This window comes from Nannobrachium achirus (assembly GCF_963921795.1).
Source record: "Nannobrachium achirus genome assembly, chromosome: 9".
NCBI lineage: Eukaryota > Metazoa > Chordata > Actinopteri > Myctophiformes > Myctophidae > Nannobrachium > Nannobrachium achirus.
Genome location: NC_137818.1, coordinates 31,874,139 through 31,938,123, shown reverse-complemented (window position 1 = coordinate 31,938,123; position 63,985 = coordinate 31,874,139). Strand labels below are relative to the sequence as shown.

Below are 63,985 nucleotides of genomic sequence, written 5' to 3'. Positions count from 1 at the left end.
TATAATGATGTATATTTATATCACCTGAAATATGTGTTTGGTTATGCATATTATCTGTCTAAATGTATTGTTTTTTTTATCCCATTTTGAATTTACTCCAATGGAAGTTTATTTTTACGAATGTTGTATTTCTCAGCAACTGGGGTATTTTTTTTTTTTATAATAAATATACTTGTGAAGAGTCTGTTTGTAAAATGTTCAACTATGTATTAAGACACATTACTGTTTGTTCATTATCTCCAGACCAGAGATTTTCACCCCTGTGTGTGTGTGTGTGTGTGTGTGTGTGTGTGTGTGTGTGTGTGTGTGTGTGTGTGTGTGTGTGTGTGTGTGTGTGCGTGTGCGTGTGCGTGTGCGTGTGCGTGTGCGTGTGCGTGTGCGCGTGCGCGTGCACATGTGTGTGGTTGAATATTATGTTCTCTAGTGTTGTCTTCAATGTCATTGTGGCTCAAGAGATGAACACAGGTTTAACAAACCAAGGGTGAAGGGTGAAGGGTTCAAATCCCCCACAGGATATTTTCGCCCATCCATCTAAATTCAAAAAGTTGGGTTAAGTATTACATTCGCCGTTGTACCATCCATGCCAGCGTGGCTCAAAGGTTAAACTCAAGGTTCATCATTCAAAGGTTCCAGGTTCAAACCCCAAATAAAACTGAAATATCTCAAACCTCAAATAAAACTGAAATATCTCAAACCACCAAATAACTTAGATAACTAAAAGATCACACTGAAAGAGCACTACAGTCAAACTCAAATGTCAAAAAAAAAACAAAAAAAAAACGATGAATTAAACTGGTAATGGAAAGGATTCATTAACCTATACACTGAATAATATCTCAAACCACAAAATGACTTAGATAGCTAATGTAACCAAATATCTCAATCAAACAAACTGATAATGGGAACAATTACTAACACCATAAAAAATCCAAAATAAAGAAATTGTTTAGCTTAATATGTAAATTTCTAAAGCTCCTCCCCCTGGGGGTGGGCCACCTCCAGACTCCTCCCTCTTCCACCGGGGCTAAAAGAGGGTGTGAGGAGGGAGGTAGGCTGTCTCCGCCCGCGTCGCCTTAAAAACACCGAAAATGAAGACTTAGCTTGACCAAGATTCAAACCCTCAACCTTCAGGTTGTGTGGCATCTGCTTTACTCATGCACCACCAGGCCTTTCACACTAATACAATTTTGGAGGTTTTATTTAAAGTTGAAAGGAGAGATGACAGGTCAAAAGATGAAAATCCACAACAAACACCTCTCCCCCTGACAGAATGACTGAATCTACAGATACACCCTTTGATGATCAGGGTTCATTATGACACAAGTGATATTTAAACCATCAGTTACACTTTTTTACCCTGCGCCCAGATTTACACTTTCATTGATAGCAAGATTTTTATTTTAGCCTTTAACAAGTATGTCACTTTGTACTGTTACGTTAAACAATATGGATGTGACATTTCTCAGTGTTATGACCACAGCTCCTCTTCAGCTGAATTAAGTTAGTGAAAATATCACTTTACACTCATGACATGCTGCATATCAATCAAATCAATGATCAATTATAGCAGCAGCAAGAGCCTTTATAGGACGAGTCCCATACTTAAATACACATCAGGGGTGCATTAGTGAGTGCTGACCCTAGGCACCCGGTTTGGGAATGCATTTTATTTTGTATTTATATGCATTTGTGTATTAATTATACATTAATCTATGTATGAATTGTGTTTTTTGTTTGTATAATGGCTGCCAGTGTGCCAATGGCATATTTCCATTTTATGCTAAATTGAATGGACAATAAAGGTTTCTTTATTCTAGTGACTCAGGGATAACTTATGTAAACTGAATTCAAACACTTCCATTTCATGTAGTTATTGTGAAACACTCAATCAATTCAACTTCAGTTCAATAAATATGTGCCCCAATAAACTTTGCCCCACAATTCCTAGTGGCTGGATGGTTTAAGCAGCAGTGCAGTCAAGTGTGTGACTGTGCCATGTCCCTGATAATTGTGTATAGGCCTTGTGCAAAGGCTGCCCGTTGACACATACATTGAGGATTGTGAAATAGGTGGACAAGAACACCATTTCAAAAAAAAAGAAAGAAAGAAAAGAAACTCCAGCTTTTACCGGGGGGTGTAGTAGTGCCATTTTTGGGAGTGGGACAGCTTGTTTCCCTCTAGGCTACACCAAATCTTTTACAAAAATTGCCGATCTACGAGCTCACATCACATTACAGATCATTTTAGAAGTGGGCTGCACTCCCTCCACTACACCCCTGCGCTGGGCCACTATAGGCCTTTATTCACACTATGTTTGAGGTGATTCATTTTGCATCATATGACCAGTTGTAGAATGCTGAAATACTAAAACATCTAAAAACAGATTGAACACAAAAAAGAACTCAGGATTGTGTTGATCGTGTCCCAAACAATAATAAAATAAGATCTGGTTGTCCCAGATGTGAAGTGGTCCTTTAAGGGAGAGGTGGCACTGGCAGGTGAAAAGATGAAAATCCACAACAAACACCTCTCCCCCTGACATGACAATGATGAGCACAGTTCATTATGACAGAATGAGCCAGATGTAGGTTACCATTGTGGTAAAGACAGACTGCCTTTCCCACTTTGCCTTTACCTGTTCCATGTTTATCATCACTTCCTTTGTCATAGCCACATGGTCAGCTACAAACATTTAGAATGCTAGTATGCCAACTACCTGTATTCTTAAGAGTTTGTTTCACATCTTGAACCAGTTGGCATAATTTCATTCAGTTCACAAATATGACACGACAGTAGCTTGTTAAAATATACATTTATTTACTTATTCAACAGATTATTCAACAGATTGTTATATGTCAATCTAACATACTTACTTCTGTTGGTCCTCCAAAAGAATGACAGCTGTCTCCATAGCTCATTTTATAGTGAGGAGACTGATTGGAGTGATTGGAGCAGACCATTTTGAAGGGGTGTTTGAATGAAGGAATTGTTTGTTATTCATAAAGAGTTGAGTTACTACAAATATTAATAATTTTATGCTTACTTACCTTTAGATTATTATATTATTATGATTGTGAAATGTGTTCTTGATTTGTCACATGAATTGAAAGGTGAAATTAGGTAGCGTTCCTTGATCAGGGATAGTTGGTTTGAACCAACTAGGGGAAGGCCCACAATACTTAAAGAGCAAGTTCACCTCTGGGACACAGGGAAAACCAGATCTTATTTTATTGTTGTTTGGGACACGATCAACCAACAATACAATCCTGAGTTATTTTTTTAGTTCAATCTGTGTTTTGAGATATTTTAGTATTTCAGCATGAATGATGATGTATTTTGCATCATATGATGCAGCATGATGACTCATATGATGCAAAATGTGTGAGTGTTTTCTGCTGGTGTTTCAGTCAGAGTGTATCAAAGGGTGCGTTCGGAAATGCGCACCGGGTGTGTGCTCAGTTTAGTGAGTGCCTAAACCTAACGCTAACCCTAACCTCAGTAAAACTATGCCTAAACCCAACCCTAACCCTAACCTCAGTAAAACTATGCCTAAAACTAAGTTTAGGGCTAGGGTTAGGGTTAGTTTAACTTACCCTAACCCTAGCCCTAACCAGAACCGGTGCGCATTTCCGAACGCACCCTTTGATACACTCGGACTGAAACACCAGCAGAAAACCCTCTCCCGATGCAAAATGCATCATCATTCATGCTGAAATACTAAACACTAAACTGTCTGTTGAGAGCCATATCTTACCATATCGTAATGCCGCCCTCTACTGTTTAATAGTGTTGAGGCCAGTATACAATGCAGTGTGCTCAATCACAACCATGCTACCTTGACCTGATAAAGCTATATGTAGTGCAAGTTCAAAAACAGGGCAAAAAAGCAAAAACTAATTATTTACTTGCTTGATGTCGGATAGCCAAGTTATTATTTTTTACAGTGCATATTTCAAAGAGGCCTCTAGACGCTGTACCCTTTGGGTTTTCCCTTTAAAGCTCAAGGAGTATTTCACTAATTGGCAGGAAGTAGTCCACTTCAATTAGAACACGGTACACAAGGCCCTGGCCAACTGTTTACTAAGCCAGATCCTGCGTACACACACACACGCGCGCGCGCGCACGCACGCACGCACGCACGCACGCACGCACGCACGCACGCACGCACGCACACACACACACACACACACACACACACACACACACACACACACACACACACACACACACACACACACACACACACACACACACACACACACACACACACACACACCCTGATACCAGTACAAAAAGACAGCTACAGATAGTTCCATATTAACTTAAATTAAACAAAACATACATTTATATAACCCTTCATATTTTGTCAGTGCCAACATGTTTGAATCAAGAGTTCTGTAACAAAAATCAAATACAACTTATGAGTTTAACTCATTAGCCTATACAGATATTTTGTAGGCCAAAAGAGCAAAAGCAACAGAGCCTTCCAGAACACTAGGTGACACATAGGAACTGTACTGAACAAGCCTAGCGCAGCTAAACTATATCCACCCATGTTAACACAAGGGAGAAAGATATATCAACGCAGTTAACTTAACTGCAATGTGATAGTATGGCTAAGCCAGGCAGGTACTGAACCTCCTGTTAAAATACAACTCCACACTATTGGTATTGGAAGCATAATTTGTCTGGTACTTTGTCTCCATCTTGTGGTGAAATACAGTAGTTACATGGAAACAAGTGTGCCTGTGTATGGAATGCCCTTGTTGGCTTGTGTGCAAATCCTATAAGGAACTTGTGTGCTTCCCCAAAGCCCCTCTCCCCTATCTCATTGTCACAACAGGGACCAGTTGCTCCTCTTTATTATTTCAATAAATAAAATAGTAAGAAAAACAGTAGCCTACCAACATACCAATCTTATAAAATGTTAAAGTCAATAAAGTCAATAATTTAAAAGTCAATAAAGTCAAAAGAATGTTTTAGAAGTTTGCAAAAGAAAAAAGTACAGTTTCATGACAGTACTTAATCACTGGTAGAAGGTCAACTAAAAGGAGATCCTAGAAAGCCGAGGCTTATTTCCACAGGAACCACACTTTAAGTATCTCATATAACATTGAAAGAGAGACGGATAGAACATAGTACTTTATCTAGGATAATACCAATTTCAAAAGCAGAAAAAGCATAACATCAAATACAAAGACAGAAAAAAGGGTTGGGGGGAGCATGGGGGCTTAGTCTATTTACAAGTCATGGGTAGTAGCCGCCTGAAGGTGACTTTTCATACCAATTTTGAAGGAGGCTAGGGATTTGCTCTCCTTTAAGGCTTGTGGAAGGGCGTTCCACATGTTGATGGTATAGCAGGAGAACGAGTTAGAGCCTTGTTTAGTGTTAAATCTACGTTGATGATGATAGTGGAGCTGCCTCTGGTGTTGTGATCGTGAACACCCTTGACCTTTAGGTCAAGGGTGTTTGTTTGTCAGGTACATGGGTATCTTGGAGGTGTAGTGTATCTTGTACACCAGGCCCATTGCAAGATGCTGTACTCTGTCAGCTACTTTGAGCCACCCCAGGCTTTTGTGGTGATGATCGGTGAGGTGGGCCCGAGGAGGAAGACCAAGCACGACCCTAATTAATTAGTTTGTTTATTAACTAGAGCCGATTACGTGAAATAATAATGTTGCCTACCTTGGAGAGGCCTGTGAATGCGTTAAAAGGGTGAAAAAGACGTGATTTAGTCTACTTACCAGCGAATTAAATACAATGGAGGTGGACGGGGCTGAAGAGCTGTAGGAATGTCACCAGGCTCCAGTGACGCCACTACCGGGGCGAGATCAAAGCGTGACCCCACTCTCCATAGACTGCTCTGGTTGTTCCCATGGTTGTTCCACGTCTGCCACAGGATGTTCATGAGGTCAGCAGTGTTGTGTGAATCCCAACCGTCTATGGGATATGAGATTGTTCCTGAGAATATACCCCTGTAGCTGTTGGTTCAGTACTCCTTCCATAACCTTGCTGATGACTGAAAGCAGGGATATGGGGCGGTATTTGGACGGGTCGGCTTTGGTGTAACCTCGCGTCACCAGGCTTTCTCGGGGGAAAGCCTGGTATTCGTTTACAACGGGCCGTTTGATCCGGTCTAGGCGGAAACCACAAGCAGAAGAAGCGGTGTCGCTTTGTTTTTGTTCCCCCAATTTTTTGTTTTTGTTCCCCCAATCCCTATTAAATGCTTGAGTAGCCTAGTGTAGTCTTGCCAGTCGCTACGAGTTTGACTATAAAGATGCATACTGTACCAAACTAATTTTCCAAAAGCAAAACTACACCGCATCAAGGGATGTATTAGGTAGGCCCTAAAAGTATGTCCTTTAGCGCAGGGGAATTATTTTGGGTTAAAATTGAATCCGCTTTGATCTTTCCGGCCAAATTGTAGTCCTTTGGGGACCACAACATGGCGTAGAGTGGTTTCCGCTCCCGACCGGATCAAACCATCAGATCAAGCCATCGTGCAAATGGGGCCGAAGATTAACTGCCCACAAACGGAAGGACACGCACGCGGACTGACTGACGGACGGGCAGTGGGAAAACATCAAGACTACCTGGCTGCAGCCACTAGGGTCCTGTTGAGGTCCACAGGAGACAGGAACCTCAACAAGTGGCAGGAAGTGACCTCACACCTCTTTCTTGCTCTACCCCATGGAGGTTAAGTTTAGGGTTAATGCGGCTCAAAGGGACTATAGTGCCTTGGACTGCAAGGCAGAGACGTCATGTGACCTCCACAAGCGGCATGAAGTCACTTGCGCACTGTGAGGTCACTTCCTGCCACTTGTTGAGGTTCCTGTCTCCCGTGGACCTCAACAGGACCCTAGTGTCTGCAGCCAGGCGCTGCTCGAAAACATAGTCTCGGCCATGCCTTTCGGCCTGGTGGAGACAATAACAATAAAGATGACTTGACTACGGAACACACCATGTGTGTGTTCAGCTGCATGTGGCAGTAGGCATACTGTTTACAGTAGTGTTCTTTATTGTGCCAACTTAATTACTGATTGTCATCAGTGATGTGCATGACTGCCCACAATCCTGTAAGACCCAGGGGCGTCACAAGGGGTAGGAAAGTGGGACTGAGTTACTGGGGCCCAAGGTGGAGGGGCCCTAGTAACTTATCTGTTGAAAAATAGCAGATATACAAGCTCACAGCACGGCACCGAGTGCCGCGCTGCGAGCTTGTAGATCTGCTATTTTTGAAAAGTTGTGAAAATGTGTGAAAATCTTTGAATATATGTATTTTTTAAGCGAACATTTCTAACTCAAATTTTGCTTCTGGGGGTCCCTGGGACTTAATATTTTGAGATCGGGGTCCGTGGCCAAATACATATCATGTTGGGTGTCCTTGACATAGGTTTCTTACACACATTTTCACGATTTTTCAAAAATAGCAGATATACAAGCTCGCAGCGCGGCACTCGGTGCCGGTCTGTGAGCTTGTATATCTGCTATTTTTCAATAGTTAACATTCATGGGGGGCCCGCAGTGAATCCTTGTACCCAGGGCCCAGAATTTGGTGTGACGCCCCTGGTAAGACCCATAGACTATATTGGTTTGTATAAAATGTTTGGCTCCACCCTTGGCCGATGCTGCTTTGTGCGGTGCGTACGTGTTATCTTGTATTCAATTGAATTGAGCCCGAGGCCACAGTCAACTACTCATGCAGTACTGTTCATTCTGTAATGCATTTGGAATGCTTTGTGTCTGTCGGTCGGTCTATTGATGCATTATGTTCACTGTAGTGGGACCATCTCCTACAAAATAGCCTTTTCAGAAATAAGCTGTGTGTATGTGCAGTGTATGTTTACATGTGATTAGTAGTAATACAAATAATCTAGTTCTGTCCTAACATCATGTATGCAAGAAAAGGTTTTATTGAAGCAATGAGCTTATATTCAAGCATAGTTTAATTCAGGGGTCTTCAACAGGGGGTCCGGGACCCCTAGGGGGTCCTCAGAGTTTCTACAGGGGGTCCTCCAAATCTTTGTGTGATAGAAACCTTTTTTTCTCCTTTTTTATATAAACCACTTGAACCCTAGCGTCTATATTCTGAGAACTTCAGCCAAAGATAGCAGATCTACAAGCTCACAACGCCTCGCGCTGCAAAGCGAGGCATTTCAGCAAAGAGGTTTGGTGTAGAGGGGGAAAAGAGCAGACTAAGTACAGAGTGAAAGTTCAAGTTAATTACGTTTTGACGGTTCAAGGGGTTGAATATCTGAAAACAAATTGAAAATGAATCCAAAATAATATGTGCTGTCAAACAATGAAACTGTATGGAATCTATGAAAGGGTTGTGGGGGTCCCTGCTTCATCTCTCTGTCAACTAAGGGGTCCTTGGCCTGAAAACATGAAGACCTGTGGTTTAATTCATTAAATGTTCGTTGGGCAGTGGATGCCTACATAACCATACTGTATGTTCATCCAGAGACGTGCAGAGAATGAGAGGCAGGGGATAACATTTCTGGTGAAAATATTGAAAATATTTTCAGCTATTTATAGCTAGTGCGTGATACAACACTGAAATAAGCATATTTATCAAGTCAATACTGGATATGGCGTAATGGCATGGATTTCTACACAGAGGGCAATTATTTTTATTTATTTTTTCAACATACTGCATTCAAGTTCAGGAGAGTTTGGACAAGGCAATTCAAGGCAATTCTCTTGAATGCTGCCTTCAGGTATGGAAATAGTAAAAACTACTCGAGTTGCGGTTGGTTGTTTAAGTTGGACTGGTTAAACTGACTCAATATGACCATATGGGCATTTCCAGATATGGGCTTAATATTGATGGCATAAAGGGATTCTATTGCATGGGCATTCCCAGATATGGGCTTAATATTGATGGGCATAAAAGGAATTCTATTAGTGTGGTTGCCCTAACAGGGCATCATCTGGGAATCAGATGTAGAGGGCAGGGATTTCCATATAGGGCATAAAAGGGACAAGGACGAAATTAATTTGCAAGTGTGACTCGTGTTGTCGGCAACCACACTGCTTACACTGACACAATATGTCCATAAGGGCATTCCCAAATATGGGATAAATATTGATGGCATAAAGGGATTCTATTGTATGGGCATTCCCAGATATGGTTTTGATGGGCATAAAAGGAATTCTATTAGTGTGGTTGCCCTAACAGAGCATCATCTTCATCAGATGTAGAGGTTATCTCCATATATGGAGATCTAGGTGATGATCAGATCCAGTCTCCATGTATGGATATCCAGGGTTTGGGCGTTACATAGATAGGTACGGAAGATACTATACTATGAAAACTGGTACAAGATGTTTTTCATAGTTAACTATAGTTTTCATGTTTTTTATATCTAACTTTTCAGATAAACACTGTGAGGACAGTGGAAAACTTGAGAAAGGACCAGACAAAATAATCAAAACTTCAGAAAGGAAGGCCTCACAAATATAGTTTGGGACAAGAGAAAGAACAGGCTCTAAAAGCTCTTTTCGAAGTGTCACAGGAAACCCAAAACCTTCCATAACCTTTAAATGTCCTGACCCGTGAGGTTTTGTGATAGTTCTCTGTTTACATTTTCGGTTAACATTTCCTGTATAACCAGAACCACCCTGAAGGAGGAGCAATGTCATTAAAAAGGTTCAGAGAACCTTATCTGAAACTGAGCTATTAGTGTATGGAAACAAATCCAGAACCCGTGAAATACATTTCATGGAACTAGTTCTTGTAGTTGAAAAGAGCAATTAGATAAGTAGTTCTCAAACTTGTTTGTGTCAAGGAGCCCCAAATTGATATGTACTTGGCCACGGACCCCCATTTGAAAGTGTTTTGTGCCAAGGACCCTGAGAAAGATTTATGTAAAACAAATAATCAAAATTATTCAAAGGTTTCCGAGCAGATGTACAAGCTTGCAGCGCTGCTATTTTTAAATAGCCAACTTATAAATGGATGGAACTGCAATTAATTTTACTGGGGACCCCACCCAGAACCGTGGATGGTTCAGTGTGAGTGTTCTGCTCCCTGACTCACCCCAGCTGAAGGGGACGATGATATTCCTTAATATGTTACCTCTCTAGCCAAGAGACCATCTCAGCAATCTACAGATTGCTGAGATAATCAATGAACACAAAGGTACAGTACAAGTACAGTATGACATTAACACTTAGATATACACAGGATATTATCCCAGTTCATAGTGATGCGATGAGTCACAGCATAATGTTACCGCTTCATGCAGATGTTTCGGCAGCTGGAAGTTATTATCTTCTTAGCTGCTCCACATTTGACTGTCAGAGAACCGGAAACAGATCAGTACACAGATACAATTCTGCAGGGGTTCCCAAACGCATCTCATCTCAAGAACCATAAGAGATATCTGGTCTTCTGAGAACACACTTGGCCAATCTAAAAGCTCACAATGTTTTAGATTGGACATTTTCACTATGAAAATAATACTCTGATTTATTTTTACTTTCTGAAAATCTTTTGGAAATTAAAGTGAAAAACATTGTCCACGGCCCCAATTGGATGATTGTGAAACACTGCGTCTGTAGTACTACTAGGCCAATTCCCGTTGGGAACGATGCGATGCCTGTTGGGAATGCATGCCCCTCCGATTATGCAATAGGCCTACCTGTGTGTGTACCCATTGGACTGTTGTCACTGGATTTAGTGAAGTATCCATTATCATACTGTAGTACTCGGGGGGCCTATTGATGACATCAGGGATCTCCATATATGCACATAAAGGAGACTCCGATAAAAGGGATTCAGAAAAACATGCAGAAAAAGATTTTTGGATTTTGGGTTCTGAACAACCCACTTCCCACTCAGCCAATTACACATGCACATATTGCAAAACACATCTGCTTTTACTTAAGTTTTCTTCACAGCACTCGGGTCTCTCGCGGACAATAGGCCCCTGGTTTTCTTAAGTTTACTCATTCCTCTTGGAAGGGAGATCGTCCTGGAAAGCAAAGTCTGAAACAGAATTTGAGAAAGCATACATAACAATTTCTACTATACTGTATGCTTAAACTCTATGGTCCAAACTGTCAATGTACACACTAACGTCCTCAGTGTAAACTGTCTGCAATCCAAAGAGTGTCCAGCACACACTGGCTGTGGAGTCTGTGTGGACTGCAAGCAAGCAGCAACTGAGGACAGTTTACAGCGATCCAGTGGCCAGTCAGCACTTTCCTTACCAAGACCCTGCTGCAGCACTTCCCCTTCAGTATCTTGTACCAAACACAGGGACGCGATCATGTTGTTTTTATTAGTCGCTTTCCTTGAGTTTGATGGTACTGGCCCAGTAGTTGTCCTTTAGGTGAGGTTCACCAGTGGAAGGAGGAAGAAGGAAGAGGCTTGACACTTACAAGTTGTCTGATGTGAGCTTTCAGTTATTTTAATACAGTGAAGCATACATGAAGTCCCCTCAGGCTCAGGACATTTCAGAGATGTCCCCTGATACAGCTGGGGAAATCGAAGTCAAGTATCCCTATACATGCACGCTCTCCGTCTCTTCAGGAAAAAAGGAAAGGAAAAATTCCTTCATACAAATAAATAAAATAAACTTTTAGACTGTCAAACAATCCTGTGGATTCTGGATCTAAGTGGAAGGTGGTCGACATAACCCCTGTATAGATTAGAAATGATAATTTCAACAAAGGTACACAAGGTTACGTAAACCTTTAATAAAATGCATAATTAGCATGGTTGCCTTTATGAAGAACAATGGTCCTCAACACATTGAAAACAAAGTCCATATGGTTCAAAGTTCTTTGTCCAGAGCTTCCATTTTTCAAACGGTAAGTCTGTAAGCTGATAAAACTTTTTTTTATATTTTTCCCTTCCTTGATGACTCCACACTTACTTCTCACTCCACGTGAATATAAAGATCTGTAGCTGCCTTTCACTAAACTAGAGCAATCTGAGAAATGAGCTGTGTCACACACTTTGTTCCCCGACAGGCCATCTGTTTCTTACTGCTAGAATCAACTGACCCTTCATTTGATTCACACACACATCACATCACCACTGACCAGCAGTATTTCCTGGACGGGGAGGGCGTTCCTTGTCGCCCCCCAATAGCAACACCTACAGGTTGGTCAAGGGTCCGTGTCAGCGGGCGCCCGCTGGCCTGGTGGTCAAGCGCATACCACATACTAGGCTACGATGCCTGCTGGCGTCGCCGGTTCGATTCCCGATCCGGACGACCTTTACCACATGTCATTCCCCATCTCTCTCCCCATTTCCTGTCAGTCTACTATCCTATCAAATAAAGGCCTTAAAAAAAGCCCCAAAAAAATCTTTAAAAAAAAGGGTCTGTGTCAGCAAAGGTGTGTGTAACTTTGAGGAACAGGAAGTCCTCTCTACAACGTGCTACAGAGCATCCTCCCGGTGCGGTGCAGCTCCTCACCGACAGGTGAGAAGAAGCAGCAGGCGATCCCAATGTGTATCAGATGAGTTATGTGGACTCACATAAGTCAGCATATCAACCAGTAGAGGGCATCAGTGAGAGGTTTACCAGCTTTACAAGTGTGTGGGGAAATCAGAGAACAGGCATAACAACCAAATTGGGAGACAAGTTCAAGTCCAAATATACACATTCAATAGCTCTGAAGCCCTACTGGAAAATAAATGTCCCTCAGTGACCATCCATGGTGGAACCGATCTGAAGCGAGACTTCTTATTAGCCTCCTACTTTTTTGTTTCATGCAAGAATTCAAAAGCTTTCAAGCTTCAAAGTCATTTAGCCATACCATTTACCCGCTTACTCTTAGAGTAAATATCGTGGAAGATAAAGGTTTTGAAATAGATAGGAGGATAGATGTCTTTAACATATATAGGCCTTCTTGCCATGAAACACAAACATGGCCTGTCAACATACAGTAGACATGGTCCTCTAAACATCCTTGTCTACTGGCTAACTTCAAAATTACAGTACAATACCCTCTCTAAAGGCTGGATTGCTCATTCATAAACAAACAATACAGTACAACAAAACATTTGAGCTGAGGTGGGGGGGGGGGGGGGCTGGTTTCAATTAGCCGACATGCACTTGAATCTATTCTTGAAGTAGAACACTTCATCACTGACTTTCTGATCGTTGGAGGTGAAGGAGTAGCGGAATTTCTTATAAGCCTTGTCATCGTCTGTTTTAGTCCAGGGAAGTTGGATCTTTGATGCATGGCTTACGACGACATCACTGCAGGAGCCAATGTGGAGCAAGCCCAAGGCATCGATGAAGAACTCTGCAGGGATAGAGGCATAATTAGTACGGACCAACAGGGGCGCAAGGGGGGGGGGAAGTGGGACTGAGTTACTAGGGCCCAAGGCGGAGGGGCCTTAATTATTTAATACTTTAGCTATTGAAAAATAGCAGATATGCAAGTTCACAGCACGGCACCGATTGCCGTGCTGCGAACTTGTAGATCTGATATTTTTGAAAAGTTGTGAAAATGTGTGCAAATCTAGTATAAAGTATTTTTTAAGTTGTAACTCAAATTTCTCTTCTGGGAGTCCCTGGAACTAAATATTTTGAGATGGGGGTCCGTGGCCAAATACATATCATTTTGGGGGTCCTTCACATGAAAAGGTTTGAGCACCACTGACATAGAAACATAGGTTTTTCAAAAAACATTCAAAGACCTTTTTCATGATTTAAAAAAACTAGCAGATATACAAGCTCACAGCGCGGCACTCGGTGCCGCGCTGTGAGCTTGTATATCTGTAGTGTATATGTAGTGGAGTGAAAGTACAATATTTGGATCCGAGATGTAGTGGAGTAGAAGTAAAATAATTGGAAAATGAAAATACTCAAGTAAAGTACAAACACCTCAAAATTGTACCCAAGTACATTACTTAAGTAAATGTACTTAGTTACACCACTGGTTTACTGCATATGACTCACCTAAATGTCCGCGGCGGGCCATGCGGGGGTCAAAGCCCGCCTGCCGCACCTTGTCCGTCCTCCCCATGAAGAAGTTGATGACTGCGTCAGCCACCACACAGTTGGGGAAGCCCTCGATGGTGTGATGGTAGCCTTGCCTGACGTGCACGCAGTCACCTTCCTCTCCCCCCTCGTCCACGGAGATGGTGTGGCGGTATGTGGCTGTATAACCCGTCACCTCCCTCACGCCACCGGCGACCTGGCACCACAAACACATATTAGTCTTGTAGAAGCAGAATAGACACACTCAAACACAGGCACTGCAATAGAAACACTGTTGACACACGTAGAAAGATATGCTATATCTTCTACAGTTCTGTATAATTTTCTAACTTTTCAACTTTCTAACATTGCCTATTCTTATACTACAATTAGGAAACGTCTGGCCTATAAACGTCCTTCCTTTGGTATTCTCAATTATTGTTCAGTTAACATTAATGAGCTTAATTCTTGCTCCATATTTTGGCCAGTAGGACACCCAGAGCCATTGAAATAGAAAGCATTGTGCCATCATGCCACTGTTTGCACTGCTCATTGGCCTAGACATTTTCCAGGAGCTCAATCCTATGACCAGGGCTTGTCCAACTGGGAGGAGGACCAAATTGGGTATTAGATCTCCATGCTGGCATTGGAACGGCTCAGGATCCTCCCAATTTGAAGGATAGGGAAGTCTGACAAATCTTTTGAGTTTTGCATGTTTTGCTAAGCTGTTGGATTTGTGTGCTGACTCATTATGACTAAAGAAACTTTTAAAATGTTGACGCCCTTTTGACAAGGTTTTTTTTTTTTTTTACAAAAAAATGTGAAAGGGAAAATGCGCTGAAGTATAGTTGAGGACTTAACAGTACTCCTTACAAGGTCTAGGGTGGTCTTCTCCAGAATGTCCACCATCTTCTCCAGCTTGGTGCTGGCAGTAAAGAAGAAGTCATCGTCCACCCAGAGCACATACTTGGTGCTCACCTGTGACACAGCCAGATTCCTCCCTGCAAACCAGCCCTACAGTATGTGGAAGGATGAGGTTTGAGAAATACACACAAACATGCATGCAAATACACAAGTGTACATTCAAATTGTGACTTGTTCCAAAACTAATAGTGCAGAACAGGTTCCTGTACCTTTCCAAATGGCATGATGTAATGTTCAATATGAGGCCCGGTGACAGGGCGGGGGTGTTCGTTGTCATCTGCAACCACTATGGTGACAGTTGGGTAGTACTCTCGTATGCTGTCAATGAGTTCTTTCAGTTTGTCATAGCGTAGGAAGGTTTTGGTGGCAATGCTGACCAGGGCACTGATGTTGTACGCTGTAACAGGGAAATTAAACAGAACCCATGAACCTCCTCAACGGAAATTAAACAGAACCCAAAACCTCAAATGTTTCACACTATACCTTGTGTGAAATGAACATGTGTATACCAACATTTAAATATGATATGAAAAGGCACATACCTCCACTGGATCCAGAGTTGTAAAGCTTTGGGATGATACTGTGTCTGACTTTAATGGTGAAAACTGAATGGTGTCTGTCGGTTGCAAATTGAACTACAAAATAGAGCATGAAATAAATACAGTATATTTGCAAATGTACATTATTATTGCGAGAAAGAAAATCCGGGCACTCAGAAGTAAAAAGGAGGAACAATCCTCGATTTATTAAAAGGGAACTTCCGACATGTTTTGACCTCGCAGTTGACTTTTAATAAATGAAGGCTGTTCCTCCTTTTTACCCAGTCCTTTCCCCCAAAATGTTCACTCAGTCATTTTGTATATCGTCCTCATACACTATGTCCAAAACTCATGTGTCCAAAAATGTTTCGAGCTTGTGGATCTTCTACAATGGACCTATACCGGCTCCGCCCCCTCCAAAAGCTACGCCCGACATTATCACAGCGCGCCGCTACTGGCTTCATTCACTTCAATGGGAAATACGGCGGATTGTACACACATTTTACACATTAAATATTAATTCCGTTTTGGACCCAGAGCTTCGAAATCTCTTCCAATCCATCAACAAGGCGTGGAACTGCATTGGAAAAAATATTTAGACCTTTAAACTTTTAAAACAATACGACATAGGAATATATAAGGTCGCAGCAGAGGAATAAGGAACATGTCCATGGTTGCTGGACCACAGAAAGCCGTTCAAACCAATTTAAATATAAATGGACTGTATTGGCCTAAACGACAATAACCCATGACTACAAACACCTTATTTGTTATGTTAAATAGCAACTGATATGTAATGTACGTCTGTGAATGTCTGAATGAACAGGGGTAGCGACGCGAAGTGTTGTATTTCAACTCTGCTTTCGACTGCAGGCTGTGGGTAGGGGCGTCACAAGGGGGGGAAAAGTGGGACTGACTTACCAGGGCCCACGGTGGAAGGGCCTTAATTATTTTAGACTTTATCGATTGAAAAATAGCAGATATACAAGCTCATAGCTTGGCACTGAGTGCCGCGCTGCGAGCTTGTAGATTTGCTATTTTTGAAATCCCACGATGAAGAACATTCATGTGGGCCCACAGCGAATGCTTGTACCCAGGGCCCAGAATTTGGTGCGACACCCTTGCCTCTCCCTCTGCGGCTCGGCAGCTAAACAGGAATCGCGAACATTTCACGCCACGCCAGAGATATCAAATGTTATAGATAATATTTATAAGCAATCGGCATGATAAGAAACATGTAGCCTACATTTGAAGCAGTTTATTCTGGTTGGTTGTTTGTGTAATGGAGAGTAATAGCCTCTAAACAAATCAGTGAAAAGTGAAAACGGCTCTGTATAGGTCCAGCAGACAGGCGATTTCCTCATTCTGCTGTTGCGTCCTTATATATTCCTTTGTCGTATTGTTTTAAAAGTTTAAAGGTCTACATATTTTTCCAATGCATATCCAGGCCTTTGTTGACGGATTGGACGAGATTTCGAAGCTCTGGGTCCAAAACGGAATTAATATTTAATGTGTAAAATCCGCTGTATATCCATTCAAGTGAATGGTGCGGCTGTGATTCTGGTCGGAGGTCTCGGCGGAGAGGTGGGGGCGGAGCTCCCGGTACTCATGAATTGATGCTTTTGTGTGACGCTATAGTATAATGATGTGTCGTTCATGAGTGATTCGTTCATAAGAATCGAATCATTAGCAAGACTCCTGAGCGATTCGTTCAAATCCTTTAAATGTGTAGTTAACGCTTTCGTTCGGATCTTCTACTATTGATGCTTTTGTGTGACGCTATAGTATAATGATGTGTCGTTCATGAGTGATTCGTTCATAAGAATCGAATCATTAGCAAGACTCCTGAGCAATTTGTTTAAATCCTTGAAATGTGTCGTTCACGCTTTCGTTCATAAGATAAGATAAGAGGTTTCTGGCCGACAGCGACGATATGTCTCTTTTCACCATTTTAACAACATTTTAATTTCATTTCAGAATGGTAAAGGGCTGGTCTTACACATACCTGTGTCTGCTGTCCTAGGGTGGAACAGGGTGTTCGTGTAGGTGACAAACTGCAGCTGCCTGTTCAGACTGGCGAGAAGGGGACTTGATATTACCATGCCCTTCTCTCCGGCCCCGATGACAGTGACTTCATCCACTGTGGCAGCCACATCAAATACTCCCAGTGCTCCGGTCAAGTTCACCTGTTTACAGAATAAGAGAAAATGTCTTCTAAAACCTAACAGTTTCCTGAAAAACGCATACTGCTATATCAGTGGTGCTGAAACTTTTTCACGTCAAAGACGCCCAAACGGTTATGTATTTGGCCGCGGATCCACATCTCAAAATATTTTTGTTCCAGGGACAATGAAATATGGCTGAAATCTAAAATTACAGAGACGCTTTCCTGGATTGAATGGGTTAAACTTTTCAAATGAATAGCATGGCTAACACAAAGTACACCAAAGAATACAGGGCTGGATGGAGAACTTACCATGTGTCTAGATCTTGGATTTTCCTTAAGACCCAAACCTAGATAAGATATAACATAGACAGCAAAAAAAAAACATTTATTATTAGAGGGTTCCCAACGGAAAGATCAACCCAGATATTGTGGCTGTCGGTCAGAAACCTTGTATGTCAAAATGTCAACGTTTTATGTTATTTTTTTGTAGATGAATGCCCTACAAAAATAGCCAATCTACAAGCTTGCAAGGTGGCTCTTTGTGAGCTTGCACATTGGGCACGGTTTGAAAGTAATAATGATAGAGTTTAAGAGTGTGTGGGGGTTTTATAAGTACTGAAACAAATGAAAAGTATTAACAAGAGCGTATGACTAAATATTAATTACAGGGAATCTATAGAGGGTATGTGCATGCATAATGGGTCCTCATTTATCAATGGAGTGTAAAAAGCAGTGTATTTTTGTCCCCAAATATTGGGGGCTGATCATATGTACATACCAGGTTAGCATTCACCAGCGTCGGCAGGTTAGCATTCACCAGCGTTAGGTTTACTGAGGTTAGGGTTAGGGTTAAAGTTAGGTTTAGGTGGTCGGGTCGGAATAATGGGAGGTCGGAACTATGACATGGCACCCAAATATTTGCGTAGGACAACGTTCAAGTGGCATTTACAAAAGCGTCCTAAATAGCCAACCCTGGTGTACTACATTTGATCCCAGCGTTGCCAGCTGAATTAAAATAACACACCCCTAAATATTCTCGAAAAGCCCCGATTTTATGGGGTTCGCATCAGTGTGCCGACGGGCCGGTATTCCGACACTAAAACTAACCCTAACTCTAACCCTAAACTTAACCTCAGTAACCGTGATGAGTAACTAACCTGCCGACGCTAGTTGGAACAGCGGCCCGTCAGCATATTGAGCGGACCCCGATTTTATGACCAGAACAAACAACCGGATTACGACATAGCAACATAAGGAAAGCCAATAGAAGAGAGTTTACTCTGCACGCTTCAGTCCCCTTCAGGGACAAATTATATAATTCACTTGGATAAAAGAGCTGTAATCATAACACAAATAACAGTGATATATTAAAAAATAAATAAAATAAAAATAAACAAATTAAACATTTGGTGATTACAACAGAAATCTTGGGACTACCACTTTAAACCCCATTCTGCTGTTCCTGATTTGTTCAGTAATGTTTAGAACGTAATTCCATACATTTTATGGTGTAATTTTATATAACACTAGTTGGAATCTGTGTGTGCCATTTTCCACAAACACATGGATTGGACAGACAGACAGTTAGTTAGAGCTTTCAGACCCAGTATTGTGTAATCTTCGGTGTCATGCGCTCTTTCGCATGTTTTCATAACCCGACAGACTTGTCAGAGATGCGCTCTGGTGAAAGTTCCTGTCAGTTGAAACCACAACGTCTCCTCACTCAAGACTTCCTGATTTACAACGACTTTGAAAAGTGATGCAATGTGTGCGCCTGCCAAGTGAGAAGTAATTCCCTTTTCTTTTTTTTATCTTCTCTCTTCACTCATTAATCCCAATAGAGCTTGAGTTTTTTCAATATATCTCAATCAGGAAGAATCTGTTCTTTTTCGTTTTATAGAAAAGGTATAATGAAGTATGAATGCAATGAATAGATTATGCAAACATGAAAATCACACCAAATCATACCAAAAATGTACTTCCCACAAAAAAGGGGAAGAAAGAGAAAGCTGTTGCCTCATATGAATACCTGAAAAAGGGAAGAACATTTTATCTCAGTGAGATTTTCACTGAGATCTTTATCTAATGAGGAAAACCTGCACTCTCCCTCTAGTTACTATCGGGTGTCAAACTCACATTTTCTGGGCCACATGTGGCCCAGAAAGGTCCACTGCAGCCCCAAACATGATTTTCTGAAAAATAAAATGAAACTACCGCTTACTGCATGTTGGTGTTCCCCTCCCCAACCCCCCCCCCCCCCCCCCCCCCTCGCAGCTCGTTGCAGACCGCTTGGTCCAGCTCTCTCTCTCTCTCTCTCTCAACGCCTATACCAGTGTAAAGTCTATGGCTGCTAGAGAACAATAGCCGGCATATTAGTTCAGTATGTTCCCCATGAATGAATGACACTTAGGTCGTCATTCACAGCATGAATACAGTGGTCGGTTAGGCAAAGTAATACAGGGGTTGGTTAGGCAAAGTAGCTTATCACCATTCACCTGAAAACTGAGGACTGAGAAGAAGAGACGCTGCTTCTGATTCAAACTGAGTTCAGGGGCAAATAGTCTACTTGTCTTATATATGCCAAGAGTTACAACGTCAAAAAACACTATGAGACGCACAAGGACAAATATGACGTATAAACAGGAGGATGCAGAACAAACTACAAAATTGTGCTCCTCTGAGAGCAGATCTCCGCCAGGCCGGGTTGCCGACCAAGACCCAGATAATTTGTCATAGCCAATTGGACTGATACATCTTGATCACATGTGTATCCATTTGTGTGAATTCTGAAGTAGCAAAAAAAATATTTTGAAGAAAAGTTTCACTTACAATTTTTCATTTTGAAATTTAATTGTGCTACTTTAAAATGGTTTATTGGGGCTCCTTAAACTAATATTGCATTGTTTGTTTTACCACCACTCAAACTCCCCAAATTTGCGACCAGAACAAACAGAATATGACATAGCAACGTAAGGAGAGCCCCTTTCATCTCCGTGTCTGACCACACACACACACACACACACACACACACACACACACACACACACACACACACACACACACACACACACACACACACACACACACACACACACACACACACACACACACACACACACACACACACACACACACACACACACACACACACACACACACACACACACACACACACACACGTCACTGCCATGAATACGTTTGAATATTAATTTAAACCATAGCGACGTGCGCTGCGCGCAGACAGTGCAACGTTCATTTGGTTACAAGCAATCATACTTCCCCAACTAAGGTAGTCATCTGAATGCAGTGGATGAAGGCTGGCTGGTGTTGAGTGCCATGCTGCAAGCTTGTGCTGTATATCTGCTATTATTTTGTATGAGGGGGTGGCAAAAATAAATCCACAGGGTGAAGATGGTGCACTGGGGGCACAGGTGGAGCGTCGGGTTTTATCATGGACTACAGTATAGTAGCTACTGCTAGTGCTACTGTATGAATTGAGATACCCCACGGTCCATGACAAGATTTAATCAGCAGTGCCGCAGTCCTGCCACCCGAAAATTATCTTGTATAATAGTTCTGAGCCAGATCGGCAATCTTATCTGAATAACTGTTAAAGCACTTGTTTTAATGGGTGAATCATTAAGCACCTAACTTGTAACATTGCAAATAGGTGATTTTATAAAATGTTATATTTTCACAGGGATTATTTATTATTGTGTTAGATACAGTATACCTTTTCGAGTGGATACATGTGTCCATTGCGTGTCAGATAGTTAGACAATGCTGCCCCGCATGTCTACAATGGAACAAAGTGGTGTAAGCTGAATCCTACACCACCTCAGAACTTGACCCGAGAGCTGATCCTACCCTACGCCAACGTCACGATGCGATAATAAATGCTGAGACTTGCCTAAATTTCGGCGTACGCCAAAAATTTGATCTGCACCACGTAATGAGGGCCAACATCCTCCACACTGAAATGCAAACGGAGGTGCCCCCCACCCCAAATGGCAATTCAAAAGAAGAGGACACTAGCCTTACAAACTGATCGAACATCTGCAGCATCCTATTACACAACGCCTAATATAATAGACTATTTGACACTTCCAACTAACCTGATGCACGTCAGTGACTCTTTGTATCTGCCAGAGCATTTAGTTAGTAAAATAGCAGGTAAAGCAAGCCGTTTCCACACCGCAACACGAGCATGATGACGCACTTATGATTACGCCACCTAAAGGGCAGCGCTCTGTTGATCAGTCTATACTATTAGTGTTCTGTTTGCTTATGTTTTTGCCTTTGCATTTGGTGAGATACTGTAATGACACTGTGTGTTTTTTTGTTCTGCGTACCGTAGGCTAGAGTGATGATGTCATTCTTCCTCTGACTCCTAGTTTTTTTGTATTGCTATCTTACAGCACTTCTCTTACCATGTGCCTTGACCACTGTGCTGCTTCTGGTGACTGACTCTCCCCCGCGAGATCAACAAAAGGTCTATCTATCCGCCTATCTACTGTATCTATCTACCTATAACTGATCAAAGATTAAGACTACCGCTGATGCAGTCGAGTTAACAATAAAAATGTATTTACTAGTACATCTTCAACCACTGATGATGTTTAGATTGTGATATTAACGTTATGACTTCACATGTTTGTTTGTTTTACTTTCACATTTAGACTTGTGTTTATATTTTATGTCAACAATTAAGTACATTATTTTCTATGTACACTTACCTGGAATAATGATTGTTTTGAGGGGGCGTACCTCCACCCCCTGGGTGGGGTACTGAAGAGGACTGTTGGCCTCAGCAACAATAAGCATGTCTGATGGAGTGTATGTTCTATGAACACAAATCCACATGGACAGAACATTTATTACCACATCGCTAGGAAATAAACATCTTACTGCACACAGCAACTAATACATAAAATATGCAAATTTACCAGTAATCTTTTTTCTTTTTTTTTTTTACTGTAAGTGTTCTGGTTTCTGTTCCTATTGACCAATCATGATTGAGTAGGCTTTGGTCCCCTCTATGACAGGCATCAAACAGGTTGTTGTCTTTGATGCTTTCATTGATTAGAGATCACTAACGAGGTGTGCACAACCCCCTTTGAAGTTCAAAGGGAGCAATTAAGAGCTCTGGCTGAGCGCCCCCTCCCTCCACTGTTTCTGTTGATTTTCTGTTTCTGCTGATTTGCTGACTCGTTAGACCCACCCCCTCCTCCGAGGCTCTGACTCTCATTGGCTTGGTACAGCCTAGACCAGAGAAACTTTAGCGTCATAATACAACACCAGACCAAGAGAACCAGTCCGCTCAGAGAGTGGGCGGGTCTAAGGGCTGGAGCCAGGAAATAATATCTATGTAACATTTTGTGACCTCCCTAGAGAGCTCTTCACCTCTGTCTTTTTAAATACACTTTTAATTCATGATTCTGTTATTTTTATTTTATTTCTTTTATGTTTAGAGCCAATTTATTGAACTACTTTCTGTTGTCTTAAAGTTTGTCTTTTATTTTGATATTTGGAATTTAGCCTTGGGAGCACCGTTGCTGAGTGTCTAGACGCGCCGTACCACATATAGCATACATGGGCAACAGGCGGCCCGGGGGCCACATGCGGCCCCCACCTTCACTTAATGCGGCCCGCTGGTTAATACCGGAATACTGATGATATATTATTGATTTCAGCTGTTACAGTTCCAAACATGACCTGCTTTAATTCTGTCAGCCTATATTAGTAGCTTAATGACTAGTATAGTAGTATTAAAATGTTTTTTTTTATGTCCAATGTATTTGTATTTAGGTTCATAAAGTTAACATGAGTATATAACTAAATGCGTTTGAAATTAAATCAAAATGTTACATTTCAGGATTCCAATTCAAAAATAAAGAAGCAAAAAGAGCCGATCTACAAGCTCAAAACGCATCGCAGTAGCCGATCTACAAGCCCAAGCTGCGATTCGTTTTGAGCTTGTAGATCTACTATTTTTGCTTCTTTTGTATGAAATACTAGAATGACAAAGTAGGACATAGCAATATGCAATGTGGCCCTCTGGAGTGAAGGTGAAAATATAGTGGCCCTCTCCATCATCAAAGTTGCCCACCCCTGACATAATAGGCTCTGATGCGGTTTGAGGCGGACCTTTACTGCATGTTACTCCCCGACTAACTCCCCCCGTTTCCTGTCTCAGCCTTTAACTGACTCGATTAACCGACTATACTTTATTCACTTATTCTTTATGTACCGCATTATGTACACTGAAAAGTGCTGTAAATAAATGACATTAGTATTTCATCAACTCCTGTATTTTACCTCCTTCTGAAGCCATTGTACTCCTGAGATCTGCGACTTTTCACCCCCTCTGGGTCTTCATTGTTGCCTAAGAATGCGAGCTGGAGGTTGTTTGCCCATACACGCGGAAAGAGTAGGTGGGAGTATGGTAGACGATCACGAATGGTCTCCTTGTCTGCCTCACATACGCACATATTCTGTGCCAAGTGACTGAAAGAAAACAAAAAAACAAGTCAAGGTGGAGCACGGTGCAAGATATTGAGACAAACACTTCCTCATATTATGACTGAATAAGACGTGTTTACTGCTCTATAGCAGTTTATCCCAAACTTTTTAGCTAGAGCCCCAAAAGAGCTCGGGACACAGACTAGTGAAAATGGCAGATCTACAAGCTCACCACATGTCGCTGTGGTGAGCTTGTAGATCTGCTATTTTCACTACTTCTTACGTTGTTGTTTTTCTAATTCATTGATTTAATTTATGGATTTTCTTTAATTCACATAATATTGTGATTTATTTTAGGGAAAAGCTTTTAAATATTGATAATAACAAAATGTAGGAAATTAACAATAAAAGGATATTTACTTGTGACCAATAGAAATGTGTCCACAACACACAAATGGATCCCAACCCACTGTTTGGGAAACACTGGCTGCTCTATAGAAAGAAGCACCATCAAATATTTATCAATAATTTGACAATGAAAGTGAATGGCGTATCTAACGATCGGCTGAAACCTTCAGCCACGAAACATGGAGTCATACGTTGTAGTGAATGATTGCTATCTGCCTCTGAGTCTGTCAGGATGATGTGGATGAGAGAAGTTTTATAAAATCACACCCGTGTGAACTGAGCGGTGGTTCTCCCCCCCCCCCCCCCCCCCCCCCCGTGTGTGTGTGTGTGTGTGTGTGTGTGTGTGTGTGTGTGTGGGGCCTGGACAACAGCGCCCCTCCCTTAACATGTGTGGTCAGAAAAGGTACTACACAGGCTTGAGGCTACATACAGACCCACCCACCCACATACAAACAAACTAACTAACAAACAAACATACCTACACACACGGCCACGCTATGGAGACGGTGTGACCACCGCTCAAAAACCTAGAGTGAAGTCTTCACAGCAGCAGAAAGGAAGAACGAAGCGTCGGGAAAGGACTGAACCCAGAAAGGATTCTGGTTTATTTTAGGCAAGAATATTTACAGTACATGATGTGGCATTAAGACATGATATCCCTGTGGTGGTCACGTGGATTAAACAGTTTACATAGGCCTATTATGTGAAGAATTCAAATAAGGTATTGGGGTGAACTGTAGATGGAACGTTCGCTAGGGACACCAAGTCAAGCAGACGAGAGACCCAAGGGGCCTCTTTCCTGTGCCTCATCTGGCTCATTGAGGCGACAGTTCGATGTCTGGTTACACACAACCACAACTCCCCCCCCCACACACACACACACACACACCCACACACACCCACGCGACCGCGTATTTCCCGGTGAACCTGTGCGCAAAGGTGGGGGTGCGGAAGTGTGGGGAGTCTGGGGACCAAGGAGGGCACGCATCTTCCGGTTGCGCTTCTTAGGGTCTTTTTGGAGCTGTGTGGAACACAAGCTACCCTATACGTGGCCGTGTGTGTAGGTATGTTTGTGGGTGGGTGGGTGGGTGGGTCTGTATGTAGCCTCAAGAATGTGTAGTACCTTTTATGACCACACATGTTAAGGGAGGGGCGCTGTTTTCAACTGCAATACACACACACACACACACACACACACACACACACACACACACACACACACACACACACACACACACACACACACACACACACACACACACACACACACACACACACACACACACACACACACACACACACACACACACAGCTCCACTTCGAACAGAGGTTCGGTTTTAATTCTACTGGATCTCTTCTCCACAATTCCTTCCACATTTTAGTCTAGTTTTTATTTCTTCTTCTTTGTAGACAAAACTGTCAATTATGTTTTAACGGGCTATTTCTTATTTTATAGTTTTTTGGGACACAATCAAGGCAATCCTGTGTCCTTTTTTTGTGTTCAATCTGTGTTTTTAGATATTTTAGCATTTCAAGTAAAATTGTGATACATTTGCAGGTGACTACAGGTTTGTAGTTTTACTCCAGCCGCCCCCACTTGTTGTCAGATCTTGCAGAGAAATAAGAAAATAAATAAAAGCTCACAACGCGTCACAATGTTGTGAGCTTGTAGATTTGCTATTTTCCAAACAGTCTTGACTCTTGAGGGGGCGTTCACACCTTTCCGCTGCTCCGATTCACTGTTCTATTTCCAGGCGTTGCGTTGAAAAATGTCTGCCTGTCCGCAGCCGGTGTGTGTTCTCCTTTAGTCATCATAGCTTAGCTTTTTACATAGTTTTCATCAGTGAAAAAAGGTAGCCGAAGGAAATTTTTCGTCATAGTTTTAGTCGACGAAATCAACACTGGCACGTCACACTCACACACACCATAAAAACGTAATAATCAAGACATACCTTGCCACGTTGTCCTTTATGTGGTAGGAAATATCAGGATAGCTGCTGAGAAAGTCTCTATAGGTCTTCTCCAGATGCTTCTCAATGGTGCCCCCATGTCTCGTCCCTCTCGCAATGTCCACTGTGGAGTCGTCTCCAGGGATCCACCAGTGGAAGAGGAATAGCATCAGCACGCCGCTGACCAAACTGATTCCAAGCAACTTTCTTAGGGTGGTTCGCATCTTTGAAAACAGATGCAAATTAGTGTAACAACAGGGCCGCATCTTACATGGATCTGCAAAAAACAAACAAACAAACAGCATCGGTTCCAGTGAAGCATAGCATTAGTTTATGCAGGACACGCGAGTCTCGCCCGCCTCAGCTGTAATCAGCTGTCAGTCAGATCCTTTTCCAATTCCTCATTCACAGATCTGCTGATCATTACATCACACTGCCATAATCCAATCAGAGCTCTCGCTCATAAGAGAGGCTCCTTTAAAGACGGCTTGCATTCACTATATTTCTGCTCGTCTTCGATCCGAAGCCTCGGATTTGCTGCTGCTTAGCCGCCGCCTCCACCCCAGCCTCCACCTTTCGATCAGAGTCTGGCAAAACCTCTGAAGTTGGCACCCCATATGATGAAAACCTATATAAAAATTGTGTCATTCTTTAGTGCTAGATTTGTGCTGAATTGTGCCGTACATTTTAGAATTTGTGCTGGTATCATTTTTGAGATATTTTAAGTTATAGTTTTGCTGAGCCTTGCACCCCCAATCTTTTGGCTTCAAATCGGGAAAAAAGGTTCTTATTCTTTAGTGCTGGATGTGCTCTAATTTGTGCCATCGTAATCATCTATTGTGTTATGAATTAGCTGAATTTAGCAGCAGTACAATAGTTTGCCCTACAGAGGGCAGGTCTACACTGCAGGTGTAGACCTGCAGTACTTAATAGTAGAACATAGCAGCAGAACAGTGGTGGTGTGTAGAATATCTCAAAAATGATACCAGCAAAAATTCTAACATGTATCTTTTCTGCATAAGGAAACCTGGCCTTCAAGGCAAACATTTATTTTATCAATTCTGTTGAGTTATGACAGCCTTCTTTGGACACTTCCCCAAGCAGTGTTTGGAGTTCTGTGGTTAAGGTCTGTACATCTCCATAAATAATATAAATGACCATTATTATATTTCCCCTACAGTAACAGTAAGGATGAACAATTCACCAGTGAACTAGAAAGGAAAACTAAAGTTTCTTATTGTCTGTTAGGCTTAAGTGGATGACAGAGTTCACCAGAACTATGACAACAGTTATCGTTATAGTGCTTGGTGGAACTTCCCTTAAAGCCAGTCCCTCACCAGAACAACTAGTCGCAACTCCTTGCAAGAAAACTGTTGCATGCAACGACTTGAAACCATTATCCCCAATGGCTGTTGCAAGGTGTTGGTGGCCTTAAAACGGTTTTGTTGCAAGAAGTTGCATTGGTGCGGTCTAGGGCTGGGTGCAATAACAATATATCATTCGAAACAACTTTTGGGGGGGAGATACAGCGATAACGTCTGTAAACAGTGACTTATTACAGCGATAACAAAACAAAAAAACTATACCATAAATATATCGAAGACGAGCAGAGCTATAGTGAATGCAAACCGTCTAAAACCCCACCCACTCTCTTAAACCTGGTGGGAATGACCCTTTATGGTCTCTAAAAGGAGAATTATGCCCCAAGACAGTCACTACAACATCATAATTTCTTTAATGTCTCTCTCTTGCTGAACCCCCTCCACCCATTCATTTACAAGGCTGGAGGCTAATGTATGTCATTTTGTGTCCCCCTCCTGATAAGACATTGACACCTTATAGTTTGCATTTGATGCATGTTCAGAGCCCGTAGAGCTCCGATGGTGACAGTCCAGCTCTGAATTCCATTAATACCCTAAGACATTGGTAGAGTGAAAACGCCAGCATCGATGAAATATCTCTATGTGGGTCATCCTACTATTCGGTGCCATTTCAGCCTAGAAACTTGTACACATATGGAACACTGCGTAAGATTTTTTTATTTATCAACCATTCATTTCAGAACTGTGAAAATGTATCAATTTCCTCTAGTTAAGCGTAACAGGGTGGACATGTTATGCTTTACCACAACAGAATGCAACCTAAAACATTCATACAAATGAACATAAAACAGTGATACTTATACTTCTTATGGTATATGGTTTCCTATCAAAAATATGTGCTACTTTCTGGAGTCATGTGCCTAGATGAATATTCAAGGGTCAGGTGGATTTTGCATCAGCGTTACAGGGGGGACAGTCAACTGAGGGACACATTAATTTCAAGATTTGAAACATAAAAAAATACATTATTCACAATCACAATTCAGGACATTTGGTGAGAAACATTAGAATTTATAGACCTACATGTCATTTTTTTATTATGTTTGAATTGTATTACTTATATTTGTAACCGAAGCTGAGTAAACATGGGAAATGGCATTTTAGCTTACTTCTACTCAAACCAAAGTGATTATTTTATATTTAATTCACTCCGAGTAGGCCTACAGTATAGTCTTTTGAGCGTTGGTCACACCACTCCTAGGTGTGTGTGTGTGTGTGTGTGCGTGTGTGTGTGTGTGTGTGTGTGTGTGTGTGTGTGTGTGAGGTGTGTGTGAGGTTTGTGTGTGTGTGTGTGTGTGTGTGTGTGTGTGTGTGTGTGTGTGTGTGTGTGTGTGTGTGTGTGTGTGTCTGAAATGAACTGTTAACACACACGCACCACCGCTCACTTCAAACTTGGTTTAATTTTTTTCTTTGGTGGAAAACCTTTAACAGTCTAAGATAAGCCTTTTGGAATTAGTATTTTTGCTTATTTTACACGATATGCTGTATTATGTCACGGATACACAAATGGCACCGAATGACTACGTGCGTCTTCATCTAATGCAGGAAGTTGTCTTGATAATGGAGGCTATAATCAATGTATCAGAAACGGCACAATAGAATTAATTAATAGCTATTCTACTATAAATGTAGTTAGGAACAATTGCTTTCTCCAAGAAAAGTGATCATTTGAATGCTACTGGTCCTGAATAACACTAGAAAATTGTGCACACATAGCATTTGCTGGATAAAACATTACTTGTTATATAAGAGACGCCGTACACACTTAATCTGCTTTAGTAGCCTAAATTAACAGGGTAGACTCTTTCTTATGTGTTATAGAAATTAGTTGGACTGAATTGCTAGTAGGCCAATATGATATGAACCCTTTCCAATAATCATTCCTTTTCCATGCTAAACCGACGCTATAAAGCGTTGTTCCTCATCACTGTTCTAGATAATGAAATTGTCACTTGTCACACATGGTCATGAATCATCATCAACCGAATTTAGAAAGAGTCTGGCTACTTACTGTTGATGCGTAAAAGTATCTCCGTGCGTCATTTAACCTTTCCGTTGGTGGTGGAGTTTTAACTGCGATAAAAAGGCACAGATAGGCTATTGTAGGCAGCCTACATTCAGAGATGCAAACAAAGTCTTCAAGTCCAACCAGCAAACAAATCAAACCGTTTAAAGCTGTCTATGTTAGGCTAATGCCCGGGCCGTGGGGTGGATGAGCGTTTGAGAGTCAAATTGAAAGTAAAGTAAGAGTCTGACTTATCCTGTACATCACAGATGCCAGGAGTAGACCTAATTTGTTTTAGGCCGTTGAGGCCGACTTGGATTAGCCCACACAACATGTTGCATTTCACAACGCATCTGTAGCTGCTACCCCCATCTGGCGCGCGATAATTTTGCACATTTGAGCAAAAGTTGCAGTTAGACGAAATAACATTTTAGGCACGCAGCTCCAAATCACAAAAATGTTTTCCACGCCATATCAGAAAGTGCGGGGGCGTGTTGTGGGCGTGGTCGACGCTCAAGGTAGCCTAGATGCATGATACAAATTACAAACACATGACACCTAACCAAACAAACTGGTATTTTCTTTCTACTGTACATTCAGATTATGTGTAGCCAAATATCATCAATGCCTTATTCTTATCAAGAATCAAGTCAAGAACCAAGAATCAATGTTTTATACAGATAAAAGACAGTGAAATTCATGTTTGACAAGACTGGGCTAACAATACACATATTATTATCTTGTGTATTGTATTGTTAGTCCATTGTCTATCTATCTTAGCTAACACAGATAGAGTGAGCTGTGATAGCTGATTAGGTAAGTTAGGGGTATTTGTCACTGTATTTTTGCTCTATGAAATTTGTCTTTTGCATTTAACCCTGACCCGACCCCTAACGGGGTCATGCTCAAGCTCCCTCAGCCCTATGTTCCCTCAGCCCTATGTTCCCTCAGCCCTGTGTTCCCTCAGCCCTATATGTTCCCTCAATCCCTAACAATTTATTAGACCCTATGTTCCCTCAACCCTATATTTCCCCCAGCCCTATGTTCCCTCAATTCCAAAATAAACCCTATGTTCCCTCAACCCAATGTTCCCTCAGCCCCAAAATAGACCCTATGTTCCCTCAGCCCTATGTTCCCTCAGCCCAAAATAGACGGTGCCATGGTGCCATGGTCCGACGTCTCATTGTTCCGACGTCCCATTTTTGCACTTTTTGGCGGCGGCGGCAGGGGGTCCTGGTTGTGGTTTGGCAGCCAAGGAGTGTGTGTACAAGGTTTGGCATGGATAGGGACAACAATGGCGGAGATATGAGTAGAGCAAAAGTGTGACGTGACGTGTGACGGACAGGCAGACTGACTGACTGACTGACTGACTGACTGACTGACTGACTGGCGGACTAACAGACAGCGGGTGGAGGTTTTGATAGTAACTGCGACCTGATGGTCGCTATTAGCCTACTTTTTGTGTTAAATACAAAGTTATTTTAATCAGTTCTAAGCCCGGATCATAGTCGGGTCCGCGGTGGAAGGCTATCCACTGCGGTGTAGTCTTTTCGAGTCTTTTTGAGTCATGAAACTACAATGTTACATCATTCCTCGCGGTGGAGAGCTTTCCACCGCGAGTCCCAACATATCTCTCTGTTTTTACTATCAGACAGACAGGCTCTACACCCCGTTCACTGATTGGTAAACCTGAACCGGTCTAGACGGGGTAAAGGACTTCACCGTGGGCCGTGACTATGATGGCCTGCACTTATTTTCTGACTTGATCGAGGTGGAAAGCTTTCCACCTCAAATTTGCGGTGGATAGCTCTCCACCGTAGACTCTGATCCGGGCTTAAGTACCCCCAGAACATGTTCTTTCAACAGTGCACGTATAATTTGATGTTGTGGTTACCATCAACACAGGTGTAAAGAAAAATGTGTGGGATGAGGGAACATAGGGCCTATTAGGGGACTGCCCATAAGTCTGACATCTCATTAGTCCTGCAGGGTTAGGTTTAGGCATAGTTTTACTGAGGTTAGGGTTATCATTCACCAGGTTAACATTCTCCAGGTTAGATTCACCAGCATCGGCAGGTCAGCATTCACCAGGTTAGCATTCGCCAGCATTCAAAAGGTTAGCATTCACCAGTGTCGGCAGGTCAGCATTCACCGGGTTAGCATTCACCAGCGTCGGCAGGTCAGCATTCACCAGGTTAGTATTCACCAGGTTAGCATTCAACAGTGTCGGCAGGTCAGCATTCACCAGGTTAGCATTCAACAGTGTCGGCAGGTTAGCATTCACCCGCATCGGACGAATGGGGCGTCAGAACAATGAGACGTCGGACCAATGCCATGGGGGACTGCCCATAAGTCCCGGCTGAGGGGACATAGGGTCTATTTTTGGTCTGAGGGAACATAGGGCTGAGGGAACATAGGGTCCTATTTTGGGATGAGGGAACATAGGGCTGAGGGAACATAGGGCTGAAGGAATATAAGGATGAGGGAACATAGGGCTGAGGGAACATGGGGCTGAGGGATACAGTGTCCAGGGAGCCGTTAGAGTCTGGCCGTTAAATGCAAAAGAGGGTTATGGCTTGCTCAGGGACATGTGGCGAGAATGTGGTTGTACGGGTGACCTTTTGATCTCAATCTCTACCCATTCATCAATGGCCGCCCTGAGTAGCCCCTGGCCCATTGCATTCTTAAACTGGCCCTGCTCAAACATGTAACCATAGCTTCATTTGTCTTTTAAAATGGTATTTAGTGATGATGACTGTTGTCATCATCACGGTTTTCATCTCCCGAGTCTCCTGTAGGTGAAAAGTCACCTATACAGGCGGCTGCTACTCGAAACTTGTAAATAGACTAAGCCCATACTCACCTCCCCCTTTCCACTGTAACTATCTCTTCTCCTGTTTATTTTTATTTTTCTTTTATCCTTAATTTTGTTATTTTATAATTGATGTTATCCTATGCAAAGTACGGTGTTCTATCCGTTTGTCTTTCAATGTTATATGAGATACATAAAGTGGTTCCTGTGTAAATAATCAGAAAAGCTTACTAGGATCTCCTTTTAGTTGACCTTGTACCAGTGATTTGAAACCAGTGTCATGAAACTGTACTTTTTCCTATTGCAAACTTCTAATAAATTCTTCAATCAATCAATCAATCAATCAATCAATCAATCAATCAATCAATGTACTTGACTGTTTTGCATTTCTGTCTAATAAATTATTCAATCAATCAATTTACTATGCTATAATCGCGACCCACCCATGGGTCAAGAATCGATATTAGTGCTTTAGAGATATTTGTCGGGACACCGGTACACGCAGCTTGAAAATGGGACAGTCCCAGCCAAACCGGGAAGTCTGGTCACCCTATACGCTACTGTATACTGCTCTCTCGGTCTCCGAGGCATTATTCCTATCGCCGAAATAAAATGCCTGGGTTTCCGAGGCTACCGAGGCATTAACTCACTCTCTTACACATGCGCACGCACGCACACACACAGTCGAAGGTTGCACGAGCGAAGAGCTATTTTCCATGGTGTAAAGTAACACGCTGAAAAATGAAAATATCTCTCTCTTTCCCTCTACGTTTCTCTCTCCCTCTCCCTCTCCGTCTCTCTCTCACCCGCTCCAGCGCCTGCATTTGAATAAACCATTCTCCTTTTGCACAAAGTAGTGCAATGCAAGATAGAGGGCGCCAGATCCCTTTGAGTCACACCCTACCACTACTTCCTGTACATCCACAGAGCATTGATTCTAGTTGTTTTCTCCATTAGATTAAAGTGCTTATTTGTCTGCCTCATCTTTTTACCATCCCAAGAAATAAAAGGTGAAAAAAGTGAAAAGAAATCTAATGGAGAAAATGACTAGAATCAATGCTCTGTGGATGAAAAGGAAGTAGTGGTAGGGTGTGACTCAAAGGGATCTGGCGCCCTCTATCTTGCATTGCACTACTTTATGCAAAAGGAGAATTATGAGGTGGGGGCAAAGAGCAACTGTGGGGGACTAAAAGAGCGAAATCGCTTGTTTTCAAGTCCTTTGCAGCCTGAGTGCACCATCCAATAGAAACAAACACATGAACTGAGCCTAGGAGTGGTGTGTTCATTTCCAAGCGACTACTGTTGGCGTCACTTATGACTGATCTCTAGAGCTGGGTGGCTTTCACCCAGCTAAAAAGTACAGCACAAGTACAGTCAAAACACCAAAAAAGCCCTTGCGGTCTTGTTTACGTTGGAGGTCCTTGTATGGTATTCAATTCATCAACATATAAATTGAGGTAGCATCAAACTAGTGGTTAAGATGATGCCGGTAGACCGGGGGTTTGAATCCCGGGCGTTACAAGGGCACTGCGTCTGGCACCCAGAACTTGTGGCAAGCAAACTGACACTGTGGGGCTCCCACAGGACCAGAGATAGGCTCACCACGTAGCTCTGGTCCATAGAGTTAGAAGGAGTTCTCTTTAACGCTATGTCAGTAACCATCCGGTGCGCCCGCAGGAAAGCCTGCGCACCCTCTCGTCTGTTGTAAAAATAACAAATACCGTTTCGCTACTCTCTAGGTCGTCCTCAGACGAGCCTTCCATCGTCGCTTCCAGTCATCCCAGTTCTCCATACATCTGGCCAGCTCGTTGGTGCTTTGTGCTCCTACATCTTTCTTGAGTACATCCACGTATTATTGTGGGACGTCCTCGTGACCGGTGCCCATGTGTTGGTTCCCACAGCACCAATTTGCTGGCAGGAAGCTCCTGATGTCTTTGGCAGTGTCCTGCTAGTCTCATTCTTCTGGCAGCAATTTTCTCGCTCAACCTTGGTATTCCCTCATACAGGCTCTTGTTGGTAACATGTGCACTCTTGCTGATGTTAAGTACTGCACGCAACATTCTAGTGTAGCACCCATCTAGAGACTTCTGCAGGGTTGGCTTCAGGGTCCAGCATTCACTGCCATAGAGGACAACAGACTCCACCGTTGCAAAGAATAAAATACATTTCTAGGGCGAAATGACATTTTTTTTATCGGATGGATGTCAATCTATCAAGGCGTTATGTGATATTTTTTTTTTATAAATATATATTCTTTTATATTTTAATTATATATTTTTCAGGGGCATGTCATGTGGTCTACCTGCACAGCCTTCACAATCCACCTTTTGGGCACCTCTGATATAGAGCCTTTCGTCCTACTCCTCCCGCCCAACACTCCCTGCTGACAGGTGCCGCCCCAGCCCGTATAGTATGCAGTACATGCAAATTACCTATATCACCCTCCCCACCCGGCTTCCCTCCACTGAACACACGGGCCAATTGTGTTCACATAGACCCGAAAAAGCCAGATGCACCACGACGGATCTGTGGTGGTGGTGGGCAAGGACTTTACAACTGCTCCACCCGAGCGCCACCACTCATACGCTTCCAAGTTTTAACATCAACAGACAGAGTAAGCCACTGCTGATCTTGCCATAGGCCACGTGTTTCGGAAAAAGGAATAAACAAGATCTTACAGCGCCAAGTGCACCATAACTATTCTATGATCATTAGGGCTTTCCTATATGGTTTAGGTCATATCATAAGGTTGGCTGGTTAATAAACCAGACCGAACACCCCCTGGCGGTAGTGGTGTTGTAGTACAGTCTGGCACAGATCGATTGAGATTCTATTTCCTCAACCAGCTTCAAGGGTTGGCCAATCAGGGTTGTATGCTTGGGGCACGTGGTTTCTGTAGGCTTGGGGCACATGGTTTGGGGCAAACCCCAGAAAGAAGCTCTTCCTGAAATCCCAGACTCTCTTCCCAAAACGAAGTGTGTGATAGAGGCTGGCAACGCCAGGCAAATCATAAGGGAATTCATTTGAATTCAGACACTAGATTCTGGATTGCTGTATTTGTATTACTGTGGGTTGCCTATCATCTAGCCTAAAATGTAATTTGGGGTGTTACTGTACAATTAATTGGATGAGGAGGTGGCCAGTCGTTAGATTGGCTGTAAGTCGAACAGCCAGGCCCATATTTAGGGACAGTTGCGTGGTAGGGGTGAATGTGTATGGTAGGATGCCTAGCATGTTTAGTGTGATAAGGAAGAGTATCAGAGAGGTGAAGAGTGTGGCTCATTTGTGACCTCCAGTACACTTATCCACAATTACAATGTAGTCATTTAGTAGATGCTCTTATTCAGTTCCCTTGCCCGTCCTCAGATGTCCCCTTTGTTTTTTCTAACTAGAAATATGCAATTGGAAATTGCAAGTGTGGTTGCCGTGACTATATTCTGCAGCAAGCTAACTGTCATGTGAAGCCAGACCAATCCAGTCCAATCCTCGATCGGTCCACCCCATTGAGTTCCACTCCCCCATTGAATTCCAATTGCACTTTCCATCAATTTCCAATGGCAGCGGAAAAGTTTATTTAGTGAAAAGTTTATCCTGTGAAAAGAAAGTTTCCCCAAAACTACAGTGTGTTGCCCTTTGGGCAACCACACTAATTACTTCAAGGATAGGGATAGGGTTAGTAATGGGGAGAGTCGGACGAACGCAACATCGGAGTAATGTGTGTCGGAACAATAAAACGCACCCCACCACAACATCCGGATGTTTGGACCTCTGGGGTATACTGGTCTTAGTTCCATCACTGGCACACACATCATAGTCACCTCCACGTTCACAAGGACCAACCCCATGTACCGCACTGTACCATGCCTTCGGCTTCGGCTCCTCTTCTGCATTTAGCAACCATGAGGCATCATGTAGATTAGATACTCCGCCCCTACAAGGTGAGGCATGTGGCAGCATAGGACGTCTGCCACTTGTCCTAGTGGGTCACCCTTTGAGCCTATGTTGACCTGCAGAAATATATAGATGAAATCGGCTTTAATGTTGGCAGTTATTACTACAGTGTTGTTTACAAGTGTTTGAGTGAAGTCCATGCACTTTCTATTTGAAGAAGATTGAAGAAGAATTTATTAGAAGTTTGCAATAGAAAAAAGTACAGTTTCATTACAGTACAAATCACTGGTACAAGGTCAACTAAAAGGAGATCCTAGAAAGCCGAGGCTTATTTCCACAGGAACCACACTTTAAAGAGGTGGTGCCATAGTTTTGTACTTTTTCTGTTTTTCATGTGTCTAGGAGGTTGAAAGTATTTCATTAGACCCCCTGATGTGTTTTTTTTTGAGAAATGATGTATTCTCTTAGTATGTGTTTGTTTTCTCTTGGAGGCTGCCACCTTGTGGTGAAAAGTGTCAGTTAAAAAACACAGATACTAAGTGTGTCACAGTATCAACTCCTCCCCAATTGCCATTCACCCAACACTGTGGGGTGTGGCTATATCAGCTGGGTCACCACCCACCATGCCATCCATGCATACTTAATGAACTGGGGGTGTGGCCACATAAAAACCCAATTTTAACTCTTTCTGTATACTTTTTTGGAAAAAATCTTCCTCCTAGTATAATCATAATACCTGATAATCATGTTTTAGAGGGGGGGGGGGGGGGGGGGAATCATGGCACCACCTCTTTAAGTATCTCATATAACATTGAAAGACAGACGGATAGAACATAGTAGGCTACTTTATCTAGGATAATATCAGTTTCAAAAGCATAACATCAAATACAAAGGCAGAAAAAAGGGGTGGGGGAGAATGGGGGCTTAGTCTATTTACAAGTCACGGGTAGCAGCCGCCTGAAGGTGACTTTTCATACCAATTTTGAAGGAGGCTAGGGATTTGCTCTCCTTTAAGGCTTGAGGAAGGGCGTTCCACATGTTGATGGTATATAGCAGGAGAACGAGATAGAGCCTTGTTTAGTGTTAAATCTACGTTGATGATGATTAGTGGAGCTGCCTCTGGTGTTGTGATCGTGAACATCCTTGACCTTTAAGAAGTAGTTTGTCAGGTACATGGATATCTTGGAGGTGTAGTGTATCTTGTACACCAGGCCCATTGCAAGATGCTGTACTCTGTCAGCTACTTTGAGCCACCCCACGCTTTCGTGGTGATGATCGGTAAGGTGGGTCTGAGGAGGAAGACCAAGCACAACCCTAATTAGTTTGTTCTGGGCTGTTTGGAGCTTTAACTTTAAGGCAGCTGGGGCGTCGCGATACCAGACAAGGTTAATCAATGAGGGGCCCAATAAGAGCACCTCCTAGTGTCTTTCGAGATTTAATATTGATCAGCGGGGCAACCCTTTGCAAGAAACGAATTCGTTGGTTGACTTTATTGATTACCTTGGTAGTCATTTTTTCACTGGATAGGTTAGCCTCCAGGATGCAACCCAGGTAGCAGATGTGTTTTTTTCTTTCTATCACAGTGTCACCTACTTTAATTGTGAAGTTCTCAACTAGGCTAAGTTTCTGACTAAATCCGAAGAGGATACATTCAGTTTTACCTAGGTGAATTGAGAGTCTGTTATCATTGAGCCAGGTGCAGATCATGTTTAGTTCACAGTTAAGGGCCTATCAGTGCCTTCATTGGAAGGCAGACAGCTCTGGGGCAAAACTTTGGCCAAAAATGTCTTTCCTAGCAAAGGTTTTGTCCCCCAGTAGCCATATTAATCAAGCCATAGAACTGGATGCCTACAGTACCATCCTCCCACATTTAGATCCGGGCTGCAGGAGAGGGCCAATTTACTGTGTCCAGTCTGGGCGCTGTGGCTGTACGTTGAGGAAACGCAGAGCATTGGGCACTCAGAGCAGCTGTTTGTCTGCTATAGTGGAAAGAACAAGAGGCATGCACTGTCTACACAGAGGCTCTCCCACTGGTTGTTGAGACCATCAAGCAGGGGTGTCGCACCAAATTCTGGGCCCCGGGTACAAGGATTCACTGTGGGGCCCCTGTGCTTTAACTATTGAAAAATAGCAGATATACAAGCTCACAGCGCGGCACCGAGTGCCACGCTGCGAGCTTGTATAGATCTGCTATTTTTGAAAAATCATGAAAATCTTTGAATATTTCAAATCCTTCTAAGGTTTTTTGAAAAATCTATGTTTCGATGTCAGTGGAGCTCAAACCTTTTCATGTGAAGGACCCCCAAAATGGTATGTAATAGGCCACGGACCCGCATCTCAAAATATTTAGTTCCAGGGACCCCCCAGAAGCAAAATTTGAGTTACAAATGTTCGCTTAAAAAATACATATTCAAAGATTTGCACACATTTTCACGACTTTAAAAAAAAATAGCAGATCTACAAGCTCGCAGCGCGGCACTCGGTGCCGCGCTGTGAGCTTGTATATCTGCTATTTTTCAATAGCTAAATATAAAATAATTAAGGCCCACTTTCCTACCCCTTGTGACGCCCCTGCCATCAAGCTGGCTTATTAAGTAGCTGGTAAACCTTCCCCCTCAGACGCTAGCCTCGCGTAGCCAGGCTTACTCATCTGCGAAGAGAAAAGCCTGGTGACAATAGAAGGCAGAAGACGTTCTGGGAGGGGGGGCTGAATTTTCCCGGAAGCTGTATTTTTTTCACAGTGCGGTGTTCCTGCAAACCTATTCCCTGCACGAAAACATCTGGTCTACGTCTCCTGCTACGTCGGTTACGCTCGCAATAAACAATATACAAACAAAAACATTGATTCAAGCAATGTTACACCTATTAAGAGTGAGTTAAGAGCTACAATCTATTTTAGTTTTTTCGCTGGGGAATGTAAACAGACCCGCATCGCATGACGTAACGTCCGTTAAACGCAGCACTTCCGCTAGGAATTGTGGAACACACCGGAAGCCCTATTGTCTACAGGGTGCTCAGACGCTAATTGATTCCCTCATTGAGGGCCTTGCACATTCTCGAGGTTCTATCACCTAAATGGGGTCCCCCAGTCCACTATTACAGTATGCATTGTGGGCAGGCAGTCAAGAGGAAATGAAATGCAGATGTGATTTATAAACAGTCACAGTTGCTCACGGTTCCGGGGTGAAATGATTCTGTGAGGCCAGATCAATGTACTATAGGCTGCCACGTGCTATTCATAGCTGGGCTGCGTAGGTGTCACATTAACATTATGTGACTTTGTTATGAGATCTTGACCTGCGCAGAGCCCGAGGAGACATTCACTATTGTTTACTGCCTACTGGTATTCACCCACGTATTCACAGAACATTAATAATAATGACTGAAAAGTGCAATTCTGGGAAATTGCAAGTGTTGTTGCACCGACACGAGTTCTGGGTTCACACTAGAAACATACATACCCCACCGATCGCAGTACTTGCGCGCTCTGCTTGCGCAAGTAATAACTAGACTGCACTCTGTGGGGGTGCCAACTTGCGTCTTGTGCACTCGTATCCAAATATGGCCTATTAGACCACTCAAGTAGGGTGATCGGTGCTGTACAGTATGTGGCACCAATTAGCCAAATAAATATTGCAAACTTCTAATAAATTCTTCAATCTTCAATCAAAACATACTATAGTTTAGTTGCCCTGTTAGGCAACCACACTAATAATATTATGTTTATCATTATCATCATCATCATCATCATCATCATCATTATTAGTGTGGTTGCTATAGGCAACACACTATTGTATTGGGTCAGAGAATTCTTTCCCAGCAAAGTGAACCTCATGTGTTTTGAGTGATGTTATCCGGGTTGTAAGGCTGAAATTCATGGACTTTGTAATGTCCAATGTAAAGTCCAATTAGACACGATTGGTCATGCTTCACTTGACATCACAATATATAATTCGTTGTTAACCTTTTTGAGCGGTGAAAACCACTCCTATAAGTGGCTGTGCGTGTGTCTGTAGCCTTTTTCCTCAGCGTTTTGCCATAGTAAAATGTGTGTGCGTAGCATCATGTTTGTCTAGTGATGTCATATGTCGTATGTCTGTAGCCTTTGTCCTCAGCGTTTTGCCATAGCAAAACGTGTGTGTGTAGCATAGCCTGTACATCCTAGACTTAAATCCTAGTCTGAAGATGTTATGCAAGCACGACCACCGCTCACTTCACATTGGGTGTGATTTTTATTTATAATTGTAAGGCTGCACAACAGAAAAGTGAATCTTTTGGTCATTCTTCACAATATAATATAAGTGGTAAGAAGGAATTCGTTTCCCAGTGGATTCCTCACGACTCGCGTCAGTGCAACCACACTTGCAATTTCCCCAGAATTGCACCTTTCTAGTTAGTGTGGTTGTGTAGTGTGGTTGCCTGAAGTAACATTTAGCCAATGAAGAACCAGCATTTTCGTGACGTCACCTTTATGCAGCTTCCTCATTGGCTAAATGTTACGTATGACGTAGTTTTTGTTGCTTTGTCATTGGTTAAATGTTACTTCATAAACTCCAGAGGATTGGGCAAGCTTCACATGACATTTTTAAAAGGTTTCTGCTGCTTCCTCGTTGGCTTAAAGTTACTCTATAAGTCTATAAAGTAACCCCATTGACTTGGAAAATACAAAAACGGCAACCACACATGCAATTTCCCAGAATTGCATCTTTCTAGTTGTGGGCTTGACAGTACAAAGGCAGGGCCCTTAGCCAATAAGGAGCAGCGTTCTTGGTGACATCACCACTAACAAGTGCGACCTGATATAAATAACAACAACACGTATAGTCGAGACCAGTATGTTATATCAGTATGTTATACCAAAACTTTATAGACCGAGGTTATTGCCAGACCCATGAAATGGGTAGGCCTACATAAGCAAATGTCGGTCTGTCCCTTTTCTATATAAAGGGTATATATGATGATGACATGATGATGACATGCCTACAAAAGGCATGATGTCATAAATGATGATGACAGACAGATTTCGGTTGCAAACAGGTAAAAATCCATATTCTGAAACACAAACTAGACCAGGTCAACCTGGTTGTGCCAGACCCCGGTTCTGCCAACCCCCTGTCTGTCATCATTATTTATGACATCATGCCTTTTGTAGGCATGTCATCATCATGTCATCATCATATATACCCTTTATATAGAAAAGGGACAGACCGACATTTGCTTATGTAGGCCTACCCATTTCATGGGTCTGGCAAAAAGAATGTCAGATACATTATGATATGGATGACTTAAAACAACAGGCCAAGGATAAAGCAAAGACAAATGATGTCACAAATAAAGGGACAGACAGCCTATAAATGTACCATTAAATTTATAGGCCCAGAGGGTTGGCAGAACCGGGGTCTGGCACAACCAGGTTGACCTGGTCTAGTTCTCCTAGTACAAAGGCAGGGAGGGCCCTTAGCAAATGAGGAGCAGCCAAAGTGTAGATCTTTGTGCCCATACATGGTGTTCCATGCTAGCCCACACTGTTTCGTAGGAACAGTATTTCTTGTTAGTGTGGTTGCCCAACAGGGCAACACATATAGTCCTGGGGAAACTTTATGTATTACTAGGGTAACTCTTCCATGCCATTGGAAATTGACAGACAGACAGACTTCTGTCCAGGATAGGGAATCAATAGGGGATCAATGGAAGTGGGAATCAATAAGGAATCAATGGGAGTGGGAATCAATAGGGAATCAATTGGTCAAGCTTCACATGAAAGTTAGCTTACTGTAGAATATAGTACATAGTATCTTGGTCAGCTTGTAAAAAGTCCAATAGTAATGGTTAGAAATAACCTCTTAAGATGCAGCAGCTGGTTTTCGAGAGGGACATGAGTAAAATATAGCCTATGCCCTATACCCTATACTGTTGTGTAAACACACAATGCAATTATTATTATTTTTAATCAACCAGACAATCAGATCAAAACACAACACAACACGTTATCCTCTAAGCAAGCACAAAAGATGGATAATTTGTTCAAAGTCAATGGGCTAATTATTGGTGTCAGCTATACATACAGTCGATTTAAAAGTAGCCTATATTTAGGTATTATTATGGGATATAGGTTGTTATTATATAGTTATTTGTTATTAATTGTTTATGAAAGTGTGTGCCTTTGAAAGTGTTTATGAAAGTGTGAGTTGTATAGAAGTATTCCCTGGGGTTACTCCCAGTCCCCCAGAAACCTTTTTAACAGAGATGTACCATACCAATAAGTTCCTGTGTTCTGGTGAATTTCGGGAGTTTGGTACCAAATCAAGGAGAAAGTAACAATTACCCTCAGAGAGATGTGGTTTAAACCAAGGAGACTCCTGCAGAATCAATACAAGGAGGGTTGACATGAAAATATTTGAGAACACTGATCTACCTCTATTTCCGTGCTTGGGAGGACATCTAGTGGTCAATATTCAGCTCTCTCTGCTGTTCGGCTCGGCACATACTGTCTGTACAACAATGAGTCTTATGTGTCAATTCACATTTCAATAGCCCCTTTTGTCCGCTACTAAAGGGCAAATCTTTAGTGGCATTTTCAAATGCAACTTTTGTCCTCCATTTATCATTTCTAACAGTGTTACAATGGCTACACTGTTGCAGTGTTATTTTCCTATCCAGCAAATAATTCTTAACTGTGCAGGTCTATTCCTTCCATCCTGGAACTGGAATACTTGCATTACAATAAATAGGGCCATTGTGTGCAGTCACTGCAGACAGTGGTGTCAAGATGACGTGCAGTGCAGATGCTGCCTGTTGCTACGAGTCTGGTCTCACCACTCCAGTTTATCAGATGAAATATATTTAAACTTTTTTTTTCACAAATTAATATTGTTTTTGCGTGTATTTGGGCATTACCATCATTCGCCCAACAAGACGATTTATAACGTTATTCATATATTTTGTTTGCAAATTAGTCATAAATACATACATACATACTTACATACATAAATAAATAAATGGGCCTATAACTCTTGTCTTCTTGGCTGTCTGGGGATGGAGGAAAGGCGGGCTCTTATAGCTACGTCATCAGTAGCCAGCCAATAAAACGTTACAATTGCAGGGATTATAATCGAGTGAATCAAAACCGCATCCCGGTTCCAACAATGGACCAAGGGCGGAGCGCTTGTTTTCCGTGGAGATGACGGGAGGACGGAGGCGCGCCGTCTCAGGCCACCATGAGCCACGTGACGTGAGACACCGCCGAGCGAGCGGTAGCGACAGTCGCCGTGTCGAGCGTTGCGACGGTCGCATGAGCCGACTCAGCGCCGTTGCCGATTTATGTGCCGTTATGGACAGAATAGTAAATCTTCATCCCCCCGACTTTCGGCACCTCCGCGCGGTCCAGGCGTACACAACGGAGCGCTCCCTACCTCCGGTTCAGCCAATCACAAGCTTCCACTGCTGGAATCGGGATGCAGTTTTGATACATGCAGTCGGCGTTGCAGAAGAATGTGAATATAATAGTAGACTATGCTTTCCACAAAAACATAGGTTACTTTGAGAGCACAACAATAACAACAGTCCAGAAATGTAGACTATTTTCATCATTATTTCACGTAGGCTACGATCACGTAGGGTAGAGTGCTGATTGGCGTAGTCTTGAGCTGCCTGTCAAAATGAGCAGGATTACAGGATTTCTAAAGCATTAAAGCCCAGTCGGCACCCAGAAATCCTTTGAAAATAGCAGATCTAAAAGCTCACAATGCGTCGCATTGCGACGCGTCGTGAGCTTGTAGGTCGGCTATTTTCAAATGTCAGAAATGGGGCTGAAGTGGTTGGAGTAGAGCAGCAGCATATGCATATCGCGTGCTCACAAATGACTGCATGGTGATCCCCCCACACCAAAAGGTAAAGCTCATTTCTCTTCATATCTCAAAACAAGTAGCCTATATTTGCTATTGGCGAATGCTGGGAAATTGTAGCTAATCGCATCAATTTTGTCATTGCAAAATGCCAGTTCGTGGACATGGAAGTTAGGCTATATGATATCCACCCGCCCCATAGCCTATCAATAACCCCGCATTTGTTTTTTATTAATCATAACATAACCACCATGCAGTGAAGAGCACACGCTGACCACCACTGAGCACCACTCTCGTTTTTACAGGATCATCAGTCCATCATGATTATGTTAATCAGTAACATATGTTCCAGACCACTGTCCAGACATGGGGTCCTTAACCTCAACAGACTGAAACCCAATGAAATCATTATGGCCGAGGAAGCTGTTGTATGATCATGTCTGGATATTGGAATGAGCAATAATTAAACACACGCCGACCGACATCTGGCTTGACGTACGCCTGATGTGGAAAATATAGGCTAAACCCTAAAGAATGTCGCCTTCATTGAATCCGGCAAAGATGATCAAGTTAGTGAAGACAATTATTATGATGATTATTATTATTATTATTTTATTATTATTATTAGCCTATTGGTATTGTTGTTGTTATTATTGAAAGTCAAGGATATGTAGGCCTAATAGGCCTATATACATTATTGAATCAACAAACTATTTAGCTATATGTAGCCTACTTTAGCTGTACAGTCTGTGCATGCCCTTTTCAACTCCAAAGTCAATTCTGAACAAGTGAAAGTACAAACATGTACAAAGTAAACTGAACAAAAGGTCAGTCTCATTAGTTGACAACATGTGTTCCAGCGGTCAAAGTAATGGTACAACAATAGGCTAAGTGTATGGCACTGGAACAAGATTGATGACCAAACAGAGAGGGAACTTAAAGGAGTAGTTCACCCCCAAAATGACTTTTTTTCTATTGATTACTCACGCCATGGAGACTTGAGTTATTCTTGAGTTAGACAATTATTTTATTACAATACATTTACCCCCATTGATTCCGGATGGGGACCCGAACGCATCCGGGTCCCCATCCGGAATTAATGGGGGTAAATTTACTATAATCAATTTTTTGTCTTAGGAATGCAACAAATACAACAAAATATTATTGTGACACGAGTAATCAATAGGAAAAAAAGTCATTTTGGGTGTGAACTACTCCTTTAAATGGACATTAAAGTTGCATTGTTGTTTTCCCAGGCAGACATGATGTAAACTAGACACCAAAACAACCAAAGACAGGGTTATCACCATGAAGGCCATTGGCTCCCGATGGGCATTCTCCCTGGGGTTTGTGGTGGGAACCTGCAGCATCTACTTCTTCCTGCATCAAGTGTGGTTTGAGAGGAACTCCCTGATGCAGCCTGACGCCCAGCAGAACGCTGCAGTAGTGGAGGAGATGAGCACAACTGACTGGAGTAAGTTCACAGCTCTGCTCTCACCCGCTTGGTCCACCTTGTTCAATGTTTCTCAGGCCAAGAAGGAGCCCTTAGCTGAGAGAGATCTTGTAGATCAGCTATTTCTGGTTAGTTATCCTCAGAATAGGGATGGTGGGGTTCAAGAGTCAAGAGGGGTGAATGTAAAAAACACACACACACACACACACACACACACACACACACACACACACACACACACACACACACACAGATTTGGCAGCCCTCCTGTAGTAACTCTGAGGACTCCATAGGGGCCCCAGGCCCCCTGTTGAAGAACCCCTGCTTTCAATATTAATTTGTCAACATTTAATTTAGACTGAGCCACGCACGCACGCACGCACGCACGCACGCACGCACGCACGCACGCACGCACGCACACACACACACACACACACACACACACACACACACACACACACACACACACACACACACACACACACACACACACACACACACACACACACACACACACACACAATTGTTATTAGTAGTTGTCAAGTGTGTTGCTATCCTGTGAGGTTATGTTAAGTAGGGATAATGTACCACGAGGCAGGTAATTGTTTGCAGAGGTGCTTTTCCAATAATGACTGGCTCACTGTGCATTATCCTGTTTATCACATGGCTATATTGTATTGTACTTACAAGCTAACTCAATAATTTGACAGGTAATATTGATTTTAAAAGCTTGCAAGCTTCTGCAACCATCGCAATGTAAACAGAACCAGAGCAGCAGTCTGCTATTGGGAACAAACAGCAGGCTTGTTGATCGACCAATTCAGAATCCAGTATTGAACAAAGCACAGTGTAATAAATGGGTGTAAACTGCAACCAAGCTCAAAGTGCTTGAATGTCTGTACACTTTTATATTTAAACCTCCATATTTAATTGGCAGTACAGGAAACAGTAATCGTTACTGTAACATGACAATTAAGTGAGTCTTCAGTGGTGGAAAGTAACTAAGTACATTTACTCTCAAGTATACTGTACTTAAGTACAAGTTTGAGGTAAACAATACAAGTATCTCCAATTTTCAATACTTTTACTTCTACTCCACTACATTCTCTGAGGAAAATATTGTATGTTTACTCCACAACAATTATAATGAAAATGCAGTTACCGTACTAATTAGTTACCCTGTAGATTTAAAATTGTATTACTAAACAGAGCCTACATTAAGCACAGTCTATATATATATTCAAAAGATTTTTCATACAATTTTAACTTGACAAATGGGACATTCTGCACAATAAGTAGTTTATACTTTAAGTATATTTTGATACCAATACTTTTGCACTTTTACTCAAGTGACATTTTTAATTCTGGACTTTTACTTGTATCAGAGTATTTCTATATTGCAGTATTGTTACTTTAACTTAAGTAAAACATTTGAGTACCTTTTCTGCCACTGCCAGTCTTTGGATGAATACTGATGACTGCGTCCTGTACAGTAGGCGAGGACAGTCGAGTGGCGGATGAGCTACACCGGAAGGTCCGCATACTCTGCTGGGTGATGACAGGACCGCACAACCTGCAGTCCAGAACCCGCCATGTCAAGGCCACCTGGAGTCGGCATTGCAACACTGTGCTTTTCATGAGCTCCGCCGAAGACCCCGATTTCCCCACCGTGGGCCTGGGCACCAAGGAGGGCCGCGACCAGCTCTACTGGAAGACCATCCGAGCCTTCCACTATGTCCACGAACACCACGCCCACGAAGCAGACTGGTTCCTGAAAGCGGACGACGACACCTTTGTGGTGGTGGACAACCTGCGTTGGATCCTATCCAACCACACCCCAGAGGAGCCCATCTACTTTGGCAAGAGGTTCAAGCCCTATGCCAAGCAGGGTTACATGAGTGGAGGGGCGGGATACGTTCTGAGCAAAGAGGCCCTCAGAAGGTTTGTGGGGGGCTTTCGGACTAAGGTGTGCACGCACACCACCCCGGTGGAGGACCTGGCGCTGGGGCAGTGTCTGGAGAAGATGGGTGTCCTGGCGGGCGACTCCAGAGACACCTTACAGCGGGAAACGTTCCATCCATTTGTGCCAGAGCACCACCTAACTAGCAAGTTCTCCAAGAGCTTCTGGTACTGGAACTACTGTTTCTACCCGATTGTTGAGGCAAGTCTCTTTTGAGTCGGTTGCTTTAGCCACGAGCCTGTCACAGTGAATAGTTCTATGAATTGGTGTTGGTTGTAAAACAGCTCTGGGAAAAATGAAACAGATCTGTCTGTATCCTAATTGAGACCATCGCAGTTACTATCAAAACCTCCACCGGCTGTCAGTCTGTCTGTCAGGTCAGGTCAGGTCACGTCACATCACGTCACACTTTTCGCCTACTCATATCTCCACCACCGTTGCCCCTATCCATGCCAAACTTTTCACACACACTCTAGTCTGAGCGTTTCGTGCACAAATCGTGCACTTTATGAAAGAAGCATGAAATTTGGCACACAGTTAAAACATGCCATATGGATCATTTTTGGCTATAGGGACATCACATGCTACTTAAAGCATATTTATTTTTTGTATTATTTTACTGTATAGTAAAGTCTATGAGACGCCAACTTTGATTTGCTCCCACAAGTTTCCCAAGACAAATCTGCGATGTCCCTATAGCCAAAAATGTTCCATATGACATGTTCTAACTGTGTGCCAAATGTCATGCTTCTTTCATAAAGTGCACGATTCCATCAACATACTGCCCGAAATGCCCAGACTACTCATTGGCTCCCATTTTGCCCTAAAATCACGCAAACCTTCTCCTCTGGCCATCTTCTAGCGCCACTATGAGGCCGATTTTTGCAAAACACATTTTTGGACACTGCTCCTACAGATTTTGCCCTAAAATAACGCAAAGCGGTACGCAGTATCTCTTAAGTCATGCCATCAACATGGATCTGTCCCATTTCCCATATTCCCTCCTGATAGGCTACGATTGCCTTCTAAAGTTTGTGTATGCGACCTGTTAAAGTCAGTAAATTGTCCTTTCTAGGATATTGCTTTAGTAAATATGGTAAATAAATCAAAATCAACAAACTCGATCAACACCTCATAGCCTGGAATCGCTAACCACACCAATAAAAAATAACAATTCTGAGTTCCAGGCTACAATTCTCTGTAATTTATCTCTGAATGTAGCCAACCCATTTGCATCCATTTTACTGTGTAGGTTTAGGATAGATCAGAGAGAAATTACCATGATGATGAATATTTTATTATTTGGCCCTCTGATACTGCCCTACATGACCTCTGCATAGAACGAGTGAATAGAAAATTAGATGAGTTTGATGTTAAAAGTGGATGATTGCAGGGAAGACAATGGCCCATCAACAATAGTGAAAAAATTGGCAATTTGTAACAGATGACAATGCTGATTCATTGTGCTTTGCAATTGAAATGAGACAGGTTCATTATCGAACCGGTCAGAGACTGTCAGGGTAGATGGTCACAATGCAGGGTGTAAACAAACCACTTATCCTGGGCCTTTGTAAGAGAAACACAAGGATCTTTTAATATCAAGGCAATTATCCATAATTTTCAGGCTCCAAATAGAAGGTGAAATTTTGGTAGACGTCAGCACATGCATACAGTATACAGTCAATGTTACAAAGTGATTTGTGCTGTTGAACCCATTAAAACCTGAGGCCGATTCTACCAATGCCTTCTAAATCAGTCGCTCTCACACTTCAAAGATCTTTCAAAAATGTTCAAAAATAGCAGATGTACAAGCTCGCAGTGCAGCACGAAGTGACACGCTGTGAGCTTGTATATCTGCTATTCTTGAATAGCCAACGCAAAAGAAGTGACACCTATGCTTTCCTGCTAACGATTATTGCACAACAATGTCGAAAATAGCTGATCTACGAGCTCACAATGTTTGCGACGTTGAAAATCTCGATGATCAAATATTTAATTGAATTCAATTTAAAAAAATCAATTACATCGATCAGTTTGATAAACTGTTGCATGCCTAAGGCGCTCTACAGACGGACAGCGGTTGCCGCCGGGGCTCCCGCTTGGATCTGCGAGGACCGCGCCGCGGTGATACACTAACACACTCGCTCTTTGAGTAAACGCTGCGCGGTATTTCACAAAGATGAACACAATCCATCTCTCACCGCCCGCGTACGCATGCACAAACGAGCACGCTCGCGGGGATTTTCACGGGACTGCGCCCGCTCGCCTCGCCGCCTCTAAACTTCGCTGCGCGGACGAAATAGCCGCCCGCCTCTCATTGAAAATGAATTACTAGCAGGCGGTGACCGCGTACCGTCTGGAATCCCCTTAACTGTTTATTTTGGTTTACTATGAAAACCGGCACATCTAGTCCGCATATCTCTGTCTGTACATCACGCCTGACATTGTGGTTCCCCTGACCCATCACAGGTGACATCACCTATGTAAAAGTCCATATATGGGTATTCCCCAGAATCCCTTTTATGCCCATATATGAGATCCCTCATGTCATCGATATACATCACTTTCCAGATGGCCAAGACATGGCCCATATCAGTGTGGCTGGTTCAGATAGGGATCTCCATGTATGGGCATAAAATGGATTGTATGTTTTGATATTATGCCCATATATGGAGATCCCTGATGTCATCAATATAACAGGACTTCATATGGGAATGCCCATAATATGGAGGAAGACAGCCCATATCTGTGTGGCTGGTTCAGACAGGGATCTCCATGTATGGGCATAAAAGGGATGTACCGTACATGGATCTCCATATATGAGTACCAGGGGTCTCCATATATGGGTAACTGGTCCGATATACATCGGACCAGTTTCAGGCCAGATGCCCAAGTCTTACTAGCATACATGTATGTGTGTATGATTGTTTATGCCTTCCCCAGGGCCCACAGTGCTGCTCTGACCTGGCGGTATCATTCCACTATGTGGAGGCAGAGCTGATGTACACACTGGAGTACTACACCTACCACCTGCGAGCCTACGGCTACAGGCCCCGCTACCAACCCCCACCGCCCCACAGTCTGAGCCTCTTCAGCATGCAGACAGAGAAAGCTGCGGGTCACACAATCCATCCGGACATCACTGCCAGTGGGACTGGGAGCCAGGCCAAAACGATGACACCCTCCTACGAAGGAAGGGGAGACAACAGGACTGCAGTTACGCAGGGCGCGCCGCTATGACTCCGCCGGCGGTCAAAATGCGCTTGAGAGAGAGCGATCTGATTGAACCCGTTTATGAGTAGCACTTGTAGCTACTTGTGCCACAGTGAGTGGACTATTCAGGTTTCATTTGCATTAAGCATGGCACCAGTGCACGGCTGATTATGTTGGAGAAGTGCGTGGCAACGCAGCACTCACATTTTCTGTCTAGCGGCGGTTGGAAGAACACAGGTTATTCTTTGTAGGAAACAGTTCTTTCCTAGAAAGCAGCGTCAGATAATGTACGGTACAAAGGTTTTAGGGAATAACCTTTTTAATAAGATTTATGATTTTGTGACAGCTCCTAATGGGTTTGACACTCTTCATTTATTTCAAAAAAGTCCATGTCATCATCTTGTGGTGGTTAATATATATAACTGTTACATTGCACTGTGCATTAAGAAGTACACCATCAACAAACAAGTTGGATCGCTTAATTACTTCATCTGACATGTCATAAGTAATGTTCCTGGTGTGTGTCCAGCATGTGTAGGAGCAGGAGGAGAGAGCTCATATTCTGGTTCTGCTTTTCTTCCGATTAATCTGATCTGATTCTGAACCAAAAGTATGAAACAAATGGCAGTGCTGATTGATTTCTCTTTTGATATCTCTTTTCTTATACTATACAGTATATATATATATATACACTGTATATATATATATACGTATATATATATATATATACGTATATATATACGTGTATATATATATATATGTATATGTATATGTATATATATGTATATATATGTGTATATATATATATATATATATATATATATATTCTTTGCATCTGCATTGAAAATTGCTGCATACTGTAACAGCAGCCCATTGGATGGTGCAGGCTTCAAATCCACAAACAGCGTTATTACGTTGTGTGTGTTTCATGTCAAAGACTAAGATGTCCTAGTAGACAACATGCGCTGCAGTGCCTCAGGTCGACAACCTGATTCCCAGCCAAAAAGCCCATTGCCTAATCTTTTTGATCAGCACAATATTAAATGCATAACTCTTCATTTCATGTTAAAGGACAACTTTAGTTTTTTACAACAAGGGTTCATATTTTAGATTGTAATTAAAGAATATAAATTGTTTTAGAGATTCTTATTTCAGTGGTTGGGGGCATGCGTACAATGGCTAAATATGTCATTTTACACAGAATAAGCCCATTCCCAAGATACAACGCAACCTTTCATGGTTGGATGTGATGTGACTTATGGGGGCTAGAAGTGTTAACTGTAAATAGCAATAAAGAAACTGCTGGCTTATTGTGTCTAAAAAGACATATTTAGCCAATTGTGCGCATGCCACCATGCGTACACATGCCCCACATTTTAGCACGGTAAACACGATAAAACAATAGAACAAAGCAAATGAAAACAGTTTAACACTCACTTTTTATTTTCTCTAATTACAATTTAAAATATGAACCCTTGTTGTAAAAGTTGTCCTTTAAGATGCTCAACATTGTAAAGGGATGTAAAACCATTGTAAAGAGATGTGAAACAGTTAAGCTACAGTACATGAAGATATCCCAATCTGCATCCATAGACAGTGGTCATTCAAAATGTTATTTACAAAAATGGTTTATTCTGCACCTTGAAGAAAAGAATCATGTCGTAAAGAAATAGATCATATCAGCCGTTTCTGTTGATTGCTTGCTTTCACATAATACATAGTATACAAACTCTATAGTTAATAGTAGCCATCATGAGCCATCTGGCAGGTGTAGTATTGTGTCAGATATGCTTTGCCATAATTATGCATCAAGATTTAGTCAGTTGTTTTTTAGTTTTTTTCTTTTTGTATCCTCTGTGATCTTCGTGGTTTTAGCCAGGTGAAAGGCATGGTGTATCTATAGCCCACGACGATACCTGAAACAAAACGCAATTACACAGCAATGACATGAGCAGTACTTTTGAAAAAGACAAGTGTTATTCTCTAACAAACAGTAAAATCATGTTAATGTAACTGAAAGATGTATGTGCCGTAAGGGTGCATCTGGGTAAATGTTTACGTGTTCCATGTTAAATTGGATTGTTTAACAAAACTGACGTAAATAATGTCACTTTATATGCATATGTGTTTATGACAGCATTAAGAGGGAATATCAAAAAGCCTTATCATTCAGATTAATAGTGCAATGCCAATTTTGAAGCAAAATCTCTACAAGCTCAGTTGGCTTCAGGAAGCCAAGTCAATCAGTAGGTGTTCCCCACCGACCGGGCTAGGTGTTATTGTTATATTTAACCACTAACTCAGTCTTCACAATCTGGTTATTATACAGCTGGAAATAGGTTTTCTTTTTTATTTATTTACATTATTTAAAAAATAGTAATGACAAATACATTGTGTTGTTAAATAGTTAAGTGGTTTTGATTGATTGAATATTATGTTGAAATGTTTAGCAGTATAACAGTTAAAAATGGCAAATGGATGGATAAATACCAGTTGTGGTCCCTAAAAAATTCAACACTCAAACAACTGGACAAACAACAGTGCAAGAAATAACAATACACACTTTAAAATATCAATATACAGTTTAAAAACACATTATAACGACTACTCTGCTGAGTGACAGTAGCACTCACCTCAGTTTACACTTGTTGCTGAGAAAAACGCCTCTTGTCTCTGGGTGCTCCTTCAGAAGACCATTATCTGAGAACACGCACCAATAGGTCATGCAGCCACAATGGGAAAAGAGAGCATAGGTTCAATATTATGATTAACTCACACAAGTTACCATTTAATAGACTGTGTAGCCCACACTCACCAGGCTCTGCGTTTCTCCGTCCCATAAGACCAAAGAAAAGGTCATGCATCTCTCCTGGTTAAAAAAAAATAAAAATAAAAAATAATAATAATTACATATATGGTAATTGAATAAATGGAAAATGAAGGGCTAAATCATCTGTAAATTAAAAAAGTCTTACTTCTTTGTGGTGAAGGTACAGCATTTGGATCTACAAAAAATATATAAAGTTAAATAATTAGCCTATTTATTTTTTAAATTATAAAATTATTGATGTTCAGTTAGTTCGAATACAAATATACTTTTTACGATTTTTCTCTATCTATGTATGTATGTACGCTATACATTTTTAATACATTATTTTTGTGCATTCTGAAATTGACCATGCTTGCACGTGTTGAACATATCTAAAACTGGAAAAAGAAATGAAGAAAATGGAAAAAGTAAACCTCCAAAATTAAATGGTATTAAAACTATCTAATGTAAGAACAAAAAGGAAGAAGAATAACATTCCGTCCAATGAGTCCATCGCCTCAATCACGGGAACACCGAGGCACTCACAGACTCACTCACTCACCGGCACTTCTCCTGCCCATCAGACCCACGAAGCTGTCATAATCCACATCTCCATATCTCTTCAGAATGCCCCGCTGGAGTTTTCCAAGACCCGTGTTCTGCTGCAATGACATGGAGCAAATAAGAAAGCTACTATTTCCGTTTGGTGGAGAAAAAAAAAAGAAAAAGATGAAAAAGCAACTGTAGCAAAATGAAGTGCTTTTTTGCGCGTCATGATGAAGAAACGTACATCTGAGGATGCTCTGCGCGTCGACGCGGGCTCCTCTCCACATCTGGACTGAGTGCTTCGAAGTTTCATGACGAGAATCAGAGCCACTAGCAGCAAACCTCTTCTCATCTTCTTTACGACACCTGTACAGCGGCGTCAGTTCAGAAAAAACTAAGGTATGGCAACATGACTGGTGTCTTAGACACCAGTCATGTTGCCACACCTTAGCAACAGGCACGATTACAGTACATTTTGTTATTTCCCCCTGTAGCCAAGGTATGGCAGCTGCCATAGCTTGCCATACCCAATTGACGCCTCTGCACCTGTAGCCTCCATAAATGTTGAATATTGGGTTATAGGTTTCTACTTTAGAAGAAGGTGCGTTTATGGAAACGAAGGAGAATTGTTCAAAAGTCCAGTAGCCTATTATAATCAATATTGTTGTGATAAATCTTGACATAACCACAGAGTAGAACAACACCTGTTGCTCATGGCGACCGTGCGTTTCGTGCGTAAAAGCGCACGGCATAGTAGCAATTTTGGAGTTTTGCAGCATGAAGGGTAGTTCTTCTTTATCTTTTGTTTGCACAGCATTAAGGGGGTATGTTAAAAGTCTTATCATTCAGATCAACAGTGCAATGACAATGAAGCAAAATTATGCAAAAGCAAAACCATCATTGTTTTCAGCCTCCTCTCCTAAAAAGCAGCATATCCATTAAAAACTAATTATAAAAAGGGGGAGGGGCGCATAGCAGCATCTAAAATAAAACAAATAATAGCCTAAAACATTGCTTAAAGCGTTTAAAAAAAACTCCCATTACCTGTTTTCTGCCGAGTTGATGCTGTGTGGGAGGCTGCGCGTCCTGCTGTGGAGTGGAGCTGAGTGAGAGAGACATCTAGAAATCTGCTCATTAAATGACAGCTGGCCACCTGCGAAAACCCAATCAGCGTCTGACGCGTAGGTGTGGTCTCAGGTCTTACATCACGGTGTTACATTTTCTTATGAGAATTATGATGATGAATAATGAAAAAAGAACAACGGTGGTCCAGCTTACGTCAGCATCTATACAAACGTGTGGACCAAATTACTAGCATATTCAAGCAGTTGTGCAGTTGTATGATTTGTCAGAATCATTGCTGCTAGCGAACTCTAGCTTGGATCCAGGTCTACTAGCTGGTCCAGCAACTGATAATCACAAACACAGCAACAGAAAATGAACTTGGACCATTTAGAATGTTTATGTTATCAGTGTGTAGAAAATGAACTTGTAGCTACACACTGATAGCATAAACATTCTAAATGGTCCAAGTTCATTTTCTACACACTGTAGCCTATTGGACTATATATTTGCATTATGTCAAATACCACAATGTGTGGTGGTGAATGTGATAAATAACTATATGAACATAATTGGCTGATTGATCGCCTCCAGTAGCCAGTTGGGTCAAAAGTACCCTGAGTGCACCACCATCAAAATCATGTTCTTGGACTTCTCCAGTGCCTTCAACATTATCCAGTCACACCAGCGTGACAAGATGCTTGTTGTGATGTGGGTGTACTGTGGGCAGGTGGCCTGAATCACGTCACTGCATTATAGCAGGACACTATAGTCAGACCATAGAGTCAGACTGCTGAGCTGACTGCAAAAGCTAATGAGTATCTTCTTCTTTTGTGTATCATCGTCCTTGATGATTGGTTGACAACATTTTATTTCACAAGATTTCTTGTTACTTAGGGGAGGCCATGGGGCTGGCTGTCGTCTTCTCCCCCTTGCTGAGTATAATAATAATAATACTAACATTAATAATAACCAGTAAGACGCCTTTGCCACCTGGCAGGTGATGTACTGTAGGCCTATATCGGACCTGTTACCCATATATGGAGACCCCTGATACCCATAGCATATATGGAGATCCATGTACGGTATTTTCCGGACTATAAGGCGCACCGGACTATAAGGCGCACTGTCAATGAATGGTCTATTTTCGAACTGTTTTCATATATAAGGCGCACCGGACTATAAGGCGCACATAATAGACGCTACCATTGTGTTATGCATCCAACAGATGGAGCTGTGCTAAAGGGAATGTCAATGTCAATGAATGATCCATATATAAGGCGCACTGGACTATAAGGCGCACTGTCGTTTTTTGAGAAGATTAAAGGCTTTTAAGTGCGCCTTATAGTCCGGAAAATACGGGTATATGGAGATATGCTGTGAGACCCTAAACATGCTTACACAGTTATTCGTTATGTGAAAGTCCTATGACGTCTATGACATCTGCCATCATACATACAATCCTTATTATGCCCATATATGGAGATCCCTGTCTGTAGAACCAACCACATAGATATGGGCTGTCTTCCTCCATATACAGGCATTACCATATGAAGTCCTGTTAGATATGGGCTTAATATTGATGACATCAGGGATCTCCATAAGGGCATAAAAGGGATTCTGTTAGTGTGGTTCCCCTGACATCTCAGTGATGTCATAGGGTGATGTCAGAGTGTCAAACCAAGAATGACGACACAGAGATAAGATGTAACCGTTTTCATACTAAATAAACTACAACCTACAGTCACAATAATATTGTACAGGGACACTTAAACACACTGGGGCCTGGACAGGAACCCTGGGGGTCCCCTGACGTCACTTTGAGGACCACTGGTACAGTATACAGACACTACATGCTCCTTGTCCTTGAACAGTGGCCTTCCTCCTCTTTGGCCAATTACCAATGGTCATTGTCAAGATGGTAATCTTTGTAGTGTAGGAAGTAATTATAGCAGCTGCCCTGCATGGCATCATGGAAGATGTATTGATGTGATTGGGAATCCAGGAGATTCATGCATTCACCTCTGTGTGTGTGTGTGTGTGTGTGTGTGTGTGTGTGTGTGTGTGTGTGTGTGTGTGTGTGTGTGTGTGTGTGTGTGTGTGTGTGTGTGTGAGAGAGAGAGACTGAGTGCGTGCGTGCATCATGCGTGCATGCGTGTGTGCTTGCTTGCATGTGTGCTTGCGTGCATGTGTGCTTGTGTGCATGCGTGCGTGCAAACAGAGGATATAGACTACAGCTTTGCAAAGATATTCATCATCAAGTGCAGTGGCAAAGCAAAAACTCATAAGTTTAGCAGAGAAACCAGTAATTGGCAGTGGCTGGAAGCAACTGTATGAACATACTTCAAGGTGAATCCTAACATCTGTCTTAGCAGCGACCGCTTGTGCTTAGGTTCACCGGGAAAACCGCGGTCGCGTCTTAGCACCATGAGGCATGTATACTGCATATTGACACATTGATTCAATCAATCATCTGTTCACTTTGTTTGTCAGTGTAAGCCATACAAAATCTTACCTAACTTCTTCATTTTCTTATAATAATTGAATATTTTCAAAGCAATTACACCACCTTCTGTGGCCTTTTTTTTAGATGCATGTCCCAAAAGAGTATGAATATTTCAGTGAGATCATAGCTGTGAAACGAGCTGTGGGGAGAAATAGATGATGGGCTGTGGTCCCAGGAGACTGTAGGTCTGACATGGGAGCTAGGTATGGCCAACTACAAAGACAACAACAGGCCAGGGGGGTCTGGGATGGAGAGAGGTTGAAAGTGATTAATTGCATTTTTACATTATTGATGACTGTTTACTCTCTACTTCCTAGTAATCAAAGAGACCCTCTCAGTGGACAGAGCTTTGGGAGAGAGCGCCAGGGGCTGTTTATCAATAACACCAGAAGCATATGCATGGGGCCAGGCAACAGGGTCCCTGCATAGGAAGCCCAAATAACCACTATAATGCCTTGCGGCTCTTAATTGTAATGCTACTGTCTGTGGCTGAATGTGGTTTTAGTGCTACTTATTGAAAAAGTGTCCACAATCTCCTTACTTCACAAAAATGTGATATTCTCCTAGAGTCACACCTTTTCTTTGCAACTTATTTCTTAAAGGTACTGTAAGTTAAAAGTAACAAAATGCTTGTTGTTAAACAGTTAAAGCTTTGTATTCTTTGCTATTAGTGTTGTTCAGTAACAGGAGTCTCTCCAGCTCTTTAATAAAGAAAGAAATGTTCATGTGTGTTGCAATTTTCGTCCACAGGGGAAAGTTTTTGAGCTGAACAATATGATGTATGATGATATGGTGATTGTTCATTGATATACATACTGTAAGTGATGGATGGATACTGCATGTGGTAACATCTCTCTACTGTTTAGTGGCATTTCCACACACTGAAAACAACTTCATCCCAGGTTATGCACCGGGAGAAGAAAAGGCAGACAAGGAGGAGAGAAAAGAAAAGGCAAAGAGTTGAACAGACAGAAGAGAGGGAGAGAGAGGAAGCGAGAGAAGATAAGACAGAGGAAGAAGAGAGAGATGAAGAGAGAGGGAAGAAATAATGAAAAGGCAGCAAGAGAGAGAGAGTGAGAGAGAATAATGCAGAGGAAGAGAGTGATAATAAAAGGCAGAGTGAGCGTGGAAGCGATAAATGTGCATAAACCTTGAAGGGCCAGTCCATAATATTTATTTTTGTATACAGTTATTTATGTACGTACAGGCTAGGGGCATGGACATTGGACACACAGCTTGGAATTGATGGTTAGTAAGTCCAGAGGGGAGTAATATGGTGTGTATGTGTGAACACAGTAACATAAAACAGTCATTCACACACTTGGTCATCCCTGCTGTTCATAGCTAGTGGGGACATGAAGATTAAAATAGACTAATCTGGTTCACTGCAGTGGACCAAACACGCACCGCTCCTTAATTAAAATAGGCAATACTTGTACAAGGGGCGATGGCTTCAACTGTATGTCCACTTTAGTGTATAACCCCTCCATGGGCCACACAAAATGACTTGGACACGTGGATCCCGCCACCTCCACTTTTCTTGATCGCAAGTTCTCAACGTGTCACTTCCATCTAAATGTTAATTTGAAGTCTCTTTCTGTCAGGGTGTGTGTTTTGAAAGTCCATTTGCATTGAAACATGGTTCAAACACAAGCAAACACAAGCTGTTGCATCGCCAAAGAAAAACACATTAATGTTTCTCGATGTTTCCATGACTCAAAAGTGTTTTGTTTTGTTCTCTCCTCAGAAGCTCTTTGTCCATTGTAATTGACTCTCCGGGACAAAGCAGCGAAGTGTGCAGGAGACAATAAGGTAGTCTGGATGCTATGGAATCTGTATTTCTATTTCAGGTTCCAGCAGTAGCAACATCACTGTGCATTTTCCAGTCGACATCCGGTCGCAGAGAATGATGTGAGCCTGCAATGGGAAAGGTTTTCAAGTAAAGTGGTTTTCATGTGTGTGTGTGTGTGTGTGTGTGTGTGTGTGTGTGTGTGTGTGTGTGTGTGTGTGTGTGTGTGTGTGTGTGTGTGTGTGTGTGTGTGTGTGTGTGTGTGTGTGTCATAGGCATTTGACATTAAAGCCTATGGGAAATGACCAAAAGGCAACCGCATACCAGACACCTTTAGAACATTTGACATGAAAGCCTATGGGAAATTGCCCATACCAGCCGCTTTCAGAACTGTTACACAAATGTGCTTATGACGTGGACCGCATTGATCAGCTGTCCAGTCATGACAGAACACAAATGCAGAGCTGCTTGCCTGATGAAGTGTCTCTCTATGCTCTGCTGTCAGCCTCAGCCACGGAATTATCCACTCTCGACTACCACTAGCATCCCTCCCTCCTCTCCCTTTTTTTCTATTGATTACACACACCATGGAGACTTGAGTTCAATCATATTTTTTTGTATTTGTCCCATTCCTTAGACAATAAAATGATTATAGTAAATGTACCCCCGTTGATTCCGGATGGGGACCCACATATATGGGCATAAAAGAGATTCTCGGAAATACCCATATATGGACTTTTACGTAGGTGATGTCACCTGTGATGTCACAGTGTCAAGGGAACCAATAGACTGTAAAAATGTGTACTGACTAACTGACAGAGGGACGGATAAGCTGAGACATTTCTCATGGTATACTGCGACCTTCGGTCGCAATATACTGCGACCTCTGGTCGCAATAATATATATTATATAATATATAGAAAACATCCCATTGAATGCCAAATACCAGATTTTACATTAAAACTGGCACCGTAAGTGAGCGGTGCAAACACACATGCAGATTTCCTTGTATGTGGTGAATGGGGAGCATTTGGAGACTTGAGACGTGAGTTACTTAATGTAGATCTTCATACACAGATCGTGACATTTTCTTCAACTGGTGCACAGCAAAAAAGAAAAAAAGAGAGACTCCAATTGGGAATTGTATCGATCACAAACAGACCACAAAAGGGTACCAAACAAGAAGCTTATTAATGGTTCAACACATAAGAGCATTATGGACTGTGCTTGTTTTTTCGGTGGACTGCTACCTGGTGTCATGTGGGAACATGAACATGTACTGCCACCTTGCATAACGTCTTCAGACTATGATGTACTGTAGGTCTAAAATGTTCTGGTCATCCGGTGTTTTGAATCCTCCAAATGGGATGATATGATGTCCTAGCCTACCATACGACAGCACATCAATACATCTGAGCTTGGCCTTTGTCTCTGGATGCTTTAATGAATAAAGTTAACATGTTAACAATGACACTGTTATCTGCACATAACATTATTTTTTAAAAGCTAGTTGGTCGAGTGTTGAATAGTCATAGATGGTCTTAATTGTATTTCATCAAGTTAAACTAGATGTCCTTTTTGTTTCTTCTCTCTCTGACCTTATTCGCTGTCCTTGGTGCTGAAAAGGTTCTGCATAGCATAATACAGTAGAGGCCTATATAAGCACTGCACAGATAGCAAGTCTTTGTACACAGTAAGGTTGCAACCTAACTTACCTTGAATATCATTGGATGTAATCAATCTACTGTAGCCCTCTATTTAATCATTTTGGGGATGTTGATGTTGTCATCTGCCCATTTGTCAATTAGGTAAAAAGAATAAATATTTTGTGCGTGTCATTATAAGCAGAACGTTTGAAAATGTTCCATTTTCAAAATGTTTTAAACTAGCAGATGAGGTACAAAAGCTGTGTAGTGCGCTTGTGGATCTGCAATTTCAGCTATTTTCACGATTTTCTTTTTCTTTTATGCCTTTATTGATAGGGATGTAAGCTGACAGAAAATGGAGAGACACACTGTCAGGCTACACTGAGCCTAGGTTCCAGCGGCCCAGGAAATTCAGCTATTTTATATTTTTCTTTAAAAGTATATTGGGGCCGTTAGTTTAGTGTAAGGTCAGGGTTAGGGTTAAGGTTAGGGATAGGGTTAGTTATAATGAGGCCAGTCGGACCAGCAAATGTCTCTGAATAATGCCATGGCACCTAAAGGTCACTCTATCAATCTTTATTGTCACAACCCAATACAAGTAAAGTGGTTGAAATTCCTAATTGTGCTCATCAGTGCAGTTAAAAGACAAGTAAAGTGGTTGAAATTCAGCGCAGTTAAAAGCAACAAAACAATATGAGCATAAAAAGATAAGAGGCCCCCACGCAATAGTGTTGTCGGTGTCCTGCTATTTACGCCCCTGCACAGACCATGCAACCCACCATGCCCAAGTAAGTTTGAAACTGTGGCCCTTGTACCTTCTGAGTCACTGCTGCCCATAGCAACCCAGTATCCAAAACAGATTCCAGTATAACAATGCTAAAGCAGTGCGAATCATCACTACATTATTGTTCGTATTATTGTCAAAATGCAATGTGACTCATTTTGGAGTGTGACATGAGAGAGGTGGCTGTTTTGGGGGTTTTGTAAAAGGGCTTTACTGCTGTCCAGATTAGTGTAGAACAAAGCGGAGGCTCGCAACTGACTTTTAGATTCTCCAAAATAGATTTATTCGTGACAAAACAGCAGGTAGAAAATACAACATTTCGACCCTTCGTCTTCTTCGAAAGGAGAATGGGGTCACTGGAAAACAACCACGACTGAGGCGGGGTGCAGACGAACCACCACCTGAGGCCAGGACAGTGCGTGTACCATTCCACCGCAGCGGCACGAGTCATATCGTGCCTGGCCGGTGAGTTTCTAAATCGCACTGTTGAAGAAATATGCCATGTAGTACAAAGTCCATCACTCACTTCAAAATGGCTTTGATTTTTCAGTTTGGCTCAGCATCAAACAGAGGGTGTGTGCTATATTTTTTCTTTGGATGTCCAGATTAGTGTCATGCATTCATTCACCCGACCGTCTTAGCTCCCAGGCCAGCCTCCGAAAGTGGTCTATGCAGGCAGGCTGTGATTATGTGGTTGGCAGTCTGCCCAAGCTCTCCGCACTCTTATGTTGTGTTGTTTGCCAGGCCCCAGTTCTTCAGAGATGTTTTGCAGTTCAACAGGGTCCACTGACGGCGTGGCAGATTTTCTCCTTCTCTCGGGTCCCAGATGTTGTGGTGGGTACACGACACGTGTGTACCGCTCATTACCATAGTGAGAGTGAGGACAGGTGTTATTAATGAGATCCCATCACATCTTTTCATGTCCGCTTCACCGCCTCCCATTGACCCAGCTCTCTGCTGCTTATTACATTTCGTCCTGCGAGGCTCATTCAGAACTGTGTCAATGAAATCTGTGGCCATGGTGTGCAACTTAATAACAGAGGGAGAAATTGGAAAGTATTAAACTACTCACGATTGCATTATCTATCCCCTGATTGAATTTGAGCATTTCAGGCTTTTCGTCATTTGTCACTCAATGAAGCAGTAGGCGGTTCGTTTGTGTTTTCATATTTGTCCATGTGGTAAATGATCCTGTTAAACAGACACGCACACACGCGCACGCACGCACACGCGCGCGCGCGCATGCACACACACACACACACACACATGCATCAAAAGTTACGCACATACTATTCATCGATTTGACAGATACTGCCAAAGACTGACTAAGATTTCCCTTGCCAGTGCTGGAAAGACAGTGGCAAAACCAAATTGATCTGTTACCTTGTCAGTCGTCTCTGGCTCTTTTCCATTGCAATTACCTCAGCCATTTCCTGGGGGGTTGATTAAGCCTTATCCTTATTGGCTAATATGGTCATTAAGTTCTGACAGGCTATTATAGGCCACATCATCAGACTTCATCGGCTTATTATAGTTCCCACTCCCTGTTAAAGCTGATACAACGTCCAAGCAAAAACGGCTTATAATAATATTATGCTTGGATCGCTATTACTTGTAGGAGATTCTAGAGATTGTTTTCATTTTTGCTCAACAGTGCTAACCAATGCCACTGAGCTACCGTGCCTCCCAATGTATGCCAAACAGCAGCGACACAAAATGTGAATCCTGTGGGATGGTCATTTCAGAGACAATAATGGGCATTTCTGTGTTGCGCTCTATTCCACAAGGGAGAAAGTCAATGAAACACATTATTCGTGGAACATTCTCTCAATTGACCCCATTACCTTTGAGAGACTTGTGCTTATTGCTTTCTGGCTATGAAGGAGGG

The 63,985-nt window shown here is 42.3% G+C and overlaps 4 protein-coding genes across 5 annotated transcripts in view; 2 read left to right on the top strand and 2 right to left on the bottom strand.

Moving 5' to 3' along the window:
* The window catches only part of slc26a10 (solute carrier family 26 member 10), a 23,714-nt gene extending 23,673 nt beyond the window's left edge, over positions 1-41 (top strand). Inside the window, exon 18 of the mRNA XM_080733094.1 lies at positions 1-41. This exon is cut by the window's left edge and continues 1,168 nt beyond it. The gene's annotated coding sequence lies outside the window, so the exon portion shown is untranslated.
* A 13,013-nt stretch (positions 42-13,054) lies between these two features.
* Positions 13,055-26,636, bottom strand: b4galnt1a (beta-1,4-N-acetyl-galactosaminyl transferase 1a; the record flags this gene model as incomplete). Its single annotated transcript, XM_080732687.1, has 10 exons — positions 26,399-26,636; positions 23,895-24,083; positions 22,313-22,419; positions 17,886-17,923; positions 17,415-17,595; positions 15,413-15,505; positions 15,080-15,267; positions 14,820-14,960; positions 13,926-14,163; positions 13,055-13,266 (listed from the first exon to the last, which is right to left on the bottom strand). The coding sequence occupies exons 1-10, from the start codon at positions 26,617-26,619 to the stop codon at positions 13,055-13,057; spliced, it is 1,608 nt and encodes a 535-aa protein (XP_080588813.1). The 5' UTR covers positions 26,620-26,636.
* An 18,086-nt stretch (positions 26,637-44,722) lies between these two features.
* On the top strand, positions 44,723-52,637 carry c1galt1la (core 1 synthase, glycoprotein-N-acetylgalactosamine 3-beta-galactosyltransferase 1, like a). 2 transcript variants are annotated; one of them, XM_080734288.1, is made up of 4 exons: positions 44,723-44,898; positions 45,586-45,803; positions 47,276-47,943; positions 50,686-52,637. In XM_080734288.1, the coding sequence occupies exons 2-4, from the start codon at positions 45,638-45,640 to the stop codon at positions 50,980-50,982; spliced, it is 1,131 nt and encodes a 376-aa protein (XP_080590414.1). In that variant the 5' UTR covers positions 44,723-44,898; positions 45,586-45,637; the 3' UTR covers positions 50,983-52,637. The 2 variants fall into 2 exon arrangements, with proteins under 2 accessions (XP_080590414.1, XP_080590415.1); XM_080734289.1 differs by having other exon boundaries at positions 44,724-44,898; positions 47,279-47,943.
* Positions 52,638-52,784: 147 nt separating this feature from the next.
* On the bottom strand, positions 52,785-54,662 carry tac3a (tachykinin precursor 3a; the record flags this gene model as incomplete). Its single annotated transcript, XM_080734290.1, has 6 exons — positions 52,785-52,871; positions 53,589-53,655; positions 53,771-53,824; positions 53,931-53,960; positions 54,327-54,426; positions 54,555-54,662. The coding sequence occupies 6 exons, from the start codon at positions 54,660-54,662 to the stop codon at positions 52,853-52,855; spliced, it is 378 nt and encodes a 125-aa protein (XP_080590416.1). The 3' UTR covers positions 52,785-52,852.
* Between the last annotated feature and the right edge of the window lie 9,323 nt (positions 54,663-63,985).

Coding starts and splice junctions, on each gene's coding strand:
- c1galt1la (XM_080734288.1), top strand. CDS start 45,638: ATGAAGGCCATTGGCTCCCGATGGGCATTCTCCCTGGGGTTTGTGGTG. Junction 45,804..47,275: donor GATGAGCACAACTGACTGGA/GTAAGTTCACAG, acceptor CGTCCTGTACAG/TAGGCGAGGACAGTCGAGTG. Junction 47,944..50,685: donor GTTTCTACCCGATTGTTGAG/GCAAGTCTCTTT, acceptor TGCCTTCCCCAG/GGCCCACAGTGCTGCTCTGA.